General features: G+C 46.6%; 2 protein-coding genes across 4 annotated transcripts in view; both read left to right on the forward strand.

Moving 5' to 3' along the window:
• Positions 1 to 5,028: 5,028 nt before the first annotated feature.
• On the forward strand, positions 5,029 to 42,985 carry CIDEA (cell death inducing DFFA like effector a). Of its 3 annotated transcripts, XM_038746574.1 has the most exons (6): positions 5,029 to 5,079; positions 16,253 to 16,397; positions 17,858 to 18,004; positions 25,805 to 25,986; positions 33,350 to 33,523; positions 42,863 to 42,945. In XM_038746574.1, exons 1-5 carry the CDS (start codon positions 5,039 to 5,041, stop codon positions 33,477 to 33,479), a joined length of 645 nt encoding a protein of 214 aa, XP_038602502.1. In that variant the 5' UTR covers positions 5,029 to 5,038; the 3' UTR covers positions 33,480 to 33,523; positions 42,863 to 42,945. The 3 variants fall into 3 exon arrangements, with proteins under 3 accessions (XP_038602502.1, XP_038602503.1, XP_038602501.1); XM_038746575.1 differs by lacking the exon at positions 33,350 to 33,523 and having other exon boundaries at positions 42,863 to 42,985; XM_038746573.1 differs by lacking the exon at positions 42,863 to 42,945 and having other exon boundaries at positions 33,350 to 34,655.
• A 13,013-nt stretch (positions 42,986 to 55,998) lies between these two features.
• TUBB6 (tubulin beta 6 class V) overlaps positions 55,999 to 70,299 on the forward strand; it is a 19,176-nt gene continuing 4,875 nt past the window's right edge. Inside the window, exons 1-4 of the mRNA XM_038746407.1 lie at positions 55,999 to 56,030; positions 56,067 to 56,131; positions 58,084 to 58,192; positions 59,973 to 60,083. Of these exons, the coding sequence (XP_038602335.1) occupies positions 56,075 to 56,131; positions 58,084 to 58,192; positions 59,973 to 60,083 (277 nt within the window). The 5' untranslated portion in view covers positions 55,999 to 56,030; positions 56,067 to 56,074. The remainder of the gene's footprint in view (positions 56,031 to 56,066; positions 56,132 to 58,083; positions 58,193 to 59,972; positions 60,084 to 70,299) is intronic.

Genomic DNA, 70,299 nt, shown 5'->3' on the forward strand with positions numbered 1-70,299 from the left:
GTGACAAATTATGTATAACCCTCTTTAATAATAATTCTTATTAACACTGGTCAGAAATAACAATACCTGAGATTTGAATATGTCTTTCTTCCCAAGAATTCCTTGAGGGCAGGGACCTTGTGTAGTAATTCTACTGCAATCTACCAAACACTCAGAACTCAGAAGGACTTGAGTTCTAATCCCGGCTCCACTGCTTCTCTGCTGTGAGACCTCAGGCAAGTCACTCGACTTCTCTGATCCTCAGTTACCTCATCTGTAATATAGGGACTAAGACTGTGTATCCCATGTGGGACGTGGACTGTGTCCAACCTGATTAACTTGTATCTACCCCATTGCTTAGTACAGTTTCTGGCACATAGCAAGTGTTTAACAAATACCATTAAAATAAAGAACTTTTTGAGGGCAGGGACCATTGTGTACTAATTCTATTACGATCCCCAAACACTTAATACAGTGCTCTGCATACACTTGTCTTATGCCATTGAGTCGTCTCCAACCCATAGCAACGCCATGGCCACATCTCTCCCAGAGCATCCCACCTCCACCTGAAATCGTTCTGGTAATGTAGCCATAGAGTTTTCTTGGTAAAAATACGGACCTGGTTTACCATTGCCTCCTTCCGCACAGTCAGCTTGAGTCTCCACTTTAGCTCTCCCTCCCTCTCTCTCTCATGCTGCTACTGCCCAGCACAGGTGAGTTTTGACTAGATGCTCAATAATTAATATGGATTGATTGATGGATGAATTGTTTTTTCTTTTCTTCCCCGATCCTCACCTTCCTGCTCATTACTGTTACTGCAGGTCACCCTGGAAACAGTTCTGGGCTAGCAAATTTATTTCCTTCAAAATCAACAGTGAATGAAAATCCAGCAATTCCACATGAAAACATGGGAAGAAAATATTATTTTACCTCCTTGGTTTTCCTGTTAATTAATCTGTTAACAAGGCCGAAGAATGCTGAGGCACAAAATCGGTCCTTTGTTTTAATAACCTAGATGAGGTGGGAGTTTGTTTTTGCTTCATTGTCTAAAGCCCAGGTAGCGTCTCCGCACCTCTTACAGTGGAGTGGCAAGGCAGGAAAAGAGAAACTTGATAAATATTCGGCAATGTGATAATTAACGTAAATAGGAGGAGGAGGGAGAAAACTAAAGGATTACTTGGGTGTGCACACTGGTTTTGATTCCTCATGAACAATTCCTACAAAAGCCTTTTCCCTCCCATCAGACTGTAAAATTCTTGAGGGTAGGGATGGGGTCTACCAACTGCATTGTACTCTCACAGACATTTAGTACAGTTCTCTGTGCACAGAAACAATAACTGTGGTATTTGTTAAGCACCTGCTATGTGCCAAGCACTGTACTACACAATGTGGAAGGGACCAGGTAACCAGGTTGGACACAATTCCTGACCCACATGGAGTCCACAGTCTAAGGGGAGGGAGAATAAGTAACAAGCCCCCATTTTATAGATGAAGAGACTGAGGTGCAGTGAAGTCACAGAACAGGAAAGAGACAGAGCTGGGATTAGAACCCAGGTCCTCTGGCTTCCAGACCCATGTTTTTTTTTTTCATTAGGCCATGCGGCAAGCATTCAATAAATACCATTGATTGATTGCACTTGAAAAGAGACCATCGTTCTGTGGTTATCTGGTCACAAAGTGAAGCAAAGAGAACAGAAAGAGAATGTACCTTTTAATTCAAGATCCTGGAAGCAGTTTGGCCAAGCTATTCGATGTCACTGCCTCGGGTTCCTCGTCTCTATAATATAGTATAACACTTTATGTGACTATTCGAAGACAGAGTCCCATACCAGTCAATCAATCAATCAATTAGTCGAGTGCCTACTATGTACAGAGCACAGTACATGTGAGTACAGTACAACAGAATTAATGGTCACATTCCCTACCCATAAGGAGCTTTCAGTTTAGAGGGGGAGACAGACGTTAATACAAATAAGTAAATTATGATACATAATTTAAAGATGTGTACATTAGGGGGTAGGAGTGGGGTGAATATTGAATGTCCAAAGGTTACAAATCCAAGGCCCTGTGCTGGAAATGGGCAAATCCTGCTGGACTTCTCTGTGCTGGCTCTGTCACCGAGGTATCGCTTCACTCTCCTCATAGGAAGGTCGGGGTCAAGGGTGCTGTTAGCAGTCTTGGATTCTCTCGGATTAGCAAAATGAATTACAGCCTGAGAAAAATGGTAGAAAAACACCAGGTGTTGTGAGAATTAAGTAATGAAGTGATTCTAAACCTTTGGACGAGTAAGGAGGGTTTATAGGGTCTACCTATAAAAAAGCACCATGGCCTGGCGGTAAAAGAATGGGCCTCGGAATCAGAAGGAACTAGGTTCTAATCCCAGGCCTGCCACTTGCCTGTTGTGTAACCCTGGGCAACTCCCTTAACTTCTCTGTGTCTCAGTTACCTCATCAATAAAATGGGGGTTAAGACCGTGAGCCGCATGTGGGACATAGATCAGGTCCAACCTGATTAGCTTGTATCTACCCCAGTGCTTAGTACAATGCCTGGCAAATACCATTTTTTTTAAATGTGGTTTTTCAATCAATCAATCAATCAATCAATCGTATTTATTGAGCGCTTACTATGTGCAGAGCACTGTACTAAGCGCTTGGGAAGTACAAGTTGGCAACATATAGAGACAGTCCCTACCCAACAGTGGGCTCACAGTCTAAAAGGGGGAGACAGAGAACAAAACCAAACATACTAACAAAATAAAATAAATAGATATGTACAAGTAAAATAAATAAATAGAGTAATAAATATGTACAAACATATATACATATATACAGGTGCTGTGGGGAAGGGAAGGAGGTAAGATGGGGGATGGAAGGAAGCAGCAGCCTGAGGAGAAGCAGTGTGGCCTAGTGGATAGTGTGTGGGCCTGGGAGTCTGAAGGACCTGGGTTCTAATTCCAACTCTGCCACTTGTCTGCTGTGTGACCTCGGGTAAGTCATTTCACTTCTCTGGGCTTCAGTACCTCATCTGTTAAATGGGAATCAAGATTGTGAGCCCTAAGTGGGACAGGGCACTGTGTCCAATCTGGCTTGCCTATATCCACCCCAGCGCTTACAACAGTGTCTGGCACATAGTTAAGTGCTTAAGAAATGCCACAGTTGTTATAAGCACTTAGTACAGTGCTCTGCACACAGTAAGCGCTCAATACATATGATTGAATGAATGAATGACTCCAGGAGCTGGAGACCGCAGGTCCAGGGGAGCGGAGCCCCTGACTAAAGGGGCTCTGGACAAGGACAAGGTGGGGAGGGAGATGGCGTGTCCAGGGCGGGACATGCTTGGGGCATAGACAGGGGCATGCCTACGGGGCGTGTCTGGGTGTGTGTTAATAAATTAATAATAATAATAATAATGATGGCATTTATTAAGCGCTTACTATGTGCAAAGCACTGTTCTAAGTGCTGTATAAATAATAAAGATGACATTTGTTGAGCGCTTACTATGTACCAAGCACTGTTCTAAGCACCGAGGGGGAGACAAGGTGAGCAGGTTGTCCCACGTGGGGCTCACAGTTTTAGTCCCCATTTTACAGATGAGGTAGCTGAGGCCCAGAGAAGCGAAGTGACTTGCCCAAAGTCACACAGCTGAATGCCCTCCCTCTGCCCATTTGCCAAGCTAGCTCTCTTCCTCCCTTCAAGGCCCTACTGAGAGCTCACCTCCTCCAGGAGGCCTTCCCAGACTGAGCCCCTTCCTTCCTCTCCCCCTCATCCCCTTCTCCATCCCCCCATTTTACCTCCTTCCCTTCCCCACAGCACCTGTATATATGTATATTTGTTTGTACATATTTATTACTCTATTTATTTTACTTGTACATATCTATTCTATTTATTTTATTTTGTTAGTATGTATGGTTTTGTTCTCTGTCTCCCCCTTTTAGACTGTGAGCCCACTGTTGGGTAGGGACTGTATATGTTGCCAACTTGGACTTCCCAAGGGCTTAATCCAGTGCTCTGCACACAGTAAGCGCTCAATAAATCTGATTGATTGATTGATTGATTCTAAGCGCTGGGGGAGATGCAAGGTGATCAGAGAAGCAGCGTGGCTCAGTGGAAAGAGCACGGGCTTTGGAGTCAGAGATCATGGGTTCAAATCCCAGCTCTGCCCATTGTCAGCTGGGTGACTTTGGGCAAGTTTGCCTTCCCAGACTGAGCCCCTTCCTTCCTCTCCCCCTCGTCCCCCTCTCCATCCCCCCCATCTTACCTCCTTCCCTTCCCCACAGCACATGTATATATGTTTGTGCATATTTATTACTCTATTTATTTATTTTACTTGTACATATCTATCCTATTTATTTTATTTTGTTAGTATGTTTGGTTTTGTTCTCTGTCACCCCCTTTTAGACTGTGAGCCCACTGTTGGGTAGGGACTGTCTCTATATGTTGCCAATTTGTACTTCCCAAGCGCTTAGTACAGTGCTCTGCACATAGTAAGCGCTCAATAAATACGATTGATGATGATGATGAAGTCACTTCACTTCTCTGGGCCTCAGTTCCCTCATCTGTAAAATGGGGATTAAGACTGTGAGCCCCCTGTGGGGCAACCTGGTCACCTTGTAACCTCCCCAGCGCTTAGAACAGTGCTTTGCACAGAGTAAGCGCTTAATAAATGCCATCATTATTATTATTATTATGATCAGGTTGCCCCAGGTGAGACTCATAGTCTTCATCCCCATTTTCCAAATGAGGCAACCGAGGCACGGAGAAGTGAAGTGACTTGCCCGAGGTCACCCAGCCGCCAAGCGTCGGAGTCGGGATTAGAACCCAGGCCCTGTGGCTCCGAGGCCCGGGCTCTTTCCACTGAGCCACGCCGCTCCCCGACCTTGGGCTCCCAAGCCCGGCTCTCGGCACTAAAATCACGCCGGTTCGGGGGGCGGGGGCCCGGGAGGAGGGGGCGGGGCCCGGGGCGGGGGCGGGTCGGTGTCCCTATAAGGAGGCTGTTTGTGGGGGTGTGGGGGGGAGCAGCCGGCTTCTCCGCCCCTCTGCTCCGCTCCGCTCCGGTCCGCATGGAGTCCGCCCTGGAGTCCGCGGCCCTCCTCCTCGTCAGGTCAGCCGCCCCGCGCTCCCTTCTCCTCCCTTCTCCTCCCTTCTCCTCCCTTCTCCCCCCTTTTCTCCCCCCTTTTCTCCCCCCTTTTCTCCCCCCTTTTCTCCCCCCTTTTCTCCCCCCTTTTCTTCCCCCCTTCTCCCCCCTTCTCCCCGCCGTGCCGGGTTGGTCCGGGTCGGTGCGGGGGCGCCCCCTGCTGGCCGGCCGGGCGCCTCGCGCTCCCCTGCGGGACCCCCGGACCGGACCGAGCGCCCAGGACTGAACACCCCCCCACCCACACACCGGACACCCCCCCACACACACCCACACACACACACACACACACACCGGGCACCCACCCACACACACACCGGACACCCACACACACCGGACTCCCATATACACACACACACACACACACACACACGCATACACTCACCGGACACACACTGGACCCCCCACACACACCCTGGACACCACCCCAGCCCCCTCCACACCGGACACCCACACACCCACCTAAACACACACCGGACACCCACACACTCACCGGACCCCCCCCCACACACACACTCACCGGACCCCCCCACACACACACTCACCGGACCCCACACACACACACACTCACCGGACCCCCCCCACACACACACACACTCACCGGACCCCCCCACACACACACTCACCGGACCCCCCCACACACACACTCACCGGACCCCCCCCCCACACACACACTCACCGGACCCACCCCCCCCCCACACACACACTCACCGGACCCCCCACACACACACACTCACCGGACCCCCCCCACACACACACTCACCGGACCCCCCCCACACACACACTCACCGGACCCCACACACACACACACACCCCGGACCCCCCCCCCCACACACACACCCCGGACCCCCCCCACACACACACCCCGGACCCGCCCCCCACACACCCCTGGCCCCCCCCATACACCCCGGACCCCCCCACACCCACAGACCCCGGACAGCACCCCCACACACACACACCCCGGACAGCACCCCCCCCACACACACACACCCCGGACACCCCCCCACACACATGGCTCAGTGGAAAGAGCCCGGGCTTTGGAGTCAGAGGTCATGGGTTCAAATCCCGGCTCCCCCCCTTGTCAGCTGTGTGACTTCAGGCAAGTCACTTAACTTCTCTGTGCCTCAGTTACCTCATCTGTAAAATGGGGTTGACTGTGAGCCCCACATGGGACAACCTGATCACCTTGTAACCTCCCCAGCGCTTAGAACAGTGCTTTGCACATAGTAAGCGCTTAATGCCATCATTATAATTTGTACTTCCCAAGCGTTTAGTACAGTGCTCTGCACATAGTAAGCGCTCAATAAATACGATTGATGATGATGATACACATACACACACGCCGGACCCCCCCGCCCCCCCCCCCCGGGCTCCGCTCCTCTCCCTGCCCCCGTGGCCACCCCACCAGCCGCTCCCACCCATAGCTACACAACCACGGGGAGGTTGGGGCCGGGGACGGACGACTATACCATGCAAATCCAAGTTTTAGTCATTGATCGATTGATCGATCGATCGATTGATTTTTACCGAATTTGTTAACTGCTTATCATGTGCCAAGCCCTGTTCTAGGCTCCGGGGGAGGAGATACAGGGCCATCAGGTTGTCCCACATGGGGCTCCCAGTCTTAATTCATTCCTTCAATCGTAATTATTGAGTGCTTACTATGTGCAGAGCACTGTACTAAGCGCTTGGGAAGTACAGTTCAGCAACAGAGATCATCCCTACCCAACGACGGGCTCACAGTCTAGAAGTGGGGAGACAGACATCCAAACAAGTAGACAGGCATCAATAGTATCAGTATAAATAAATAGAATTATAGATATATATATATACACACATTCATTCAATCATATTTATTGAGTGCTTACTGAATGCAGAGCACTGTACTAATCAATCAATCATATTGAGCGCTTACTGTGTGCAGAGCACTGTACTAAGCGCTTGGGAAGTACAAGTTGGCAACATATAGAAAGTCATCATCAATCATATTGAGCGCTTACTATGTGCAGAGCACTGTACTAAGCGCTTGGAAAGTACAAATTGGCAACATATAGAGACAGTCCCTACCCAACAGTGGACTCACAGTCTAAAAGGGGGAGACAGAACAAAACCAAACATACTAACAAAATAAAATAGATAGTGCTTGGGAAGTACACATCATTAATAAAATCAATAGAATAACTGTACTTTATACACAAGTGCTGTGGGGAGGGGGGTAGAGCAGAGGGAGGAAGTTGGGGTGATGGGGAGGAGGAGCAGAGGAAAAGGGGCACTCAGTCTGGGAAGGCCTCCTGGAGGCTGTGAGCTCTCAGTAGGGCTCTGAAGGGGGGAAGTGTGATTGTTTGGCTGATGTGAGGAGGGACAACATTCACCATTTAATCCCCATTTCATAGATGAGATCTATACATTTAGATACAAGTCATTCAGGTTGGGCACAGTCCCCGTCCCACATAGAGCTCACGGTCTTAATTTCCATTTTACAGATGAGATCTATTCAATCGTATTTACTGATCACTTAACGTGTGCAGAGCACTGTAATAAGGACTTGAATCTGTACAATTAGATACAAGTCATTCAGGTCGGTCACAGTCCCTGACCTACATAGGGCTCACAGTCTTAATCCCCATTTTCCAGATGAGGAACTGGGGCACGGAGAAGTCTAGTGGCTTGCCCAAGGTCACACAGCAGACAAGTGGCGGTGGTGGGATTAGAACCCATGTCCTCTGTCTCCCAAACCCAGGTTCTTGCCATTAAGTCATGCTGCTTCTCAATAATTCTGGTATTTCAGTGTGCAAGGAGCACAGAGACAGGAGAGGAAGGTAGGGGAAATGAGAGCTTCATCAGGGAAGGGCTCCTGGAGCTGAAATTTTAACAAAATTTTGAAGGTAGGGAGAGTCATGGTCTGTCAGCTATGGAAGGGGAGGGAGTTGCAGGATTTGGTTGCTTAGTACAGTGCTCTGGATGTAGTAAGTGCTTAATAAATACTATTACTACGGGACAGTCTTAGTTTAAGGGGGGCAGAAAAGCCCTCCTCTACCCTACCCCCTTTACAAAGGTAGCCCTGCCCCTTGCTCTGGGGAGGGCCAGGTTGTCACCGGGCCAGTGACTCTTGCCTTAGCCAGCTGGCGGTCTTGTTGCCTGCATGGAGTGCAACCCCAAAGTTGCGGATGTGGAAATAAGGGAGATCATGTAACATGTACAGTGCTTTTCACGAAGTAGGCGCTCAATAAATCTGATTGATTTCAAATTTGCCTTTGTTGATCAGTCTTCCGGCATCCAAGGGTAATGACAAACTAGCCGAGCTGTGCAGGAAGCAGATGTGAAAGTCCAGAAGTGTGCTGTATTTTCCCAAAGTCCTTCTCCTGTTAGGCTGTGGAAACACTCCATAACAATGTTCACTGTCTTTTGTGTCTCTGGCCTTCTCTTTTGGATTAGTCTTTTTATCTTATGACAAAAGTGATAAGGGCCTTAACTTTAATCAATCAATCAATCGTATTTATTGAGCGCTTACTGTGTGCAGAGCACTGTACTAAGCGCTTGGGAAGTACGAGTCGGCAACACATAGAGACAGTCCCTACCCAACAGCCTAGAAGGGGGAGACAGAGAACAAAACCAAACATACTAACAAAATAAGATAAATAGAATAGATATGTACAAGATATATACAGGTGCTGTGGGGAAGGGAAGGAGGAAAGATGGGGGAGATGGAGAGGGGGACGAGGAGGAGAGGATATTCATATAATAATATCCTCTCATAATATTAAGATATTCGTAACTGTGTCTCTAGCAGAAATTTTTCTTAATGATATCTAAGACCCCCTTCAGATGCACCAAAACTATAAATTTTATGGTATTTGTTAAGCACTTAGTATATGCCCACCGCTGTAGTAATTACTAGGATCCTGTCAAGTCGTCTCTGACCCATGGTGACTCCACAGACACATCTCTCCCAGAACAACCCACCTCCACCTGCAGTCGTTCTGTAGTGCATTCATAGAGTTAGCTTGGTAAAAATAAGGAAGCGGTTTACCATTGCCTCCTTCCGCGCAGTAAACTTTAGTCTCTGCCCTCGACTGTCTCCCATGCCGCTGCTGCACAGCACAGGTGAGTTTTGACTTGAAGCAGATTGCCTTTACCTCCCTAGCCACTGCTCAAGCTAGGAATGGAATGGGTAGGCCTCTGCTTGACTCTGCCTCCCATAGTGGAAACTGGTAGATTACTGTCCAGGTGCAATCCTAAAGGAGGGGGTAGTACTGGAATAGACACAAGATAATCGGTTGGACACAATCCTTCCTCAGTGTGGGACTCTCAGTCTTAATCCCCATTTTACAGGTGAGGTAACTGAGGCACAGAGGAGTTAAGTGACTTGCCCAAGGTTACACAGCAGACAAGTGGCTGAACCAGCATTAGAACCCAGGTTCACTTCAGATTTACAATGCTGTCTTCTAGCGCGGGGAAGCAGCGTGACTCAGTGGAAAGAGCACGGGCTTTGTAATCAGAGGTCATGGGTTCAAATCCTGGCTCCGCCAATTGTCAGCTGTGTGACTTTGGGCAAGTCACTTAACTTCTTTGTGCCTGTTACCTCATCTGTAAATGGGGATGCAGACTGTGAGCCCCACATGGGACAACCTGATCACCTTGTATCCCCTCGGCGCTTACAACTTTGCTTTGCACATCATCATCATCATCAATCGTATTTATTGAGCGCTTACTATGTGCAGAGCACTGTACTAAGCGCTTGGGAAGTACAAATTGGCAACATATAGAGACAGTCCCTACCCAACAGTGAGCTCACAGTCTAAGAGCTTAACAAATACCATCATTATTATTATTATTTTAGAAATCCACCCACCCCATAGTGAATACTAATAACCACTGTGTCAGGAAGTGTATATTTACCACAATTACTCATCTATCACAGTCCTTTTGAAGAGTAACTCCAAATACCAGCATTCCCAGTGACTCCATATTGAAGTCAAGTTTATGTTGTGTTTGAGAAGACAAAATCGTTCTAAGTGCAAAATCTTGACTCTTTAGTTGGGGAAAACTATTCACACTAGTTCCTTGAGATCAGGTAAGCTCCTTGTGTAATTGTACTTTGTTACTGTAATCTCCCAAGTACTTAGTACAGTGTTCTCTACTCAGTAAATACCACAGATTGATCTTGCCCATCAACACTCTTGTTCTCTCTAAAGCACTTAGTATGGCACTCTGCACACAGTAAGCACTTCACAAAATAGCCTTGAATGACTATTAAAATGTCGAAGCCAAGGCTAAAGGAAATTGCCTAATTTGTAACCATTTGAAAGCCTGCAAGAAAGATGGTTTATTTTACGGGCAGTGCCTTGTTAATTATGAGGATTTGGCATATAAGGCTTAATGTAAAACAAAACTTCCTAAAGACTTAAAAGTACCATGCTCAGCTGGAGTTTGAATCACTAAAACTGGAATTCATTAATACCAGATTGCTGCTTGTGGCTTAGCTTTAAAACTGTAGCTTTTTTAGATGGCTCAGAAAGCCAGAAATGATTTTTCACACTGATTCAAATTTCCTCTGAAAAAGTTGATCTTACATAAAAATAGAATGAAACTTAAGTTCCTGAGGGCAGGGATCATTTCTTCTGAATCTATTGTACTTAGTACAGTGCTGTACAAATAGTAGACTTTTTTATGGTATTTGTTAATTGATCTATTAAAACTAGCCTTATCTCCAACCCAGAGGCAATATGTTAAATATGGAAATAAAATTGCTTCAAACCACATCTTAGATGCCCAGGCTTTTTAGACTCTGACAAGGGGTGGTTTGCAACTAGTTCTCCACCTTTTAGTGTAAAGGAAAAGGTCATGAGTTCTAATCCTGGCTCTGCCACATCTGCTGTGTGGCCTTAGGCAAGTCACTTCACTTCTCTGTGCCTCACTTACCTCATCTGTAAAATGGGGATTGAGACTGGGAGCCCCACGTGGGACAGGGACTGTGTCCACCCTAATTTGCCTGTATCCGCCCCAGTGCTTAGTACAGTGCTTGGCACATAGCGTTTTACAAATACCACAATTAGTAGTAGTAGTACTTTGCAAATACCAGCTGAAAAATTTGTGGTATACCCAATCACCCATTCTTCCTAGATGAAAAGCAGCATAGCCCAGTGGAAAGAGAAGCATGGCCTAGTGGAAGTCAGAGGACATGGGTTCTAATCCTGGCTCCACTGTGTGTCTGTTGTGTGACCTAGAGCAAGTCACTTAACTTCTCTGAGCCTGTTACATCATCTGTAAAATGGGGATTAAAACTGTAAGCCCCATGTGGTTCAGGGACTGTATGTGACCTGATTACCTTGTACCTGCTCCAGTGCTTAGAACAGTGCTTGGCACATAGTAAGCGCTTAAGAAATACCACAATTACTATTATTATATCTATATCTATGTATATCTATTATATCTATTCATGTTCTAGTTTGCTTGGGATCCTTTTGGAACAATAGATAATTTCAGTAACCTTGAATAAAAATTTTTGCCTCTGTTTGAGTTGCAAAAGTATAGAGTGTATAATAATAATAATAATAATTATTATGGTATTTGTAAGCGCTTACTATGTGCCAAGCACTATTCTAAGCACTGGGGCAGATGCAAGGCAGTCAGGTTGGACACAGTCCCTGTCCCACATGGGGCTCACAGCTTCAGTCCCCATTTTCCAGATGAGGTAACTGAGGTACAGAGAAGTTAAGTGGCTTGCCCAAGGTTACACAGCAGACAAGTGGAGGAGCCGGTAATATAGAAATTTGTTTTTAAAAAGTTAGTCATGGTAGTATTGCAGCTGACCCCATCCTCCCTCTGGCCTGGAACTCCCTCCCCCTCCATATACAACAGACCAGTACTCTCCTCACCTTTGCAGCCGTATGAAAATTACATCTCTTCCAAGAGGCATTTCTCAACTACGACTTCTTTTCCCTTACTCCCTCTGCCTTCTGCATTACCTGGGTACTCAGATCTGTACCCCTGAATACTTGATATTCAACCCACAGAATTTACATTTATTTATAATTACCATCTGTCTCCCCTTCTAAACTGTGAGCTCCTTGTGGGCAGGGAATGTGTCTACCAGTTGTTGTATGGTGCTCTTCCAAGAGCTCTTCCACGTGATCAATAAATAACGTTGACTGATCTTCAACCATCTACCCTCTAACTCTAATATCCATTCAATTAATGGTTACTATAATATGGTTTTCTTCTCTTCCACTATTCCCCCAAGGTTTTAGCCGTAAGGTTCTTCAAAAATATAACCCCTGTGCTAGGAGAGTATTGGGTGTACAAGACTGTCTCTTCCCCTATATCCCTCTTCTTCCTCCTCTTCCCCCTTCCACCCCAAACCCAACGATCATAAAACCTTATTAAACGATGAGAATCATCCCTTTCCATAGGCAGGCCATTCCAAAATCTATAGAGCAGTGGTTCTTAACCTTTAAGACCCCAGCTTTACCTTCCTTGTAAGAGGAAGCATGTGTTTCTCAGATAATTCTAATTAATCTCACATTCCTTATGCTGCCTCCTGCAACTGTCAACTCTGAGCTTTAATACCAGTAAGTGGGATAAGTAGTCAGCTCTTACACACACTACTTTAATCTTCAAGATATGCTGCATCCCTGGTTTGTCACATTCCCTTACTTAGCAAATAGCGGGGAAGAGAATGTGTGAGTTGCCCTGCACAAAGCCCCAGCACTATATTCAGTTCCTTCATGCAGGTTCTTGGTTCTGAAATATCAAAATGTGAAATGTCAAGGCTCCACCTTCATCAGAGTAGAATGATTACCCTGCTGGGAACTGTTGCTTGAGTGTGAATGTGATCCTCCTCTTTTTTTTTTTTTATTAGTATGGAATTTAAATGCTTACTATGTGTCAGGTACTGTACTCAGCGCTGGGGTAGATACAAGTTAATCAGAGTAGAAACAGTCCATGTCCCACAAGGGGCTCCCAGTATTAATCCTCATTTTACAGACTGAGGCACAGAGAAGTTAAGTGACTTGCTCAAGCTCACTCAGCAGGCAAATGGCAGAGCTGGGATTAGAACCCAGGTCCTTCTGACTTCCAGGCCGGTGGTCTATTCTCTAGACCATACTGCTTCTGTTTCACTGATAGATGTTAAGGATCATAACTCTAATTAAAAGTGAGACCAACTTCCTCCCCAAACACAAGGAATGGAGCTTTAAATTATACAGCTAAGATTGATCTAGAGGTGTCCTGCCACTTTCCTAAAATAGTAATTCTTGCAGGTTTCAGTCTACTAATGGCCTTCATTAAGCCCTCACTGTCTGCAGAATACTGTACTGCGTTGTTGAGGAAGTACAATATTGTTGAGTTGGTAGACCTGATCATTACCCATAAAGAATTTACAGTCTACAGAGGGGAGATAGATGATAAAATAAATTACAGATAGGAAAATAGTAAAATATAAGGACATTTATATAAGTGCTGTGGGTCTGGGGTGAGTTTCTGTTGTCTTTTATCCAAGTTATGTCTCTCTTTCCTGGAATGATCAGGATGAACTCTGCATTGGTTAGCTTGTCTTTTCCCTTTTTAGGGGGGCGGGGGGAGCGCCTTTCATAAATTCTAGCCTTATATATATAGTCACACAAATGTCTGACCACTTGTATAAGACCACCTACCTATTCAGAAAATACAAACATAATCCATGCAAACCACTTTGATTAGAATTGATTTTGTTGCTATGATAGATAGTGGGGCCGAAGTTCTCCTGTTGGTGTACAAGGTCCTTCGGGTAAGCTGTGATTCTGCCCAGATCATTTTTCTACATAACCATTCAATCCATGTTTTCTCCACTCCTCAAGAGCCTCCAATGGCTGCCCATCCACCTCTGCATCAAACAAACTCCTTACCGTAGATGTGACTGTGAGCTCATTGTGGGCAGGGATTGACACTCTTTAATGCTGTATTGTACTTTCCCAAGCACTTAGTACACGGTAAGTGCTTAATAAATATGATTGAATGAATTTAAAGTGCTCACTCACCTTGTCCTCCACTACCTTACCTCCTTGATTTCTTACTACAACCCTGCCCCCCTATTTCACTCAACCTACTCAGTGTACCTCAATCTCAGCTCTCACCGTCAATCCTCCCTCCCTCTGGAATGCCCTCCCTCTTCACAGCCATCAGATGATCACTCTTCCCACCTTCAAAGCCTTATTAAAAGCACATCTCCAAGAGGCCTTCCCCAACTAAGCCTCATTTCTTCTTCTCCTGCTTCCTTCTTGCACTTGGATTTCCACTCTTTAGTCAACCCTCCCTCAGCCCCACAGCACTTCATTCATTCATTCAATCATATTTATTGAGCGCTTACTGTGTGCAGAGCACTGTACTAAGTGCTTATTATGTACACATCTATAATTTATATAAATGTCAGTCTCCACTCTAGACTGTAAACCCGGGCTCCCCCTCCCCCTCCCATCCCCTTACTGTAGGGGTTCCTCAAGGGTCAGTTCTTGGTCCCTTTCTGTTCTCTATCCACACTCACTCCCTTGGTGAACTCATTTGCTCCCATGGCTTCAGCTATCATCTGTATGCTGATGACACCCAAATCTACATCTCTGCCCCTGCTCTCTCTCCCTCCCTTAAGTCTTGAGTCTCCTCCTGGTTCAAGACATCTCCATCTGGATGTCTGCCTGCCATCTAAAACTCAATATGTCCAAGACTGAGCTCCTTATCTTCCCTCCCAAACCCTGCCCTTTCCCTGACTTTCCCATCAATGTTGACGGTACTACCATCCTTCCCATTTCACAAGCCCGCAACCTTGGTGTCATCCTCGACTCTGCTCTCTCGTTCACCCCTCACATCCAATCCAACACCAAAACCTGCCGGTCTCACCTCTGCAACATCGCCAAGATCCACCCTTTCCTCTTCATCCAAACCGCTACCCTGCTCATTCAATCCCTCATCCTATCCTGACTGGATTACTGCATCAGCCTCCTCTCTGATCGCCCATCCTCCTGTCTCTCCCCACTTCAATCTATACTTCACGCTGCTGCCCGGATCATCTTTGTGCAGAAACACTCTGGGCATGTTACTCCCCTCCTCAAAAATCTCCAGTGGCTACCAATCAACCTGTGCATCAGGCAAAAACTTCTCACTCTCGGCTTCAAAGCTCTCCCTCACCTCACCCCCTCCTACCTCACCTCCCTTCTTTCCTTCTACAGCCCAGCCTGCACCCTCCACTCCTCTGCCTCTAACCTCCTCACCGGGCCTCGTTCTCACCTGTTCCGCTGTCGACCCCCGGCCCACGTCCTCCCCCTGTCCCGGAATGCCCTCCCTCTGCCCATCCGCCAAGCTAGCTCTCTTCCTCCCTTCAAAGCCCTGCTGAGAACTCACCCCCTCCAGGAGGCCTTCCCAGACTGAGCCGCCTCCTTCCTCTCCCCCTCCTCCCCCTCTCCATCCCCCGCCTTACCTCCTTCCCCTCCCCACAGCACCTGTATATATGTTTGTACATATTTATTACTCTATTTTACTTATTATTCTATTTTATTTTGTTAATATGTTTTGTTTTGTTGTCTGTCTCCCCTTCTAGACTGTGAGCCCGCTGTTGGGTCGGGACCATCTCTACATGTTGCTAACTTGTACTTCCCAAGTACTTAGTACAGTGCTCTGCACACAGTAAGTGCTCAATAAATACGATTGAATGAATGAATTAACCCATTATTAATAATATTAATAATAATAATAATGGTATTTAAGTGCTTACTATGTGTCAAGCACCGTTCTAAGCACTGAGGTGAGTACAAGCAAATCATATTGAACACAGTCCCTATCCCACACGGGGCCCACAGTCTTAAACTCCATTTTACAGATGAGGTAACTGCGGCACAGAGAAGTGAAGTGACTTGCCCAATGTCACACAGCAGACGAGAGGTAGAGTTGGGATTCGAACCCAGGTCCTTCTGACTCCCAGGCCTGTGCTCTATCCACCGGGCCATGCTGCTTCCTACTCAAAGTGGGCAGGGAATATGTTTACCATTGCTGTTATAATGTACTCTCCCAAGCACTTAGTACAACGCTCTCTACGCAGCACTCAACAAATATGCTTGATTGATTCTTGTCTGACATTTGCTTTGGGTAATCTTCACTTGCCACTTCCTGGTTTCAGGCCTCTGACCTTCATGGGATCCCAGACCAAGAAAGTGCTGCTCTCGCCCCTCATGAGCCCACCGCGCCCTTTCCGTGTCTCCAACCATGACAGGAGCAGCCGTCGAGGGGTGACTGCAAGCAACCTGAAGGAGCTCATTAGCAAGGTGTGGACCATTCACTCCCATTCCCCTCACCTCCCATTGCTGGGAAAAGCAAATCGTGCCAGCGCTAGCCTCTAAGCTATCCATCTATGGATGTAAAAGACCAAAAATCTCCTACCAGATTTGCCCCAAGTTGCTGTTCAGAGCTTCCCAGCCTTCCAGAATCAGCACTTGAGAATCTTATCTCCTCCAGCAACCCATGACTACCCCCAGCCCCACCCCCACTCACAGACTCATCGTGGCTAGAAAAGCAGCGTGGCTCAATGGAAAGAGCACAGGATTTGGAGTCAGAAGTCATGGGTTCAAATCCCAGCTCCGCCAATTGTCAGCTGTGTGACTTTGGGCAAGTCGCTTAACTTCTCTGTGCTTCAGTTGCTTCATCTGTAAAATGGGGATTAAGACTGTGAGCCCCCCGTGGGACAACCTGATCACCTTGTAACCTCCCCAACGCTTAGAACAGTGCTTTGCACATAGTAAGCACTTAATAAATGCCATTATTATTATTACCAGGTAAATTGTAGCTAACAAATGAGAGCAGCAGAAAGCAATAACATACATTAACTCTGCAACAATAATAATAATGATGGTATTTGTTATGCACTTACTATTTGTCAAGCACTGTTCCAAGAGCTGGGGTAGATGCAAGATAGGTTGGACACAGTCCCTGTCCCACAAGGGGCTCACAGTCTTAATCCCCATTTTATAGATGGGGTAACTGAGACACAGAGAAGTGAAGCGATTTGCCCAGGTTCACACATCAGACAAGTGGTGGAGTGGGATTAGAACTCAGGTCCTTCTGATGCCCAGGCCTGTGCACTATCCACTAGACAATACTGCTTACCCCCTGGGTGGTAACTGGAGGGGTAAGGGTTACTTTGATCATGATCCTTAAAGTGGGAGCCAGTCATACAGTTTGCTCTTAAAAAAAAAAAAAAAAAAAAAAAGAAAGAAAAAGTATTAAGTCCTTACTATGTGCCAGGCACTAGGGTAATCAGGTTGGACACAGTCCATGTCCCACATAGGGATCACAGTCTCTAGCCCCACATTATGTACGATGTAACTGAGGCACAGAGAAGTTAAATGGCTTGCCCTGGGTCACACAGCAGACAAGTGGCAGAGCTGGGATTAAAACCCAGGTCCTCTTGACTCCCAGGCGCATACTCTATTTACTAAGCCATACTTCTTGCTCTTTCTCAAGAGCAAGTCAAGGGAAAGAGAGGAAATCTCCTTTACGGGTCTTAAAGTGAGTTGAAAGTAATATTGTACTGCACTGACATGTAAAATGTAATTTTCCTTGGAATATAATTTTTCATCTTGTGGAAAAAATAACAGATTTAAACTGTAAAGACATTCTGGGCTAATGACTCTTTTTAAGCCTAACCTTGTAACTGCCAACATGAGCTTTGTATTGCTAACTCGTGATCTTTGTTTCCTTGTGTCTAATTTATTTATTCTCAATGTAGACCCTGGATGCCTTAGCGATAACTACTGGACTGATAACTGTGGTACTGGAGGAAGATGGCACAGTGGTGGATACGGAAGAATTCTTTCAGACCCTCAGAGATAATACACGTTTCATGATCTTGGAAAAAGGACAGAAATGGACCCTGGTAAGCAAAACCACAATGAAGTTCTTAAATATCTGTTCTCATTCCTTCTTAGACTGAGTCCCATGTGGGACTCTTTTGCCACCAACCTCTCACCCACATCCTGCCTCTGATCTTGAAATAAGAGCCTCATCATATCCGACAGATCATCACTCTTCCCCACCATGAAAGCCTTATTGAAAGCACATCTCCAAGAGGCCTTCCCTGACTTGGCCCTTATTTCCTTTTCTTCCATATCCATCTGCATCACCCTTGCACTTGGATTCCCACCCATTATTCACCGCTCCATCAGCCCCACAGCACTTATATATGTATCCAGAATTTATATCAATATCTGTCTCCGCCTCTAGACTGTAAGCTTGTCATGGGCAGGGAACATGTCTACCAGTGTACTCTCCCAAGAGCTTAGTAGAGCATTCTGCACACAGTAAGTGCACAATAGATACGATTGATGTGGGGCAGGAACTCTATCTGCCCCAATTATCTTGTATCTACTCTATAGAGTGCTTTGCACTTTACAGACACTATTATGAGTAATTACATTTAACACCCTTCTCCTCACCACCCCCATATTCTCCCACTCTGTAAAAATGCTTACTTCCTATATTTGTTTTGTGTAGTGGTAGTTATCAAGCACTCAATGGGTGCAATGCACTGTTTTAAGTGCTAGTACTAGTAATAGTATTTATTAAGCACTTAATGAACTAATTGCTGGACAAGAATTTGCAGGTGGGAATTAGACATGGTCCTTGTCCCTTTGGGGGGCCACAGTCTAAGAGGGGAAATTATTTTATTTAAAGAATAGTGATTACGGTTGTAAGCTTTTGTAAGGGAGGTGGGGAGATTACGAGGAACTGAGGTAATGGGGTTAGGTGACTCTCCATATTCAGTTGTATTGGAGTGCTTAGAGTGCTATGTGCTTAGCGCTTATAACAGAATTGGTAGACACATTCCCTGCCCACAATGAACTTACAGTCTAGAGGGGGAGATGGACGTAAATTTAAATAAATTATGGGTATATAAAGTGCTTTGGGGCTGAGGGAAGGGAGAGTAAAGGTTGCAAATCCAAATTCAAGGGTGACACAGAGGGGATTAGAAGAAGAGGAAATGAAGGCTTAGTCGAGGAAGGCCTCTTGGAGATGTGCTTTTAATCAGGTTTTGAAGGTGGGGAGAGTGGTTGTCAGATATGAAGAGGGAGGGCGTTCCAGGTCAGAGGTAGGATGTGGGTGAGAGGTTGATGGTGAGATACATGAGATGGAGGTACAGTGAGTATGTTGGCTTTAGAGGAGCGAAGTGTGCAGGCTGGGTTGGAGTAGAAAATCAGGGAAGTGAAATGGAGGGGGCAAGGTGATTGTTTAAAGCCAATGGTAAGGAGTTTCAGTTTGCAGTGGATGGGCAACCACTGGACGTTTGTGAATGGAGAAACATGGATTGAACATGCCATTCTCCTTGTGTGTTGGATCCTGTCCAACTTATTCATGGAATTTACTTGTCATTCAGTTCCATACAAGTCACTATTTCTCTAACCTGGAATCGCCATGAGAACAAGTAGAGATGGAAGTACGGATGCCGGGAATCAGAACTGGTAGATGTGAGAGCGGGAGGGCAGACTGCATGGAAAGACCGAGGCTTCCCCAGAGAAGCTCTCTGCAGAACTGTTTCCCAAGCACTTAGTACAGTGCTTTGCACACTATAACCGCTCAATAAGTATGATTGAATGAATGCAGTCTGTACTTCAAAACAGACTGAATTGAAGAGACTCTGCTTGTTGTCCACTAGGTGTCTCCTTATAGCAACAAAAGGACTTAGTGGGGAAACCCAGACCTAATAATAATAATGATAATAATAATAATAATAATAATAATGGTATTTGTTAAGTGCTTACTGTGTGCAAAGCACTGTTCTAAGCTCTGGGGAGGTTACAGGGTGATCAGGTTGTCCCACGGGGGTCTCGCAGTTTTAATCCCCATTTTACAGATGAGGGAACTGAGGCACAGAGAAGTTAAGTGAGTTTCCCAAAGTCACACAGCTGACAAGTGGAGGAGCACATGGGACAACCCCATCATCTTGTACCCCCCACCACTTAGAACAGTGCTTCGCACATAGTAAGCACTTAAATGTTTAGAAAAGCAGCGTGGCTCAGTGGAAAGAGCCTGGGCTTTGGAGTCAGAGGTCATGGGTTCAAATCCCAGCTCCACCACTTGTCAGCTGTGTGACCTTGGGCAAGTCACTTAACTTCTCTGGGCCTCAGTTTCCTCATCTGTAAAATGGGGATTAAGACTGTGAGCCCCACATGGGACAACCTGATCACCTTGTATCCCCCCCAGCACTTAGAACAGTGCTTTGCACATAGTAAGCACTTAACAAATACCATTATTAATATAATTATTATTATTACCTCTGACTCCAAAGCCTGGGCTCTTTCCACTGAGCCACGCCAAAACATCCTTTCACAGAATTACCCCAGTGGCAGCCGAACATCTCTAACCACATGAGGGCCAATGCTGCTTTTACACAGGTGCTCTAAAGGTTGATTTTAGAGTACGTATTTTACATTCAATCGTATTTATTGAGTGCTTACTGTGTGCAGAGCACTGTACTAAGCACTTGGAAAGTACAATTTGGCAACAGGTAGAGACAGTGTCTACCCAACAACGGGCTCACAGTCTAGAGTGAAGTACACTTAGAGAAGCAGCGTAGCTTGGGAGTCAGAGGACATGGGTTCTAATCCCGGCTCTGCCACTTACCTGCTGTGTGACCTTGGGCAAGCCACTTAACTTCTCTGTGCCTGTTACCTCATCTGTAAAATGGGGTTAAGACTGTGAGCCTCACATGGGACAACCTGATTACCTTGTATCTACCCCAGCACTTAGAAAAGTGCTTGGCACATAGTAAGCACTTAACAAATACCATAATTATTATTATTGTTATTATTAGTCAAAGAGCAAATAGCAGGTAAAAAATTTCTACAGGAAATGCCTGCTCCATTCAGTTAGTCTTGTCAATGAGTTAAGGAAAGCATTTGTCTGAAGATGCTGAGGAAGAGAGAAAGGCAAAATTATACTATGGCTCTGAGCAAAACCAGCACTAGGTTCCAAAAAACTTCCCAAACTCTCATGTTTGATAGCACCAAAGGAACTTGCTCCTTTCTCCTTTTGAACTTATCCCCCAGGAAAGGAAGAAAAGGGAGATTGGAGAGAATTGGTGGGAAAAAGTGTAATTTGGGACTAGTTCCATATCATTGTTTGCATCATATAGACACACATCTCTGGTCATATGATCATCTCTTAATTGGCCTGAGAATCACCCAAGGAGACAGCTGCACTGACCCCCCTCACCCAGTTGCCAACTTGTGTTGAATTTTGGCCAGGCCAAACCAGGCAGGCTGTGAAAGTCAGTCAATCGTATTTATCAAAAGCTTACTGTGTGCACAGCACTGTACTAAGTGCTTGGGAGAGCACAATACAACAGTAAACAGACATTCCCTGCCCACAACGGGTTTACAGTATAGAGAGGGAGACAGGCATTAATATAAATAAATCGCAGATTTGTACTTAAAGTGTTGATGCTGGGAAGGGTGACGAATAAGCGCTCAATAAATATGATTGAATAAAGGGAGCAAGTCAGGGTGACACAGAAGAGAATGGGAGAAAAGGAAAAGAGGGCTCAATCAGGGAAGGCCTCTTGGGGAAGATGTGCCTTCAATTGGGATTTGAAGCTGGGGAGAGTCATTGTCTGTCAGTCAGGGTCCCTGTGGTAGGACCTAAAACAATGCACTCTCCTTAACCATTGGATTGATACTGAGACTTGTTTGGAACTGAGATTAGTTATGGGGAATTTTCCTCTTAAACAATTCTCTCCATAAATGCCTCTTTGACTATCAAAAGATGAGAGAGGAGGAATTGGATGTGGGGCTGTGCTGTTTTGCATCTTTGAAAGAAAAAATGAAGTCACCCTGCCATTGCCACCACCAAACCAATTTACAGATCCCCTCAGCTCCAGTTTCTAGATTGAAAAAGTCGATGCTGTTCAGTTCTTGGCTTAAAGTCAATCAGTTGTACTTACTGAGCACATACAGTACCAAACACTTGGGAGAGTACAATATAACAGAGTTGGTAGACATGGAGCTTACAGTCTAGAGGGGGAGACAGACATTTATATAAATAAATTACAGATAAGTACATAAATGCTGAAGGAGGGGTGAATTAAATGTTACAAATCCAAGTGCAAGGGTGATGCAGAAATAATAATGATGTGCATATAGCTATAATTCTATTTATTTTGATGATTTTGACACCTGTCTACATGTTTTGTTTTGTTATCTGTCTCCCCCCTTCCAGACGGTAAGCCCGTTGTTGGGTAGGGACCATCTCCATATGTTGCCGACTTGTACTTCTGCACATAGTAAACACTCAATAAATATGATTGAATGAATGAGGGCCTAGTTAGGGAAGACTTCTTGAAGGAGATGTGCCCTCAAAAAGTCTTTGAAGGTAGGAAGACTGATCAGATAGGAAGAGGGTGGGCATTCCAGGCCAGAGACAGGACCTGGGCAAGGGATCAGTGGTGAGAGAGAGGAGATCAAGGTACAGGGAGTAGGTAGGCATTAGAGTGAAGTGAGCTGGCTGGGTTGTAATAGGAAGTCAGAGAAGTTAAGTAGTAGGGGGCAAGGTGATCAAATGCTTTAAAGATTTACAGAAGCTTAGATGCTGTGAGTTCTAATCCCAGGTCAGCTTCTAACAGTGATTTCTTTTATTGTCTGTCTCCTGCTTGTGACTGTACGCTCCTTGTAGGCTGGGATTGTCACCCACCCCATTGTAACCCCACTTCCCAAGTGCATAGTGGTATTATGCACAGAGTAAGCACTCAGTAAATACCATTGATTGACTTACCCTTCTCTGCCTGGCTCCTCCTTTAAAATGGAAACTGTGCTAACTATACCTCTCAGTGATGTCTGTAATTATCAAGTGCTCTGAAGTCAATGAATATAGACAAAGTACAGAATGTTAATGAACTAACTGCCAGATGCAGTGATCTGTGGCACCTTGCATCTCCTGGCCTCTCATCAGCATGGCATAATGGATAGAGAAGTAGCGTGGTTCAGGGGAAAGACCATGGGCTTTGGAGTCAGGGGTCATGGGTTCAAATCCCGGCTCCGCCAATTGTCAGCTGTGTGACTTTGGGCAAGTCACTTAACTTCTCTGTGCCTGTTACCTCACCTGTAAAATGGGGATTAAGACTGTGATCCCCACCGTGGGACAACCTGATCACCTTGTAACCTCCCCAATGCTTAGAACTGTGCTTTGCACATAGTAAGTGCTTAATAAATGCCATTATTACTAGTATTTTAGAGCATGGTCCTGGAAGTCAGATGGGAATGGGTGCTAATCACAGCACCACCAGTTGTCTGCTGTGTGACCTTGGGCAAGTCACTTCACTTCTCTGTGCCTCAGTTACTCGTCTGTAAAATGGGGGTTGAGACTGAGCCCCATGTGGGACAGGGACTGTGTACAACCTGATTTGCTTGTATCCACCCCAGCACTTAGTACAGTGCCTGGTACATAGTAAGCACTTACTAAATACCATTATCATTATTATTATTTTACTCTAGTCATCATCAATCGTATTTACTGTGTGCAGAGCACTGTACTAAGCGCTTGTCCATGTTATATGTTATTGCTATGCAGGACCTCACCATTCTGCTTCGAGTTGTCCGTTTCATCCAGGTTAAGTGGTCCTGGCAGCATAACCATGATCCTAAGCAGTAGGTAATAGAATAGCTATTTAAACATGATTTTTTTTTAATGGTATCTATAAAGTGCTTTGTGCCAGGCACTGTAGTAAGCTCTGGGATAGACACAAACTAATCAGGTTAGACACCACATGGGGCTCATAGTCTTAATCACCATTTCACAGATGAGGTAACTGAGGCACAGAGAAGTTAAGTGACTTGTCCAGGGTCACATAGCCAACAAGTGGCGGAGCTGGTATTAGAATCCAGGTCCAATCTGGAAGGATGTCCCCCCTGCCCTAGCTCCTTCCCCTCTCCACAGCACTTGTATATATTTGTACAGATTTATTACTCTATTTATTTTACTTGTACATATTTACTATTCTACTTATTTTGTTAATGATGTGCATTTAGCTTTAATTCTATTTGTTCTGATGATTTTGACACCTGTCTATGTGTTTGGTTTTGTCTGTTTCCCCCTTCTAGACTGCAAGCCCAGTGTTGGGTAGGGACTGTCTCTGGATGTTGCCGACTTGTACTTCCCAAGCGCTTAGTACAGTGCTGTGCACACAGTAAGCGCTCAATAAATACGATTGAATGAATGAATTCTGCACGTGTAATTGTTTTACGAATTCAAGCTTTTCATTAGTTAGAGTGCAAATAGCTTCAGGTTTCAGTAGAAATGACCTAGGTGGATGCTAAAATTATGGTATTTGTTGAGCACATACTAAGAGTCAAGCACTGTTCTAAGTGCTGGGAGTTAGGTTGGACTCAGCCCCTGTCCTACATGGGGATCACAGTCTACATAAGAGGGAGAACTCGAACCCCTTTTGTTCTCGAACTACACTCACTTCCTTGGTGACCTCATTCGTTCCCACGGCTTCAACTATCATTTCTACGCTGATGACACCCAAATCTACATCTCTCCCCCTCCCTCCAAGCTCACATCTCCTCCTGCCTTCAGGACATCTCCATTTGGATGTCTGCCTGCCACCTAAAACTCAACATGTCCAAGAGTGAACTCCTTGGCTTCCCTCCCAAACCCTGCCACTCCCTGCCTTTCCCATCACTGTTGACGGCACTACCATCCTTCCCATCTCACAAGCCTGCAAACTTGGTGTCATCCTCGACTCCGCTCTCTCATTCACCCCTCACATCCAAGCCGTCACCAAAACCTGCCGGTCTCAGCTCCGCAACATTGCCAAGATCCGCCCTTTCCTCTCCATCCAAACCGCTACCCTGCTCGTTCCAGCTCTCATCCTATCCCGTCTGGACTACTGCATCAGCCTTCTCTCTGATCTCCCATCCTCGTGTCTCTCCCCACTTCAATCCATACTTCATGCTGCTGCCTGGATTGTCTTTGCCCAGAAACGCTCTGGGCATGTTACTCCCCTCCTCAAAAATCTCCAGTGGCTACCAATCAATCTGCGCATCAGGCAGAAACTCCTCACCCTCGGCTTCAAGGCTGTCCATCACCTCGCCCCCCTCCTACCTGACCTCCCTTGTCTCCTTCTACAGCCCAGCCCGCACCCTCTGCTCCTCTACCACTAATCTCCTCACCGTGCCTCGTTCTTGCCTGTCCCACCATCGACCCCCAGCCCACGTCATCCCCCTGGCCTGGAATGCCCTCCGTCTGCCCATCCGCCAAGCTAGCTCTCTTCCTCCCTTCAAGGCCCTACTGAGAGCTCACCTCCTCCAGGAGGCCTTCCCACACTGAGCCCCCTCCTTCCTCTCCCCCTCGTCTCCCTCTCCATCCCCGCGTCTTACCTCCTTCACTTCCCCACAGCACCTGTATATATGTTTGTACATATTTATTACTCTATTTATTTAACTTGTACATATCTATTCTATTTATTTTATTTTGTTAATATGTTTGGTTTTGTTCTCTGTCTCCCCCTTCTAGACTGTGAGCCCACTGTTGGATAGGGACTGTCTCTGTATGTTGCCAACTTGGACTTCCCAAGCACTTAATACAGTGCTCTGCACACAGTAAGCACTCAATAAATACATTTGATTGATTGATTAAACCCAATATGTAAACAACTTTTCTTAAATTCTACCTTCTACTTCAGGGCACAAACTCCATCTCAACCATAAAACGGCAGAAGAAGGCAGGAATAGCTAAAGTCACATTTGATTTGTACAAGTTGAATCCCAAGGACTTCATCGGGTGCTTAAATGTGAAAGCCACTATTTATGAGATGTATTCCATCTCCTACGACATCAAGTGTGCCAGAGCAAAGACTCTGCTGAGGTAAGTTGTCTTCACTTAATATTTATCGATGCTCCTGTTCATACAAAACACTAATAATAATAATAATAATTATAGCATTTAAGTGCTTACTATGTGCCAAGCATTGTTCTAAGCACTGGGGTAGATACAAGGTAATCAGGTTGTCCCACATGGGGCTCACAATCCCTATTTTACAGATGAGGTAACTGAGGCACAGAGGAGTGAAGTGGCTTGTCCAAGGTTACACAGAAGACAAGTGGTGGAGCCGGGATTAGAATCCATGTCCACTGAATCCCAAGCCCATGCTCTTTCCAGTGAGCCATGGAATGGGATCTCCAAGCCTCCGTTGTCCCAAGGCTTTTGGCATCTGAGGTGTTTCCCTCCTAGTGGAATTGTCTTCCTTGCTCCCTGCCCATATTCTTTCTGTAGTTCCCAGGGTGGGGTATGATTCAAAGGAATGAACCACTGGCCCCTCGCTCCTTGATGTTGTAGCGAACAGTCACCCACAAGTTGAATAGCCTCAGATTAATAACAGTAATAATAATGATGGCTTTTATTGAGCGCTTACTATGTGCAAAGCACTGTTCTAAGTGCTGGGGAGGTTACAAGGTGATCAAGTTGTCCCACAAGGGGCTCACAGTCTTAATCCCCATTTTACAGATGAGGTAACTGAGGCACAGAGAAGTTAAGTGACTGCCCAAAGTCACACAGCTAATTGGTGGAACCAGGATTTGGCTCTGATTCCAAAGCCTGTGCTCTTTCCACTGAGCCACACTGCTTCTCATTACTGCATTTACCCTTAAATTCAAGCGATGTGATAATGCTAGCAGATCTGCCCTTGATGTCCGTCTGTTATAGCCTAAGATGGTATACAGCAGACTCTATTGGGAATTTGTCTTTAGATCAGAAAGAAGACTTTCTGAAAGGTAACTGAAGATATCCCTGGGGTATTGGTTTGAGATTTGGCTAGGGATGACTTGTGTAGTGTCAGTGGAGAGTAGGAAAGGAGGGAGAGGAGAGCGCAAGACCTCTTCCAAGCACATGGAATGACTTGACAATGGCTCTAGGAGGGCCACTGCTTCCCCTCCGTCTCAGCTCCTTGTGAGCAAGGAAGGTGTCCTGTGCCTAGTACAGTGCATTGGATTCATAGGTGCTCAATAAACACCATGATTACTACTGATATTACTGCGATAAAGGCCCTGTTCCTGACTGAAAGGACTCACCATTCTGTGTAGTGTTCCTACAACCACTAGTCATTAAAATGAGTGGTTTGGTAGGGAGAAAGAGGTGGTTCTTCGTAACTAATGAAGGCCTGAATGCCCAGAAAAAAGGCAGTGCAGACTTCTTCTCCAGGGGATTATAATCTCAGCTCCACCGTTTGTCTGCTGTGTGACCTTGGGCAAGTCAGTTCACTTCTCTGTGCCTTAGTTACCTCATCTGTAAAAGGGGGATTGAAACTGTGAGCCCCACATGGGACAGGGACTGTGTTCAACTCGATTTGCTTGTATCCACACCAGCACTTAGTACAGTGCCTGGCACATAGTAAATGCTTAACAAAAACCATCAGCATTATCATTATTACTATTCCAAATGGCTGAGGCCTCAATGTCTTCCTTCTCTGCTCTAGAAGCCTCAATTGGGTCAGTCCAAGGAAGCTGCTGACTTGAAGTCCTCAGAAAATGACAGCTAGCATTTTGTTGCAATCTATCTTTCAAGAAAATCTTTGCCGGCAGTTACTCGGGGATTTCTTCTGACTAGTTCTCATCAACTGAGGGATCGAATGACCCTCCCTGCCTGAACAAGTATTTCCTAAATCTCCACCACTGCTAAAAGTGTTGCCTGAGTGCAGTTGTCTGTATTATGCAGCTGTTGTGAGCTAAGGCCCCTTAAGAAAACTGCACCTGGCATAGGGAGGGTCGTGCTTCTTTGAGGCCCCAACCACAGAGGAGAGCTTTTACATGGATGAAGCCAAGCTCACCATTTGCAGTCAGACAATGCTGCCCTTTACTTAGTAATTTAGGGTTTTTGGTATTCGGTGCAGGAGGGCAGGACAGGTGAGACTACTTCTTCAAAAGCTCTATTGGCTTTGGAACTGGATGAGGGTAGGAAATCATGCTTGTGAAAGAGCTTTTACTACCTAATAATATTTAATAATTGTGGTTTTTGTTAAGCGATTACTATGTGTCAGGTTCTGGGGTGGAGACAAGCTAATCACGTCAGACTTAGGGCTCTCAATCTAATTAGGAAGGAGAACAGGTATTGAATCCCCATCTTCAGATAAAGTCCCCCTGAGACGCAGAGAAGTTAATAATGACGGTATTGGTTAAGCGCTTACTATGTGCCAAGCACTGTTCTAAGTGCTGAAGTTAGCACTTCTTTTAGACTGTGAGCCCACTGTTGGGTAGGGACTGTCTCTGTGTGTTGCGAATTTGTACTTCCCAAGCGCTTAGTACAGTGCTCTGCACATAGTAAGCGCTCAATAAATACGATTGATTGATTGAAGTTAAGTGATGTGCCCAAGGACCCACAGCAGGAATATGGCAGAGCTGGGATTAGACTGTAAATTTATTATGGGTAGGGAATGCGTCTGCTAATTCTATTGTAGCGTACTCTCCCAAGTGCTTAGTGCACATAGCAAACGCTCAATAAATACCACTGATTAGAACCCAGGTCCTCTGACTCCCAAGCCCATGGTCTTTCCACTAGACCACACTACTTCTACCCAACGAAGGATTAGTCTCCCCAGTCACCTATACACTTGAATCCTCACCCTCCTAAGAACTCAAATATTCACCCCAATCCTTCCCTTCCCTCGTGCTTATGAACATAGTGTTACATTCCCCTATCTTTAATTTTAGTGTCTGTCTTCCCCATTAGCTAGTAAGCTCCTTAAGAGCAGGGATTGTGTGGATTAACACTATTTTATTCCCCAACTGTTTAATGCAATGGTCTGCACAGAGTAGAACTACAATAGCATTGATTTGATTGATACACCAACAGTTCAGTAAAAAGCTAGGTTTCATTCCATCTGAGAGAATGTCAATTAAATGGGAAGGAGGACCAGAATCCCGGAGTTAAACGTGCAGTCCCTGGGCCCCTGAGGTATCTTGTCTCTAATGGGGTAAGGCCACTAAATATTTTAGTGACACTATATCATTCTGCTTCTACATGTTGCTGCTTCTGCTTAACAAATACCACAAGTATTATTAACTCTAGTCAAGTAAAGGAAAAGCTTTTAAGAAATTCGAATCAGCATAATGGTGCTTTTAATGATAATGAGCAGGGCTATTTTGAAGTGAAAAAACAGGGGGCCGCCCCCTTAACCTGAACAAAGAGCATTTGCCAATGCTGTTTCATCCGTAACCTTGGTGTTGGCCTTGAGTCATTGCTCTCACTCAGTGCACATTTTCAATCTGTCACAAAATCCTGTTGGTTCAATCTTCACTAGATTGCATAAAGTCATCCTTTTCTCTCCATCCAGACCATTACCATGTTAATCCAAGCATTTATCCTAACCCGACTTGATTACTGCAGCAGCCTCCTTGCTGACCTCCCTGCCTCCTGTCTCTCCCCACTCCAGTCCATACTTCAGTCTGCTGCCCAGATCATTTTTTCTACAAAACTGTTCAGTCAGTATTTCCCCACTCCTCAAAAACTCCAGTGGTTTCCCGTCCACCTCTGCATCAAGCAAACTCCTTACCCTCAGGCTTGAAAACACTCAATCACCTTGCCCCCTTCTACCTTACCTCCCTGATTTTCTACTACAACCCAGTCCACCCACTTGGTTCCTCTGTCAACCTACTCCGTGTACCTCTGCCTCATCTCTTTTACACCAATCCCTCTCCCATTTCCTGCCTCTGGCGTGGAACTCCTTCCCTCTTCATAGTCAATGGAAGATCACTCTCCCCATCTTCAAAGACTTATTAAAAGCACCTCTCCTCCAAGAGGCCTTCCTTGACTAAGCCCTCATTTCCTCTTCTCCCACTCCCTTCTGCATCACCCTTGCACTTGGGTTTGCATCCTTTATTCACTCCTCCCTTGGCCCCCCCATCACACATATCTGTAACTTATTTATATTAATGTCAGACTCCCCCTCTAGATTGTAAGATTGTTGTGGGCAAGGAATGTACCTACCAACTCTATTACTCTTGTACTCTTCCAAGTACAAGGACTCACAGCATGGCTCAGTGGAAAAGAGCACAGGCTTTGGAGTCAGAGGTCATGGGTTCAAATCCTGGCTCCACCAATTGTCAGCTGTGTGACTTTGGGCAAGTCACTTAACTTCTCTGGGCCTCAGTTGCCTCATCTTTAAAATGGGGATTAAGACTGTGAGCCCCCCATGGGATAGCCTGATCACCTTGTAACCTCCCCAGCGCTTAGAACAGTGCTTTGCACATAGTAAGCGCTTAATGAATTCCATTAAAAAAAGTACTTAGTACTCTTCACGTAGTAAGCACTGAATAAAAACGATTGATTTGTGAACTGAAATAATACTTGAGGCCCTAGCAGCGAGTATTAGAAATAGATAGATAAACCTGGCTTTCAAGCTCTTCTATATAATAATAATAGTAATAATTGCGGTATTAAATGCTTATTATGTACCAGGCACTGTACTAAGCGCTGGTGTGGATACAAGCAGATCGGGTTGGGCACAGTCCCTGTCCCGTGTGGGGCTCACCGTCTCAATCCCCATTTTACAGGTGAGGTAACTGAGGCCCAGAGAAGTGAAGTGACTTGCCCAAGGTCACACAGCGGACAAATGGCAGAGTCGGGATTAGAATCCATGACCTTCTCTTCCTCTAGATTGCAGGGTCATTGTGGGCAGGAAAAGTGCCTGTTTATTGTTACACTGTACTCTCCCAAGTGCTTAGTACAGTGTTTTGCACAATGTAAGTGCTCAATAAATATGACTGAGTGACTATATGGGGAATATCTCCTCTCCTGTTCCACCCACAAAATTGAAGCACTTACTGAGCACCTACTGTATTCAGAGCACTGTACTGGGCACGAATAATAGTTAAACACAATTCCTATCCTCCTGGAATTTACCATGAAGCAAAGGAGGCAGACACAAAGTAAATAAAGATTTGGAAGAAAGAGGATGTAAAAATGGATATGATGATAGACGAGCTGTATAGAAGTAGCATGGCGGAGTGGAAAGAGCATGGGCCTTGGAGTGAGAGGACCTGGGTTCTAATCTCAACTCTGCCACTCGCCTGTTGTGTGATCTGAGGCAAGTCACTTAACCTCAGTTAAGTGCCTCAGTTTCCTCAAGTGTAAAATGGGGATTCTCCCTCTACTTAAACTGTGAGCCCCATTTTGAGCAGGGATTGTGCCCAACCAGATTAACTTATATCTACCCAAGCACTCGGAACAGTGCTTGACACATAGTAAGCACATAACAAATCCAATAATGCAGGATAATACAGCAGCAACATGGCCTAGTGGATAGAGCACAGGCCTGGGAATCCAGAAGGACATGGGTTCGAATCCCAACTCTACCACTCGTCTGCTGTGTGATGTTGGGCAAGTCACTTCACTTCTCTGTGCCTCAGTTCCCTCATCTGTAAAATGGGGATTAAGCCTGTGAGCTCCATGTGGGACAGGGACTGTGTCTAACCTGATTAACTTGTATGTACCCCAGTGTTTAGTACTGTGCCTGGCACATAAATGCTTAACAAATACTGTAAAAATAATAATAGTAGTAATAATGTGTTTCATTACAAGGTGAGCACCTAATTGCGAGGAAGTTAAAGGGGAGGGCTTTGAAAATGGCGAGAACTACATCCTAGTGGATTTGAAGGGGGAAGGGAGTTCAGGCTGGAAAAAGAGCATGAGCTAGTGAGTCAGAGGAAGAAGTGTCAAACAAAGCACAGTGAGATGAGACCAGCCGGGATGTAGTGGGAGAAGTAAGAGAGAACTGATGGAGTGCTGTAAATCCAGTAGTTGAAGAGTTTCTGCTTGATCCAGTGGGGAATGGGTAACCATTTGGAGATTTTTGAGAAGTGAGGAGATGTATGCATGGGTCTGGCATGGGAGACCTGGGCTCTAATCCCATTTTACCATTTGCCTGCTCTGTAACTGTGGACAAGTCACTTAACTTTATCTCAGTTTCATGAGAAGCAGCGTGACAGTGGAAAGAGCACAGGCTTGGGAGTCAGAGGTCATGGGTTCTAATCCCGATTCCTCCGCTTGTCAGCTGTGTGACTTTGGGCAAGTCACTTAGCTTCTCTGTGCCTCAGTTACCTCATCTGTAAAATGGGGATGAAGACTGTGAGCCCCACGTGGGACAACCTGCTGAGCTTGTAGAACAGTGCCTGGCACATAGTAAGGGCTTAACAAATGCCATAATTATTATTATTATTATTTCCACATCCGTGGAATGGGGATTAAATACCTCTTCTTTTTTTTCTACGGTATTTGTTAAGCACTTACTATGTGCCAGGCATACATAGTCTGACATCCAGAATGTTTATCTTGCATCTACCCCAGCGCTTAGAACAGTGCCCGACATGTAGTAAGTGCTTTATAAATACCATTAAAAAAAGGATAATACCAAGGTTATGGGCTTCAGAAATGGGGAGGATGGGGTGTTGTCAACTGATGGATTACAGTCTCCACTCAAAGTTCACCTCTCACAAATCTCTGTGAGTAATCATAGCCAGCATGATCCATACATAATCTACTTCTCATTCTTGTATATTTTTTTATAGTCTCTGTTAAGTGCTGACTAGGTGCCAGGCACTGTACTAAACACTGGGGTAGATAGAAGATAATCAGGTTGGATACAGCCCATGGCCCATTCAGTCTTAATCTCCATTTTACAGATGAGAAAATTGAAGCACAGAGAAGTTGTGATTTACCCAAGGTCAAGCAGCAGACAAGTGGCAGAGCTGGGAAAACAAACAAAACAGCCTCCTTGTGGTGTTACTCTTATTTTGCTCATTATGGCCTTTCCTTCAAGAGTTTAATCCTTTCTCCAAGTTATATCCTCAAGTATAATATATTTTGGGTGGGTACTCCAGTTAATACTGATTCGGCTCCACAGCACTTATGTATATATCCATAATTTTAATGTCTGTCTCCCCCTCTAGACCATAAGTTCCTTGTGGGCAGGAAACATGTCTACCAAGTATATAATACTGTAGTCTCCCAAGCTCTGCACATAGTAAGCACTCAATAAATATAGTTGATTTAGGTGTGCAACCCACATTGGAGTTTGGAAAATGAATTTGTCGAAGTGCAATCAATAGAAATTAAGGTTGAAACCCAAAGTTGGTACCACCCTTCACTCAAGTGGAGAGGAAAAGCATCCTAAATATATAAAAAATAGTTGGGTTATCCACCTCTTAACTACTTTGTTGTTGTTCCCAATATGTTGTAGGCAACTGCTTCGGTTCCTGTCCTGTGTGGCTCAAGCAACAGGACAATTCCTTGTCTACACTGGGACTTATGTGCTGCACGTGCTGGGTGAAAGTGAGGATGATCGTCTCTTCTTAACGAACAAACACTAAAGGGTGGAGGATGTAGGCAACAGAAGTGGATGTTTTAACATTAGGTGAGAGGAATCTAGTAGACCTCTGTTCCATCCAAATGTATAACTTTTTTTTTAGTGGGGTGCTTATGTTCTTTTACATGTCATTTCCAAGTAATTTTGTGCACTTGTCTGGGAATATTTTGAGGGTTATGCCTACAAAAGGGGTGATGTGTAGAAGTCTCCTGTAGTGAAAGAAAAAATACCTTTAACATGCCACTTTTGAGCCATGGAAACCAAAAAGAAGATGAACCCTATGGTGTGGCTAGGAGCAGCATACTGAACATATTAGACTGGGTTGATTCCTCACACACTGAAATAGGCATGAATAAACTAGCTCAAAAAAAATTACATTCTTCTTGCATTTTTGGTAAACCCTTGTGACTCGCTCTAGCCCTAGTTTTCAGATGAATCTGAATTGTCAATGGCACTGCTAGAAAACTCTGTAAATTTGTCAAGAAGTTTAAAAAGTCTTTTATTTTGATGCCGTAAAATGTTTCCAAGGAGTTCTCTTGCTTCAAATTTTAAGGGCCAACTGCAGTCCTTTATCTTGGTGTGAAAGAGTAGGATGAACATACTGAAATTAAAATGTCCAGCATATTATACTAACTCGGTCCTCCAAGATGTCCAACGCTGTCTTTTGTTTATCATGGCAAAAAGCTACGTGGCAAATATTATGATAAGTGCTATCCTTGATGCCCTGCCTCAGAGTTAGGTATAGACTTGCTAACATCCCTAATCTTTTATTTCGTTCAAATAGCCTATTAATTGTTCTCTCATTCATGAGCTCACCCAATCCATTTTTTGAATTTTTTTCTCTCCTGCAGCCACAGCTAATGTTATGTTCACCTATAAAAAATTGACTTTAAAAACCCAATCTCAGTTCATGAGACCAAAACCATAACCACTGCTAAGGAAGTCTGCAAAATAAAGATTTCCAAAGATGGTCAGCTTTTTTTCACTTTCTTCTTTTAATGACTCATCTCCACACTTGTTCTTAAAGTGAGGTTGGGTTAAAAACCTATCTGATGATTCTTTCCTATTCAGCATGGTTGGAGAGAGCCAGTTTAATGTTCAGTGAAGGTTATCAAGCCTATAGGATAGGATATCAAGCTGGAGAAGCAGTGTGGCCCAGTGGAAAGAGCATGGGCTTTGGAGTCAGAGGTCGTGGATTCAAATCCCGGCTCTGCCACTTGTCATCTGTGTGACTTTGGGCAAGTCACTTAACTTCTCTGGGCCTCAGTTATCTCATCTGTAAAATGGGGATTAAGACTGTAAGCCTCCCGTGGGACAACCCGATCACCTTGTAACCTCCCCGTGCTTAGAACAGTGCTTTGCACATAGTAAGCGCTTAACAAATACTGGTACTATTATTATTATAGCTCGAGGCTTGACTTTCACCACTAGCTTGGCTCTTTTTTTGTGTGAGGGAGAGGGAGGTTGAATATAAACCCCCCCAAAAACTCCCCTGATCAGGTATTTAAGGGTCAGACAGAATTCTTGGAAATTGCCCATATTTGAAAATGACAATACCGTGTGTGTGTGTGTGTGTGAGAGAGAGAGAGAGAGAGAGAGAGAGAGAGAGAGAGAGAGAAAACTCATTGTGGACAGGGATTGTGCCTGATAGAAGGTCATGGGTTCTAATCCTAGCTCCACCTTTTGTCTGCTCTATGACACTGGGCAAGTCACTTCAGCGTGGCTCAGTGGAAAGAGCCTGGGCTTTGGAGTCGGAGGACATGGGTTCAAATCCTGGATCCGCCAGTTGTCAGCTGTGTGACTTTGGGCAAGTCACTTAACTTCTCTGTGTCTCAGTTCCCTCATATGTAAAATGGGGATTAAGACTGTGAGCCCCCCGTGGGACAACCTGATCACCTTGTAATCTCCTCAACGCTTAGAACAGTGCTTTGTAAAAATAATGATGGCATTTATTAAGCGCTTACTATGTGCAAAGCACTGTTCTAAGCACTGGGTCATAGTAAGCACTTAATAAATGCCATTATTATTGTTCTCTGTGCCTCAGTTCCCTCATCTGTAAAGTGGGGATTGAGACTGTGAGCCCCACGTGGGACAGGCGTTGTGTCCAACCTGATTTGCTCATAACCACCCAAGTGCGTAGTACAATGCCTGGCACATAGTAAGCACTTAACAAATACCACAATTATCATCATTGTTATCTTGTACTCTCCCAAGTTCTTAGAACAGTGCTTTGTCTAAAGTAAGTGCTCAATAAATATGATTGAGTGAGTTGTCTCTCTCTATTTTTCTCTTTGTCTCTTTCTCTCCTTCCCCCTCACATAATGATCGGTAGGGTGGAGAGACAGAGAGAGAATATGAATCTGTCAAATAGAGATAGACAATGTAAATCTGCCACAGCAGTTTGAAAGTAATGCCAATCATTCTGTAGCATTTGAGTGCCTACCATGTTGAGTGTCGTACTAAGCTCGGAAAAATACAATGGAGGTAAAAAAAAAAAAAAGGGTTGCCTGCCTTGAAGGGGCCTACAATCTAAGGGGGAAGACACCCAAACACAACTGGAGAAAAGATAAAGATAAAACTGGACTATCCAGTTTCTCTTGAAAAACAAAGATGGACAGAGGAGTAAATAGGGAATAAATTCTAAGGATGGCAGCTTGCTTTCATTCCCCCTTCTAGACTGTGAGCCTGTTGTTGGGTAGGGACTGTCTCTATATGTTCTTGACTTGTACTTCCCAAGTGCTTAGTACAGTGCTCTGCACAAAGTAAGAGCTCAAAAATACGATTGAATGAGTGAAATTCTCTTCCTCTCCTCCCTTTCCTCTGTGCAATTTTACTCTGTGCTTATCCATAAAAGTAAAGAGAAAAACATCTTGTTGCTAAAGGGAAATGTTGTCAATCTGTTTGATTTTCTAGCTCAGACAGTTAAGAATACAAAATCGTCATATTGGCTTTGGGATTCTTTAGGTCTCTTGATTCCAAGAGTTTCTTCTTTGGCCTCTGTCGTGCTTTGGCTTCTTGCTTGTTGTACAGTTGCGTCACTTTCCAACAATTCAGCGCTCCTGGAAAGTTAGCCTGCCTAGTTTCCAAAAAAGGAATTTTCACTGAAGGGCTTGATCCTGTTGACTCAGCCCCTGCGCTCATTCTGCAGGCAAAATAGAGCTGTTCAGACCCTACCCTATCCCTGCTGAGAATACCACCAACTCCAAAGACAAACAAATGCTCATCTAACTGGATTTTCGAGCTGCTTATCTTTGAATCAAGGCTTATGTATTTGTATTTATTGTTGTTTGTACTTCCTAAGAAAAGGGCCATTAGTTTGGGGGGCTCCCAAACCAAAGGTCACTTTTTCCTAATTGGGGGGAATGGGGGTTGAAGAATCAAGTGGTGAGTGAATAAAATGGGGAAAACTTTTTCACCCAGTCTGGCCAGCTATTTTTCATTGAATACTAACTCAACCCAGAAAGAATTTGTGGGGAACCTAAGATGACCATCTGTTCACTTTGTTTTTTGTTTCTCCCCAGCTGTTTTCCCTGCTAATTGACAGACTTTCCAGACCCTCAGAACTTTCATTCATTCATTCAATCGTATTTATTGAGCACTTACTATGTGCAGAGCATTCATTCAATCGAATTTATTGAGCACGTACTGTGTGCAGAGCACTGTACTAAGAGCTTGGGAAGTACAAATCGGCAACATATAGAGATGGCCCCTACCCAACAATGGGCTCACAGTTTAGAAGGGGGAGACAGATAACAAAACAAGTAGACAGGCATCAATAGCATCAAAATAGATAAATGGAATTATAAATATATACACATCATTAATAAAATAAATAGAATAATAAATATGTACAAATATACACAAGTGCTGTGGGGCGGGGAAGGGGGTAGAGCAGAAGGAGTAGGGGCAATGTGGGGGAGGAGGAGCAGAGGAAAAGGGGGGCTCAGTCTGGGAAGGCTTCCTGGAGGAGGTGAGCTCTCATTAAGGCTTTGAAGCAGGGAAGAGAGCTAGTTTGGTGGATGTGAGGAGGGAGGGCATTCCAGGCCAGGGGGAGGAGGTGGACCAGGGGTCAACTCCCTTCACTGACCCTGGGGCTCCCTCTTCTACCTCCCCGGCTGCTTCTTAGTCATGTTCTTGTCTACACTGAATCCCCCTATCTATTCTGGGGTCTCAGTCAAGACATACTCAGTTAAAGGTCTTTCTTTTCTAATTATTGTGCTTACTTGTGCTAAAATAAAAGATGAAGAGTTCAGACACAATCTCTGTCCCACATTATGCTTATGGTCTAAGTGGGGGAAGATATAGATAATAATAATGGCATTTATTAAGTGCTTACTGTTTGCAAAGCACTGTTCTCAGTGATGGGGAGGTTACAGGGTGATCCGGTTGTCCCACGTAGGGCTCACAGTCTTCATCCCCATTTTACAGATGAGGTAACTGAGGCACAGAGAAGTTAAATGACTTGCTCAAAGTCACACAGATGACAAGTGGCCGGGCCAGGAACCCATGACCTCTGACTCCAAAGCCTGTGCTCTTTCCACTGAGCCACACTGCTTCTCTGCTTCTCATACTTATAAGTGTATGTATATCAGTTAAATATACATGTACAAAATAACAATGTAGACTGTAAACTAGTAGGCAGGGATCAAATCTACCAACTTTGTTTTATTGTACACTGTTCTGCCCACAGTAAGCACTCATTAAATATCATTGATTAAAATAAGTAGGTAAAGGAGTACTTGTAATACATCAAACCTTTTCACCTAAAAAAGAAACCCCTAAAATTTAGAATCCTGATGCCCACCAAGAATGCGTTTCCAAGCTTGGAGCTCATAGTGAAAGCAACTTATATATAAAATCATTGTGGGGTTTGTGGGTTGATTTTGAAGCAACAAAACACAATTGACCTACTTTGCTATATTTACATACACACGTAGAGCCAATTAAAAGTTTCACTGGGCAGATGCATGTGAACAGATTTCTTCGGCTCTGGCCAAAAATGTAAAAGAACCTATGGAAGTATTTTCTCTGAATTGTACCATGTGAAAGATGAAAGGACAAAAGCTACTTTTGAACTAATATTAGTTCATTTGAAAACTTGTCCTAAACCATCTAGTAAAATTGTTTCCAGTGATAGAAACTCATGAATCTCCCTGTATGCCTGACCTAGTATTTTATCACCTCGACAGTCAAATTGTTACATATGGCCAATCAAAATCTCACCAGCCTTAATTTAGTCCGTTTCCTCTGGATCATTGTCCCATGAAAATGGACAAACTAGATTTGTTAATATTTGTACTGTAACATGTAAGCTGCCGCAGCTTAATGAAATTTAAACTTCGGATCCTTTACGGGAAAGATGGAAGGTGCAGATGGCAATGTTATTGTCATCACTGTGGACTGTTAAATCAGTTTCTGACTAGCTTATTTCACTTTGTTTCTCTGAACGGAAGAAAGTTATGCAAATCCGTTTTCTTCAGAAAATAGGACTTTGTGTTAAGCACTTTTAAAATTCTTTTCACCCACCAGATTTGTTTGCGACCGAGAAAGAATACATAACTTCATGCCTCTCTTCGTGCTTACTGAATGAAAGGATTGCATTCATTGGGTACTGTATTAGGCATGGTGGAATCTGGGATTTTTGGGCACTAGGTCAGGCCTTGAGCTGGGGAAAGTAAGGAGTTTTGAGCCAAACACTTTCTCCGTGGTCACTTTGGAAGGGAACCATGCCACACCATGTGTTCGTATAAAGCCAAAGGATTTTCCTCTGCAAATTATTTCTTTTCTGTTTCACAGCAGTGCAATCTATTGTCTGACAGCAGACAGCCTTAATCCTGCATCTTTCAAAGGGCTGGCTACAGTGTTTAGCACGTGGCTGGCAAAAAAGGTGATTCAGCATGGGATGAGCCCAGAATGGATGCCACCCTGACCTCTCCTGTTCTTAGCGCTCACGGCATCCCAGAATGCTCCGTGCTTGCAGTATCAGGGATGGTGGTCAGCCAGCCCCAACACTTCTCAAAGGCTCGGAAAGAGAGGACATCACAAAGCCAGCTCATATTTGGTTCTTGCCATCCTCAACCCAAATCTCCTAGGGTTGGGACGAGTTCCAGAAGCCAAAGAGAGTGTGATCCTCAGCTGCTGAAGGATAATCCATCTGGCATGGCATTCCACCCACGATGGCCACCATGCCCCAAACTGCAATTCAGATGGTCATATAAAAATAGGTCAGGAGCCTCTGAGTTGCCACTTCTGCTGTAGCAGCACTGTTTGTGCTAAAAGCAGATGAGTGGGAGGAGCAAGGCTGTTCTCTGGCCCTGAAACTTGAGATAATCATTTGTCAGGATGCCTTGAAAGCAGCAAACTCAGATGTTTAGAACACATGTGAATGCCCACTCAATAGGTGCTGTGTTATTAGTGGATACTTCAGGAAGGATAGAAGGTATAAGGCAATGATCAGAGGATAGAGAGTAATCCGACCTCACCCCTGCCCCCAAGTAAATGTTTAAAAACTCCAGAAGAGACAAAGGAGAAAGTGATCTACAATCTACTCTTTGAGGAAACTTTTTAAAGTTGTGTTACAGTACATTTTTTTCTTTAGTAAGTGTTCCACATCTCAAGGATTTGATGAATGATTTGTAATCCTGTGGTTCCCTTAAACTTGAAGTGCAAGCTCTCTGCTGAAAGAGATAGCAGTTTGAATAACATTTGGGAGGATACTTGCAAGTTTGTCTCATAAGAAGGAGCACAGGAAGATTATCCTACTTTGTCTGTGCCCGGGTGTTAGGAATTCCTTGTTCCAATCATTTTAAAACATAGTTTTTTAGTATTTACAACGGGTCCGTGATAAGGGTGCAAATCGCATCAGGGGTGTTTGGTCAGCTTACAGATTTGGCTAGGTGTGCTTATCAGTTCTGCCAATCCCAAATCGAAGGGGAATTTTCAAATCAAAATCCCATCATGGTGCCACCTCCCCCTATGATTGACACTTGACACTGACCCTTGGTGGCATCAGCAGTTTTCCGTCTAGGAACAGAGCCAGAACTCAAACCTCCAAATTTCCTGACTTTGGATCTAGTCCTGAGACCATCAGAACCCTAGTAACTCTTACAGTGGCCTCCTGGGAGTCAGAGGACCTGAGTTCTAAACCAGACTCTGCCATGTGTCTGCTCTGTGACCTTGGGCAAGTCACTTCACTTCTCTGGACCTCAGTTACCTCATCTGTAAAATGAGGATTAAAGCTGTGAGTCCCGTGCGGCGTATGGACTGTGTCCAACCTGATGATCTTGTATCTAACCCAGGGCTTAGTTCAGTGCCTGGCACATAGCGAGCCCTTAACAAATATTATTTAAAAAAAAACATGAATCTAGTCAGTCCCAGGACAAACCTGACAATTTGAAGAACTCTGCTAGATTGAAAGCTCTTGAGAGCAGGGATCATGTCTACCAACTCTGTTGTACTGTTCTCTACCAAGCGCTTAATGCAGTGCTGTATACACAGTAAGCGCTCAATAAATACCATTGATTGACTGGCTGAAGAATGAAAGGCCAGTAGTAAGAAAAATTGTTAGAACCATCTCATATTCTGGAGAAGATTAGGGAAGAGAGGTTTACAGACTTAAGAACTCCAGTATTCACGTAAAGAAAAAAGGAAACCAGGATTTAATCAATCAATCAATCAATCGTATTTATTGAGCGCTTACTGTGTGCAGAGCACTGTACTAAGCGCTTGGGAAGTACAAGCTGGCAACATATAGAGACAGTCCCTACCCAACAGTGGGCTCACAGTCTAGAAATTCTGTATTGAGCCAACAGAGAAATAAAGGAAATGGCTGAGAGTCTGGCTGCCACAGATTCCTCAGCCAAGCAGCTGAGAAAAGTCAGAGAGAAAGTTTTGGCCCCTTGCTTTGGTCTCCACAGTTGGTAGTATTGGCTTCTGGCAAAAAATCCTGTGAGGAAAGAGTGCTTGCCAACAAACCAGCAAGCAAATCCAGAGACATCTCACTGCCCCATCTTTGTGTCATTCTTACCCTTTAGAAAGGGTACTTATTCCAAATCTGCAGTTGATCCCTAAAAGGCACTACGATTGGGCATTCCCAGAATACACTTTATTTTGGTAAGGATTACACAACCGCTTCCTATTCTTGCCTTCTGGATCTTACCTGGTAAAAGAACCCTGGCTTTCAATCCCAAAGACCTATGCTCTGGCATCTTTTGGGAGTGATTGTGATGTACCACAATGTTCCCATCCTGAAGCTAACCTTGCAATACAGTAGTACTTTCAGGATTTGCTCTCATGGAGTGTTTGCTTTTTTTGGTGAAGGGCTTGCTTGTTCTATCCAAGAACAGTGCTTCAGTGTTAAAGGGGAAGGTTGAAAATCTAATTCATGATTCATTTCAATGCAAAATAAACTGTTTGCAACCTATATTTGTGATTAGAATTTTTCCTTTGCTCAGGAAATTGGCTGGCTACATAAAACAAGAATTCAGTACTTTCCGATCAAACATTTCCAACAGGTCTGATCAGAATTCTTTGCATTTCTAATAGGAGGCGGGGACAGTTTGAAGGGGCATATGATTTGCAGAAACAGATATCCCTCATCCTCTGACTACTGCTGAGTCACTGAAAGGTTTCAGGCAAGGCCCTGCATCTCTCTCGGCCTTCACTTCCTCCTCTATATAGAGGCAGAGCCCCCTGAAAACCTGAAAGGACAGCATGAGATGTCACTGACTCACATTACTCAGAATCCCAGGGCAAGAAGCAGGAAAAGGGATCTAGAGAGGTCATCCAGTCCACTGCCCAACCTCCAGACTTCATGATTATTCCTAAACCAGCCCTTGGAGCTGAGACTCTATTTGGCTTTTAAAGATCTCCATGGAAGGAACAAAATTCCTCCCTCTGAAACTCAATGTGGCTCAGTGGAAAGAGCACGGGCTTTGGAGTCAGAGGTCAAGGGTTCAAATCCTGGCTCTGCCAATTGTCAGCTGTGTGACTTTGGGTAAGTCACTTCACTTCTCTGTGCCTCAGTTACCTCATCTGTCAAATGGGGATTAAGACTGTGAGCCCCCCGTGGCACAACCTGATCACCTTGTAACCTCCCCAGAACTTAGAACAGTGCTTTGCACATAGCGCTTAATAAATGCCATTAAAAAAAAATCATCCTCATTGTCTAACCCACATCCTTCACTCGGCAGGTTAAGCACATTTCCTCTTGTTCGGGCTTCAGTGGAGGAAGGAAACAGCCGACCACTGAGTACATTCAAAGACTGATTTTGTCAGCCGCCAGTCTTTAGCTCTTCCTCTGGTTTTATTTTCCAGGTCTTTAATCATTGCTGAGCCTCTCTGCCTAATGTTTTTCCTGTTCTTCACCTCCTTCTCAAATTCCTTTAGGAATAAGATCCCAAAAATGAAGTCAAGCAAAGAAGTCATTGGAAATGCTGGAAATGATTTTGGCTGCTCACGAGGAAGAAGACTAAACTGATTTGTAGGCCAACATCTGCCTCTCTCAGGACTGGCCCTAATACAAATTTATATTCCTTCATTTGTGCTTGCATTTGATCCCTATTAACTGACTGGCTTCAGTGGGTTGAATGTCAGAGGTACCTGGGCAGACAGGAGAATAATAGTTGGTTCTAATCTGGTAGCCTTTAAAAGGGCAGTTGGTGTTCTTCATTTGCTCCCAGTGGCTCAGTTTAAAAGCTCCCAGTGGCTCAGTTCTAAAGAAGTCCCCAACCCCCACCAATAAATCCCATTTCTCTCCTCTGCCCAGGCACTGTGAATGTTGAGGGGGACAGAGGCTGAAACAGCTAAATATGCTACCCAAAACTCTTACGATCTGCTTAGCACAGGCCTGAAGTTAATTTACACTGCGGGCTTACAGTGCTCCAGTGCTTAGAACAGTGCTTTGCACATAGTAAGTGCTGAACAAATGCCATCATTATCATTAATCTTCCATAAGTTGCCTAGCCAGAGTACATCCTACAGCAGCTTGTGTTTGAATATATTCATATTTTTGTCTGGGATATATGTCACTAAATGGGAGTGATTTTTGCCTTCATGAAACAAAACTGAGAGGACTTTTCTCTCCCGAAAAATGTGACTAACAACCACCTCTGGGGCTTCGGTGCTCTCACCGGGGTGACCGACAGTCCTTGAAGTAGAATTTGGAGCCCTGCATGGGGTCCGAATTGTGGAAAGGTGGGTTGTACAAGGGCCTTTCAGTTTCAGGGCCCCTTGGACTGGTGTGACTGCAACCTGAAATTGGCGTGGCAGCTGGGATATCACTCCACACTGGAGAAGAATTGGAATTGGACCTTCACAGAAGTGCCTATAGGCTGCTGGGACTTGTAGCCCATAATCCGAGCTGCCCTTAAGGAAAGCCATGTTTGCAAATCAGAAAGCACATTCAGTGAGTCCAGGGCCAACCAGATGTCAGACCAGGGGTGAGTCCCACCTGGAAGAGCTGTGGTAAGGGTGCTTCCCTGGAGACCCCTGCCAAGGGCCAATGGGAGGAGGGTCCTGGGTATGAGAGGGATTGGAAAGAAGTAGCGGGCTTTGAGGAAACGCTCTGCTGCCAGGAGTCCTGGGCCACTGGGAGAAGCTAAGGATAAGGGTACCAGAGAATTCCAGTCATCTTAATAGCAATGTGGCCTAGTGGAAAGAACACAGGCCTGAGAGTCAAAAGAAAGTGGGTTCTAATCCCAGCTCTGCCACATGTCTGCTGTGTGACCTTGGGCAAGTCACTTCACTTCTCTGGGCCTCAGTTACATCACCTGTAAAATGGGATTTAAGAGTGTGGGACAGGGACTGCGTTTAACCTGATTAACTTGTATCTACCCCAGTGCTTAGAACAGTGATTCGCACACAGTAAGCATTTAACAAGTACTATTATTATTATCATTAGGTGGAAGGGAGAATGGTTATGGCTTTGTGGGAATTAAAGTTCCTTGAGGGCATTTATTCATTTATTCATTCATTCATTCAATCATATTTATTAAGTACTTACCATGTGCAGAACACTGTACTAAGCCATTGGGAAAGTACAATACAATAAACAATGACATTCCTTGCCCACAGTGAGCTCACAGTCTTGGGGGGAGAGACAGACATCAATACAGATAAATAAAATTATCGATACATTCCTGTGGGGCTGGTGGGGTCGGGGTGGGGGAAGAGCTAAGGGAGCAAGTCAGGGCAACACAGAAGGGAGTGGGAGAGAAGGAAAAGTGGGGCTTAGTCTGGGAAGGCCTCTTGGAGGAGATGTGCCTTCAATAAGGCTTTGAAGGGGGAGGAGAGTAATTGTCAGATTTGAGAAGGGAGGGTGTTCCAGACTATAGGCAGGACATGGGGAAGGGGGCAGCTGCAAGACAGGCAAGATCGAGGCACAGTGAGAAGGCAAGCACTAGAGGAGCAGTAGTGGGCTGGGTTGTAGAAGAAGAGAAGTGAGGAGAGGTAGGAGGGGGCAAGATGATGGAGAGTTTTAAAACCAATGGTGAGGAATTTTTGTTTGAGACGGAGGTGGACGGGCAACCACTGGAAATCTTTGTGGTGAGGGTGGTGACCTGTCCTGAACGTTTTTATAGAAAGATGATCCCAGTAACAGTGTGAAGTATGGACTGGAATGGGGAGAGGCAGGAGGTTGGAGGTCAACAAGGAGGCTGATGCAGTAATCTAGTCAGGATTGAATGAGGGGACTGTGCCTAATTTTTATACTATTTGAATAGGGTAGAATGAGATTCAGTGAAAGTCGAATAATAATCATAGTCCCTCTAGACTGTAAGCTCATTGTGGGTGGGGAATGGGTCTGTTATATTGTTCTATTGTTCTCTCCCAACAGCTCAGTGCTCTGCATGCAGTAAGTGCTCAATAAATACGGTTGACTGTGACTGACTGACAGCCATCAGAGGAATGACTTTTTGCTAAGGTTCTATGAAGTTTAAGGGGCGGTGTGAAAAGCAATCATCAGAGCCGTCATATGACTGGCATAGCCCGAGTGCCCCAGCTCCTTGAGTCACGGGATTTCTAAGCACCTAGTCATCCCCAGAATCATGCCTGCCTGTCTGCTTCAGAGCCTGGCCCCAACTGGTGCAGAATGCCCCAGCATGCCGGAGTGCTTCCAGGCAGTTCTGTTTTGTTGTTTTTTTTTAAAGAGAAGCAAATTATAATGTGATCTCATGACTGAGAGGGACAGCCTCAGGGAATCAATCATCCTCCAGCCCCAGGATGTCAAAACAAGAAAGAAGCAAACCCTTTGATTGCCACTCACAGCCTAATCCTCCTACCTTTGTTGCTGTTACTCCATTCAATCATTCATTCATTCAATCATTTGTATTTATTGAGAGCTCACTGTGAGCAGAGCACTGTACTAAGCCCTTGGGAAATGATGATGATGATTAAGATGATGGCACTTGTTAAGCGCTTACTATGTGCCAAGCACTGTTCTAAGCACTGGGAGGATACAAGGTGATCAAGTTGCCCCACGTGGGGCTCATAATCTTAATCCCCATTTTACAGATGAGGTAACTGAGGCTCAGAGAAGTTAAGTGACTTGCCCAAGGTCACACAGCAGACATGCGGCAGAGCCTGGATTCGAACCCGGGAAAGTACAATACGACAATAAACAGTGACATTCCCTGCCCACAAGGAGCTTACAGTTTAGAGGGACTATGATTTTTTGACTACACTCTAATAGCCACAGATTCATGGATGGAAAGTACTTCTCCTTCATGGTGGGAAGCAGGTGTCAGGGGGCCCAGACCTTAAACTCAGCTGTTTGACTTGGGCAAGTCACTTAATTTTTCTGGGCCTCAGTTTCCTCATCTGTAAAATGGGAATAAAATACCTGTTCTACCTTCCTCTTAGAATGTGTGTCTCATATGGGTCAGGGATTGTGTCTGTCCTGATTATCTTGTTATCTTCCCTAGTGTTTAGTAGAGTGCTGAACACATAGTAAGTGCTTAATGCCTTTACTGGACATGCTCTGGGCACGTCACTCCCCTCCACAAAAATCTCCAGTGGTTGTCTTTCAACCTTCAAATCAAGGAAAAACTCCTCACTCTCGGCTTCAAGGCTGTCCATCACCTTGCCCCCTCCTACCTCACCTCCCTTCTCTCCTTCTACAGCCCAGCCTGTATTCTGCCACTAACCTCCTCAATGTGCCTCATCCTTGCCTGTCCCTTCATCAACCCCTGGCCCACATCCTTCCTCTGGCCTGGAATGCTCTCCCTCCAAACATCTGCCAAACTAGCTCTCTTCCTCCCTTCAAAGCCCTACTGAGGAGCTTCACCTCCTCCAGGAGGCCTTCCCTGATTGAGCCCCCCTTTTTTCTTCTCCTCTTCCTCCTCCCCTCCCCATCGCCCCCCTCCCTCTGCCCTACCCCCTTCTCCTCCCCACAGCACTTGCATATATTTGTACATATTTACTATATTTATTTTATTAATGATGTGTATATAGCCATAATTCTATTTATTCTGATGGTATTGACAGCTATCTACTGGTTTTGTCTTTTTGTCTGTCTCCCCCGCTTCTAGACTGTGAACCTGTTGTTGGATAGGGACCGTCTCTATATGTTGCTGATTTGTACTTCCCAAGCACTCAGTACAGTGCTCTGCACAGAGTAAGCGCTCAATAAATATGATTGAATGGATGAATGAATGCTTAATAAAAACCAGTTATCGTTATTATTATTACTCTCCCAACCGCTTAGTACAATGCTCTGCACAGGGTAAGTGCTCAAAAAATACCACTGATTGTAGATGGATTGACAGATGTGGAGACATACTCACTGCTTGCTCTGGAGGTGAGAGCTTCTGCAGATCTTAAATCAGGAGGGATGGCCCAGATCTCCAGCCTGTTACTCTTAGATCTCGGATCCTCTTGGAACAACATAGGAAGGGTTAATAATAAAAACCGTTATTTGTCAAGGACTTACTAGGTGCCAGGCACTATACTAAGCACTGTAGAAGATACAAAATAATCAGGTCAGACAGAGTCTCTGTTCCATATGGGGCCCAGAGACTAACTCTAAAATAAACAACAATAGACTAGGGGGGGAATTTCTGGGGCTCCAGCTAATTTTGGGCCCCACAATTCTGACAGGAGAAGGAGGCCTTCCCAGACTGAGCCCCCATTTTCCTCTCCTCCTCCCCATCTCCCCCCTGCCCTACTTCCTTCCCCTCCCCACAGCACTTGTATATATTTGTACAGATTTATTACTCTATTTATTTTACTTGTACATATTTACTATTCTATTTATTTTGTTAATGATGTGCCTCTAGCTTTATTTGTATTTATTCTGACGACTTGACACCTGTCCACATTTCTGTTTTGTTGTCTGTCTCCCCCTTCTAGACTGTAAACCCATTGTTGGGTAGGGACCGCCTCTATATGTTGCCGACTTGTACTTCCGAAGCGCTTAGTACAGTGCTCTGCACACAGTAAGCACTCAATAAATACGATTGAATGAAGGAACTCTGAAGGCTCCTGGCCTGCTGGGGAAGAGTCACAGAAGGATGGCAATAGGACAGCCCCTCACACAGACAAGACTTTTCAGTGATTGACTGAATCAACCACTGATTCAAGTTGGTCTTAAAACTAAAAGCAGAAGGCACCCCAAGGCTCAGCCCAGAACAGAGAATTTTCAGGTCAAAAAGAGTCCTTCCTTAACCTTCCCTTACTATCCTTGCCCCCCTAAAGACTCAAGGCCACCAAGACAGATAAAGCCAGTATTTACTTAGAGTCAATAAGTAATATGGTGAGTTGAAACACCATCTAAAATGTGTTTTAAGAAAACAGGGATAGTTTTCAGGGTTTCAACTATAGAAGATGGTTCTAAAGTGTCTGCAGCTCAGGATGTTGTGTAGAAAGAGTTCTGCTATAGGACCTTTTCCCACCGTCTGTAAAAGAAACTTGATAATGCAGACCTGGGGACATCAAGGTTCCTCCTCATTCAGTCTGCGATGAGGCAAAGGATAAACCAACAAAATATCTCCATCCCCTTGAATGGTTTGATGTGCACAAACCATGTGGTCTGACAATGATGAAATACTCGTAAGAACCAAATCAAGAAAGAAAGAAATAGTCCCAAACAAAAAAGAGAGGAAAACAACATGGGAATTATCAAGTGAGGAAATAAGAGGTTTCAAAAAAAAAGCGAAAAAAAATTATGTAGATGAATGAAATGACAAAGATTTCATGATTGCAAAAAGTGAGAGACAGGAAACGAATGAAATGAAGTTTAATAATGACTTGTACTTCCCAAGCGCTTAGTACAGTGTTCTGCACACAGTAAGCACTCAATAAATACCATTGAATGAATGAATGAATGGTGAGGATGGGAGGGAGGGGGAAGGGAGAATAATAATAATAATAATAATAATAATAATAATAATTGATATTTGTTAAGCACTTACTATGTGCAAATCACTGTGGCTTGCCATTCATGGGGCTCGGTTTCCCTCCATGAATGAATGAATAACTTCCAGAAGAACAGGGAAAGGAAAAAAATGTGAGGAGAGAGGGAGGAGTCAAACTAGAAGGAAGGTTAGAAGTTCTTCCATACCTATGATCTCATTCTTCCCTCTTACAATAAGTATCCCCGTGGGGCAGGGAATTGTATCTACATTTTATGGATGGGAAAATTGAGCCTCAGAGAGATGCAATGACTATTTTGGGTGAGTCAGTCACAGAGCTGGGAGAGCCCAGGCCAAGTGGCTAGTACGGTGCTTTACACTCGGTAGGCACCCAATAAATTCATTCATTCATTCATTCATTCAATCGTATTTATTAAGTGCTTACTGTGTGCAGAGTACTGTACTAAGCACTTGGGAAGTACAAGTTGGCAACATATAGAGACAGTCCCTACCTAACAGCGGGCTCACAGTATAGAAGAGGGAGACAGACAACAAAACAAAACATATTAACAAAATAAAATAAATAGAATAGTAAATATGTACAAGTAAAATAGAGTAATAAATATGTACAAACATATATACTGGTGCTGTGGGGAGGGGAAGGAGATAAGGCAGGGGGGATGGGGAGGAAGAGAAGGGGGAGAGGAAGGAGGGGGCTGAGTCTGGGAAGGCCTCCTGGAGGAGGTGAGCTCTCAGTAGGGCCTTGAAGGGAGGAAGAGAGCTAGCTTGGCGGATGTGCAGTACTGTATGTGCTACTGTATCAGCTTCCTCTCCGATCTCCCATCCTCTTGTCTCTCCCCGCTTCAATCCATATTTCACGCCGCTGCCCGGATTGTCTTTGTCCAGAAACGCTCTGGGCATGTTACTCCCCTCCTCAAAACTCTCCAGTGGCTATCAATCAACCTACGCATCAGGCAGAAACTCCTCACCCTGGGCTTCAAGGCTGTCCATCCCCTCGCCCCCTCCTACCTCACCTCCTTTCTCTCCTTCTACAGCCCAGCCTGCACCCTCCACTCCTCTGCTGCTAATCTCCTCACCGTGCCTCGTTCTCGCCTGTTCCGCCGACGATCCCCGGCCCACGTCATCCCCCTGGCCTGGAATGCCCTTCCTCCCCACATCTGCCAAGCTAGCTCTCTTCCTCCCTTCAAGGCCCTACTGAGAGCTCACCTCCTCCAGGAGGCCTTCCCAGACTCAGCCCCCTCCTTCCTCTCCCCTGCCATATCTCCTTCCCCTCCCCACAGCACCTGTATATATGTTTGTACATATTTATTACTCTATTTATTTTACTTGTACATATCTATTCTATTTATTTTATTTTGTTCATATGTTTGGTTTTGTTCTCTGTCTCCCCCTTCTAGACTGTGAGCCCACTGTTGGGTAGGGACCGTCTCTATATGTTGCCAACTTGTACTTTCCAAGCGCTCAGTACAGGGCTCTGCACACAGTAAGCACTCAATAAATACGATTGATTGATTGATTGATTGATTGATGTGCGGAGGGAGGGCATTCCAGGCCAGGGAGAGGACGTGGGCCAGGGGTCGACAGCGGGACAGGCGAGAATGAGGTTATTGACCTTTCCAAGTAGGCTGGCAGGAGACTGCAAGCCTTCTCAGTCAACTTCAGCCGACAGTGTGGCTGGGATTCCCAGGTTTCAGACCTGCTGCCTGCAGTAGACTGTTTGAGTACAGGAAGACATGGCTGAGCTGTGGTTTCCTTACTGGTATGAGGAGAGGGGGCAAATGGGACCTTTTGCTTCGGCTTTATTCAAGTGCTTGGAACATAGTAAGCGCTTAACAAATGCCATCATCATCATTATTATTATTTAAACCCTGTACTTTGGTCCACTCCCTGCTCCGACAGAACCGTCCCTGCTGGGAGTTGGGCCCCAGGCTGGTTCAGGCCCTCCTCTGCAAAATGAGAGTTAAGACTGTGAGCCCCCTGAGGGACAACCTGATCACCTTGTAACTGCCCCAGCGCTTAGAACAGTGCTTTGCACATAGTAAGCGCTTAATAAATGCCATTATTATTATTATTTTATTATTATTATGTGGCTAGGAAGACAAGGCCTCCAGCAGCCTGGGAGGGAGGAAAACCAACTTTTTCTGGGAACGGTCTGCCTGACCCACTCAGGCCACAAATTCATTCATTCATTCATTCAATCGTATTTATTGAGCGCTTACTGTGTGCAGAGCACTGTACTAAGTGCTTGGGAAGTACAAGTTGGCAACATCTAGAGACGGTCCCTACCCAATAGTGGGCTCGCAGTCTAGGAGGGGGACACAGACAACAAAACAAAACCTGTGGACAGGTGTCATGTCATCAGAATAAATAGAAATAAAGCTAGATGCACATCATTAAGAAAATAGTAAATTATGTACAAGTAAAATAGCGTAATAAATCTGCACAAATATATATACAGGTGCTGTGGGGAGGGGAAGGAGGTTGGGTGGGGGACTGAGGAGGAGGAGAGGAAAAAGGGGGCTCAGTCTGGGAAGGCCTCCTGGAGGAGGTGAGCTCTCAGTAGGGCAACAATCCTCAGGGTGGAGGCTTGGACGGAGGCTGGGGCCAGGAGGAGCCGGTCTTTCTCCACCTCTAAACTGTAAGCTCATTGTGGGCAGGAAATGCATCTGTTTATTGTTATATTGCACTCTCCCAAGCACTTAGTACAGTGCTCTGCGCACAGTAAGTGCTCAATAAATACAACTAACTGATTGAGTGTGCGGGTCTCAGACCCTGTTGGGATTGGGGGTGAGGGGACTTGGAGGAGGATGGTGATATGTTCATTTAGCTTTAATGCTATTTATTCTGACGACACCTGTCCACGTGTTTTGTTTTGTTGTCTGTCTCCCCCTTCTAATAATAATGACGGCATTTATTAAGCGCTTACTATGTGCAAAGAACTGTTCTAAGCGCTGGGGAGGTTACAAGGTGATCAGGTTGTCCCACGGGGAGCTCACAGCCTTCATCCCCATTTTACAGATGAGGTAACTGAGGCACAGAGAAGTTAAGTGACTTGCCCAAAGTCACACAGCTGACAAGTGGCAGAGCCGGGACTTGAACCCATGACCTCTGGCTCCCAAGCCTGTGCTCTTTCCACTGAGCCACGCTGCTTCTAGACTGTGAGCCCGTTGTTGGGTAGGGACCGTCTCCATACGTTGCCAACTTGTACTTCCCAAGCGCTTAGTCCAGTGCTCTGCACACAGTAAGCGCTCAATAAATACGATTGAATGAATGAATGAATGGTGAGGATGGGAGGAAGAGGGGAAGGGACGATGTGGCTTGCCGTTCATGGGGCTCAGTTTCCCTCCACCCCCCAACTATTGTGCAGTCCACACTCTTTCCCCTCCCCGACCTTCCATGCAGATGGAGGCAGTGAGGCCCTACTAACTTCTACAACTCTGGGGACTCTGATCCTGGACTGGAGGTAGGGAAGGGGAAGGAAATCAATCAATCAATCAATCGTATTTATTGAGCGCTTACTGTGTGCACAAGCACTGCACTAAGCGCTTGGGAAGTACAAGTTGCCAACATATAGAGACGGTCCCTACCCAACAGCGGGCTCACAGTCTAGAAAGGGGAGACAGACCACAAAACAAAACATATTAACAAAGTAAAATAAATAGAATAGTAAATATTTACAAGTAAAATAAATAGAGTAATAAATATGTACAAACATATATACAGGTGCTGTGGGGAGGGGAAGGAGGTAAGGCCGGGGGATGGGAAGGAGATAAGGCGGGGGGATGGGGAGAGGAAGGAGGGGGCTCAGTGTGGGAAGGCCTCCTGGAGGAGGTGAGCTCTCAGTAGGGCCTTGAAGGGAGGAAGAGAGCTAGCTTGGCGGATGGGCGGAGGGAGGGCATTTCAGGCCAGGGGGAGGACGTGGGCCGGGGGGAGACGGCGGGACAGGTGAGAACGAGGCACAGTGAGGAGGTTAGCGGCAGAGGGGCGGAGGGGCTCTGTGCGGTGGGCGGGGCTGTAGTAATAATACTAATAATGATGGCATTTATAAAGCGTGGCTCAGTGGAAAGAACCCGGGCTTTGGAGTCAGAGGTCATGGGTTCAAATCCCAGCTCTGCCACTTGTCAGCTGTGTGACCTTGGGCAAGTCACTTCACTTCTCTGGGCCTCAGTTACCTCATTTGGAAAATGGGGATTAAAACTGTGACCCCCTCCGTGGGACAACCTGATCACCTTGTAAACTCCCCAGCGCTTAGAACAGTGCTTTGCACATAGTAAGCACTTAATAAATGCCGTTATTATTATTATTATACAGCACTTACTATGTGCAAAGCAATAATGATAGTATTGGTTAAGCGCTTACTATGTGCAAAGCACTGTTCTAAGTGCTGGGGGAATACAAGGTGATCAAGTTGTCCCACGCGGGGCTCACAGTCTTCATCCCCATTTGACAGATGAGGGAACTGAGGCCCAGAGAAGTGAAGTGACTTGCCCAAAGTCACACATCTGACAATTGGCAGAGCTGGGATTTGAACCCAAGAACCTCTGACTCCAAAGCCCGGGCTCTAGCCAGAAGCAGCGTGGCTCAGTGGCAAGAGCACGGGCTTTGGAGTCAGAGGTCATGAGTTCAAATCTCAGCTCCGCCAATTGTCAGCTGTGTGACTTTGGGCAAGTCACTTTTTCATTCATTCAATCGCATTTATTGAGCACTTACTGTGTGCAGAGAGCACTGTACTAAGAGCTTGGGAAGTACAAGTTGTCAACATATAGAGACGGTCCCTACCCAACAGCGGGCTCACAGTCTAGAAGGGGGAGACAGACAACAAAACAAAACATATTATCATAATAAAATAAAATAAATAGAATAAATATGTACAAATAAAATAGAGTAATAAATACGTGCAAACATATATACATACATACAGGTGCTGTGGGGAGGGGAAGGAGGTAAGATGGGGGGGATGGAGAGGGGGACGAGGGGGAGAGGAAGGAAGGGGCTCAGTCTGGGAAGGCCTCCTGGAGGAGGTGAGCTCTCAGCAGGGCCTTGAAGGGAGGAAGAGAGCTAGCTTGGCGGATGGGCAGAGGGAGGCCATTCCAGGCCAGGGGGATGACATGGGCCGAGCGACGGTGGGACAGGCCAGAAAGAGGCACAGTGAGGAGATTAGCGGCAGAGGAGCGGAGGGGCTCTGTGCGGTGGGCGGGGCTCTAATAATAATAATAATAATAATAATAATAATAATAATAATAATGGCATTTTCATTCATTCAATCATATTTATTGAGCGCTTACTGTGTGCAGAGCACTGTACTAAGCGCTTGGGAAGTACAAGTTGGGAACATATAGAGACGGTCCCTACCCAACAGTGGGCTCACAGTCTAGAAGGCATTTATAAAACGTGGCTCAGTGGAAAGCCCGGGCTTGGGTTCAAATCCCGACTCCGCCACTTGTCAGCTGTGTGACCTTGGGCAAGTCACAACTTCTCCGGGCCTCAATTACCTCATCTGTAAAATGGGGATTAAGACTGTGACCCCCCCCCCCCCCCCCCCCCCCCCCCCCCCCCCCCCCCCGTGGGACAACCTGATCACCTTGTGATCTCCAGTGGCTACCAGTCAATCTGCACATCAGGCAGAAACTCCTCACCCTGGGCTTCAAGGCTGTCCATCCCCTCGCCCCCTCCTACCTCACCTCCCTTCTCTCCTTCTCCAGCCCAGCCCGCACCCTCTGCTCCTCAGCCACCGCTAACCTCCTCACCGTTAGGCCTCGTTCTCGCCTGTCCCGCCGTCGACCCCCGGCCCACGTCCACCCCGGGGCCTGGAATGGCCTCCCTCTGCCCATCCGCCAACCTAGCTCTCTTCTTCCCTTCATGGCCCTACTGAGAGCTCACCTCCTCCAGGAGGCCTTCCCAGACTGAACCCCTTCCTTCCTCTCCCCCTCGTTCCCCTCTCCATCCCCTCTGTCTTACCTCCTTTCCTTCCCCACAGCACCTGTATATATGTGTATATGTTTGTACATATTTATTGCTCTATTTATTTATTTTACTTGTACATATCTATTCTATTTATTTTATTTTGTGAATATGTTTGGTTTTGTTCTCCGTCTCCCCCTCCTAGACTGTGAGCCCACTGCTGGGTAGGGACTGTCTCTACATGTTGCCAACTTGGACTTCCCAAGCGCTTAGTACAGTGATCTGCACACAGAAAGCGCTCAATAAATACGATTGATTGATTGCAACCTCCCCAGCGCTTAGAACAGTGCTTTGCACATAGGAAGCACTTAATGAATGCCATCATTATTATCATGATTATTATTTCCACTGAGCGGGGGGCCGGGGCCCTTCATTCATGCATTCAATCGTATTTATTGAGCTTTTACTGTGTGCAGAGCACCGGACTAAGCGCTTGGGAAGTCCAGGTTGGCAACATCTAGAGACGGTCCCTACCCAACAGTGGGCTCACAGTCTAGAAGGCATTTATAAAACGTGGCTCAGTGGAAAGCCCGGGCTTGGGTTCAAATCCCGGATCCACCACTTGTCAGCTGCGTGTCCTTGGGCAAGCCACCTCACTGGGCCTCAGTTACCTCATCTGTAAAATGGGGATGAAGACTGTGACACCCCCCCCCCCGTGGGACAACCTGATCACCTTGTAACCTCTCCAGCGCTTAGAACAGTGCTTTGCACACAGTAAGCGCTTAATAAAGGCCATCATTATTATTACGATTATCATTTCCACTGAGCCGCGAGGGGCCGGGTCCCTTCATTCATGCATTCAGTCGTCTTTATTGAGCGCTTACTGTGTGCAGAGCACCGGACTAAGCGCTTGGGAAGTACAAGTTGGGGACATCTAGAGACGGTCCCTACCCAACAGCGGGCTCGCAGTAAAGAAGGCATTTATAAAACGTGGCTCAGTGGGAAGCCCGGGCTTTGGAGTCAGAGGTCCTGGGTTCCAATCCCGGCTCCGCCACTTCATGCGTTCAGTGGTATTTATTGAGCGCTTACTGTGTGCAGAGCACTGTACTAAGCGCTTGGGAAGTACAAGTTGGGAACATGGAGAGACGGTCCCTAGCCAAGAGTGGTGCCGGGCGGGGCTCCCTGAGCGGCGGGGGGGGCGGGGCTTTCCGAGGGGGGCGGGGGGCGGGGCGGCCCCGGCCAGTGTGTCCCCTGCGCGGCCGGACCAGGACAAGGACCCGCCCGGACCGACGCCTCCCGCCCGGACCGACGCCTCCCGCCCGCCGCAGCCATGCGGGAAATCGTGCACATCCAAGCCGGACAGTGCGGGAACCAGATCGGCACCAAGGTGGGCCGGGGGGGGGGGGGGGCGGGGGGCCGCGGGGCCGGGGACGAAGTGCCCGCAGCAGTTGGCCGTGGACCCACCACTCTCCCGCCGCCTTCTCCCCGGCCCCCCGGCCTCGGCTGCGCTCACACGCGCCGGCAGTCCGGCAGCTGCTGCCGCTGCTGCCGCTGCTGCCGCTGTTGTTCGCCCCCCTGCCCACCCACCCGCCGCCCCGACCCGCACAGGTCTCTCCCCCCACCGGGCCCGGGCCCCGCCCTGACCGGCCCTAAACCAGATTGGGGCCGGGGGGAGAGGGCGAGGGGACGGTCGGGACGGGGGGACAGGGGGAGGGAGAGTCGGGGCAGGGGAAGGGGAAGGGCGAGAGGGAGAGGGGAAGGGGGAGAGGAGAAGGGGGAGGGGGAGAGGGAGAGGGGAGGGGGAGAGGGGAAGGGGGAGAGGGAGAGGAGAAGGGAAAGGGGGAGAGGGAGTGGGGAAGGGAAAGGGGGAAAGGGGGAGAGGAGAAGGGGAAGGGGGAGAGGAGAAGGGGGAGAGGGAGAGGGGAAGGGGGAGAAGGGGAAGGGGGAGAGGGAGAGGGGAAGGGGGAGAGGAGAAGGGGGAGAGGGGAAGGGGAAGGGGAGAGGAGAAGGGGGAGAGGGAGAGGGGAAGGGGAGAGGAGAAGGGGGAGAGGGAGAGGAGAAAGGGGAGGGGGAGAGGAGAAGGGGAGGGGGAGAAGGGGAGGGGGAGAGGAGAAGGAGAGGGAGAGGAGAAGGGTGGAGAGGGAGAGAAGAAGGGTGAGAGGGAGAGGAGAAGGGTGAGAGGGAGTGGGGAAGGGGGAGAGGAGAAGGGGAAGGGGGAGAGGAGAAGGGGGAGAGGGAGAGGGGAAGGGGGAGAAGGGGAAGGGGGAAGGGGGAGAGGGAGAGGGGAAGGGGGAGAGGAGAAGGGGGAGAGGGAGAGGGGAAGGGGGAGAGGAGAAGGGGGAGAGGGAGAGGAGAAAGGGGAGGGGGAGAGGAGAAGGAGAGGGAGAGGAGAAGGGTGGAGAGGGAGAGAAGAAGGGTGAGAGGGAGAGGGGTAGGGGGAGAGGGGAAGGGGGAGAGGAGAAGGGAAGAGGAGAGGAGGATGGGGGACGGGGGAGAGGAGAAGGAGAAGGGGGAAAGGGGGAGAGGGAGTGGGGAAGGGGGAGAGGAGAAGGGGAAGGGGGAGAGGAGAAGGGGAGAGGGAGAGGGGAAGGGGGAGAGGGAGAGGGGAAGGGGGAGAGGGAGAGGGGAAGGGGGAAGGGGGAGAGGAGAAAGGGGAGGGGGAGAGGAGAAGGGGAGGGGGAGAAGGGGAGAGGAGAAGGGGAGGGGGAGAGAAGAAGGAGAGGGAGAGGAGAAGGGTTAGGGAGAGGAGAAGGGTGGAGAGGGAGAGGAGAAGGGTTAGGGAGAGGAGAAGGGTGGAGAGGGAGAGGAGAAGGGTTAGGGAGAGGAGAAGGGTGGAGAGGGAGAGAAGAGGGGTAGGGGGAGAGGGGAAGGGGGAGAGGAGAAGGGGAAACAGAGAGGAGGAGAGGGGAAGGGGAGAGGAGAGGAGGAGAGGGGAAGGGGAGAGGAGAGGAGGAGGGGGGAAGGGGGAGAGGAGAAGGAGAAGGGGGAGAGGAGTAAGGGGAAGGGGGACAGGGGGAAGGGGGAGAGAAGGGGGACGGGGGAAGGGGGAGAGAAGGGGGACAGGAGGAGGGGGGAAGGGGGAGAGAAGGGGGGCAGGAGGAGGGGGGAAGGGGGAGAGAAGGGGGGCAGGAGGAGGGGGGAAGGGGGAGAGAAGGGGGGCAGGAGGAGAGCGGGAAGGGGGAAAGAAGGGGGAGGGCTCCACAGCGAAGAGGGTTGGGCACAGGGGGCTCTTAGGCCGGGGAGAGGAAGAGGGCAGTAGGGGCAGCTGAGCCAGCCTCCCTCCCTCCCTCCCTCACTGACTCTCCTTCCTTCCCTTCCTCCTCCCTCTTCCTCCTCTAGTTTTGGGAAGTTATCAGCGATGAGCACGGCATCGACCCAGCCGGAGGCTACGTGGGTGACTCGGCGCTGCAGCTGGAGAGGATCAATGTCTACTACAATGAGTCATCCTGTGAGTGGCCCCCGCCCGCCCGCCCGGAGAGACCCAGGCCCGGAGAGACATACTCCTTGTCCCATAGGGGCTCATGGCCCAAAGTGGGAGGGAAATTTGCCATATCGTTGAACTGCTGCAGTGAATTCGATTCAGGTCCCTCACTTTGCTCTGGCATTTTCTTTCTTTTCTTCTTCTTTTCGGCTTAGTCACTGAGAAGGTTACTCTGTTTCGGGGTGTGCCCTTTAGAGAGCCCAGGTCCCCATAAATACTTTTGATGGGCTGGGTCTGGCCATCCCAATAGGTTACTCTGTTTCGGGGTATGCCCTTCAGAGAACCCAGGTCCCCATAAATACTTTTGATGGGTTGGGTCTGGCCATCCCAATAGGTTACTCTGTTTCGGGGTATGCCCTTCAGAGAACCCAGATCCCCATAAATGGTAATAATAATGGCATTTATTAAGCGCTTACTATGTGCAAAGCACTAATAGCTGAATACTAAGAGCTGAATAAATAATTCTGATGGACTGGGCCTGACCGTCCCAGTAGGTCACTCAGTTTGGGGCTCCCTCCCCGGAGTCCAGGTTGCCCTATGTGGTTTAGTCTAGCACGGTCTGGGACCCCTTGGCCCTGCCCGGCTACAGCCTGGACTCCCGGAGGGCGGGATCTGGGACCAGCCTGGTTTCTCCATGCCTCCTGCCTGGGGTCTTGGGTCCACCGGGACCCTCCAGGGGCAGCTCTATCCCCAGGGGGCTCTATGAGGTGGTCACAAACTGGAAAGCAGTTCAGCTCCGTCACCTTTTCCCTGACCTGTGGAGTTTCACCACTGATGCCACCCCATACGGCAGAAAGAGAGAGAGAAAGGGAGAGGGTGGTCGCACTATGGCATGAAGGCCTAGAATGAGGATTTTAGAGTGGTCATTTCCATTATTTCCTCCGCCCATACCCACCCACAAAGGAGATAGCCAAGAGTTGTTTGTCCTCATTCATTCAATTGTATTTATTGAGCGCTTACTGTGTGCAGAGCACTGTACTAAGCGCTTGGGAAGAAGTACAAGTTGGCAACATATAGAGACGGTCCCTACCCAACAATGGGCTCACAGTCTAGAAGGGGGAGACAGACAGCAAAACAAAACATGTGGACAGGTGTCAAGTCGTCAGAACAAATAGAATTAAAGCTAAATGCACATCATTCTCGTGATTTGCCCTTACGATTTACAGGGAGAGGATGGGGCAGTTCTGCTTCATTCGCAGCCGTCCCCCTCCCCCTCCAGAGCATCCAAAGACTCCATCTTTCGGGATAGGTGAAATTGAGTTCTTTTGGCTCAGCAGGTGAGAAAAGCACCTTGCACGTGAAAGCAGTGGTGCTAACGAAGAGAGATGTATGCCTCCTTTTTCAGCAGCAGCTCGCCTATTTTGGGAGTCACTTGGATGGCAGCAACGCTGAGCCCTCAAGCTGAGAGCTGGGGAATGTGGCATATGCACAATGGATGCCTAACCAGCTGTGCCAGCAGGAGCTCAAGAAGGAGCACTATCATGGGGAGCCAGGAACTTCCCTCTTCACTTGGCAAGCAAACACACACGCACACCTTTCTTCCATTTGCTCCTTCCCCCACAATCCAGGAGCAAAATTCAGCCCCTTCTGCCTAATCCAGGCAGCTGAATTTTCTTGTGTGCCAATGATGGTGTTATGGGTGAGGACAGGGACAGATTTAGAGTAGGGGAGAAAGAGGGAGATGATGGGGACAGTCTAGGGGAAAGACTGAAAAGTAACTTAAAGGGACCATTTTCTTTTCTTTCAGCCCAGAAATATGTGCCCAGAGCCATCTTGGTGGATTTGGAGCCGGGAACCATGGACAGCGTGAGGTCTGGTCCCTTTGGTCAGCTCTTTCGGCCTGACAATTTCATCTTTGGTAGGTACATTGCCCTGCTCGCTTGCTCTTACATTCTCTATCTCTTGTGTATTCTCTCTGTATCTCTGTCTCTCTCTCTTCTCCCCGTGCCCCCATCTCTCCCACTCTCTCACTTAAAGGCCTCATAGGCTGATGGATGGAGAAATGGATGATGACTCAGGAGATTTAGATTGTAATTTTGTCTTCACCACTGACTTGCGTGTGTCCTTGACCAAGGGACTTCCTCTCTCTGGGCCTCTGTTTCTCTGTCCATGAAAATGGAAATGACATTCTGTCCCAGGGAGGAGAATTCCTTAGATAAGGGATGTGAAAGCTCTTTGTAAAGGTCCTGAGAAGCAGTGTGGATTAGTGGAAAGAGCATAGGCCTGAGAGTCAAAGGACATGGATTTTAATTACAGCTCTGCCACTTGTCTGCTATGTGACTTTGGGCAAGCCATTTAACGTCTCTATGCCTCAGTTCCCTCATCTGTAAAACGGGGATTAAGACTGTGAGCACCATGTGGGACAAGGACTGTGTCCAAGTGATTAACTTGTATCTACCCCAGGATTTACGACGGTGCTTGGCACATAGTAAGCACTTAACAGATACCATTAAAAAAGACAACTTAAATTTTTGATTATTACTTGCCCTCTGTTCAAATGGGCCTCAATAAAACAAGTGCCTCTTTTCTTTGCAGGGCATTATCTGCCCCTTAGTTATACCTGCCAGATTCCCTCTGGGATGTCAGCCTTTCCAGAGGGGTCTGGTGGAAAATGCACAGGTCTGAAAATCAGGTGACCTCTAGTCTAGCCCCAGTTCTAACACTGGCGCCAGCCTGCTCTACGACCTTGGGCAAGCGCCTTAACCTGTCTGACCTCAGATTCCTCATCTCTGTAATAGGGATGGTGCTACTTGGCCCTCCCCAAGGGATGTGGTGAGGAGAACATGAGATCACTGCTGCGAAAGCGTCTTAGAAAACCCAAGCACCCTATAAATTTTAGGCGGTTATTTTATAATAATTACTGGGATGATCACAAGCCCGACTCCGCAGAACTTGGATTGTGGGGAGGGGTGGAAGTGACCCTCTGAGGTCACACAGTGAGGTGGAAGTTGCTTCTCACCCAGCTGGCCAGGAAAATGCCCAGAACACACCTGCGGGTGAGTGACAACTTGGAATTCCTAGAATTCAAAGAAAAGTCTTAGAATAACGTGTTATACAATAGTATTTATTAAGGGCTTACTATGTGCCAAGCACTGCTGTAAACTTTAGGGTTGATATAAGTTAATAATAATGATGGTATTTGCTAAGCGCTTACTGTGTGCCAACCACTGTTCTAAGCGCTGATCATCATCATCATCAATCGTATTTATTGAGCGCTTAGTGTGTGCAGAGCACTGTACTAAGCGCTTGGGAAGTACAAGTTGGCGACATATAGAGACAGTCCCTACCCAACAGTGGGCTCACAGCTGATCAGGTTGGACACCGTCCCTTTCCTAAATAAGGCTCACGGCCTAAGTAGGAGGGAAGAGGATTTAATCCCCATTTTACAGATGAGGTAACTGAGGCCTAGAGAAGTGAAGGGACTTGCCCGCAGTCACATGGCAGACAGGTGGCGGAGCCAGGATTAGAACCCAGGTCCTCTGAGTCCCAGGCCTGTGCTGTATCCATTCATTCATTCATTCGTATTTATTGAGCACTTACTGTGTGCAGAGCACTGTACTAAGTGCTTGGGAAGTACAAATTGGCAACATATAGAGACAGTCCCTACCCAACAGTGGGCTTACAGTGTAGAAGGGGGAGACTACACACCAGGCCATGCTGATTTCCTAGCGTTGCTAGTGGAGACGTGACACAGTGCTGAAAGAGTAAAGTGGGACAGTCATCCAGCTCCCCAGCTGCACAGGTCACTGGCTGTGCCTGCTTGGGGCAAACCAGTGATTGGAAAAAAAATTCAGACTAACTGGGGCCAAAGAACTGATGAACCTTGAGTGCTAGAACGGTGACTTTTCATTCACGAGAAGCAGCGTAGTTCAGTGGCAAGAGCCCAGGCTTGGGAGTCAGAGGTCATGGGTTCGAATCCCTGCTTTGCCACTTGTCAGCTGTGTGACCTTGGGAAAGTCACCTCACTTCTCTGGGCCTCAGTGACCTCATCTGTAAAATGGGGGTGAGGACTGTGAGCCCCACTTGGGACAACCTGATCCCCAAGCACTTAGAACAGTGCTTTGCACAGAGTAAGTGCTTAACAAATACCATCATTACTATTATTGTTATTGTTATTCATTCACTCTTATTTAAGCGCTTACTGTGTGCAGAGCACTGTACTAAGGGCTTGGGAAAGTACAATACAACAATAAACAGTGATGTTCCTTGCCCACAATGATTTCACAGTCTAGAGTGGGGGAGACAGATGTCAATACAAATAAATAAAATGACATATACGTCCGTAAGTGCTTTGGGGCAGGGGAGGGAGAGCAAAGGGAGCAAGTCGGGGTGACGCAGACGGGAGAAGGAGATGAGCAAAGTGGGGCTTAGTCTGGGAAGGCCTCTTTTGGAGCTGTGCTTTCAGTAAGCTTTGAAAGGGGGAAGAGTAATTATCTGTTGGATCTGAGGGAGGGAGGGAGGGCGTTCCAGGTCAGAGGCAGGACGTGGGCCAGTGATCGGCGGCGAGACAGGCAAGATGGAGCCACAGTGAGAAGTTTAGCGCTCTCCCAAACCCTTCCTACTGTGCTCTGTCCACAGTAGTAGTAAATATTATTTATTAAGTAGTCAGTGCTCAAAAAGTACTATTTTTTATTATTCTAAAGTAGTATTATTGACTATTATAATTGTTATAAATACTAGTCTTACATTGTGAGCCCACTGAGGGAGAGGGACCGTGTCTAATTCCCACCTGTATGTTCTATTCATTCATTCATTCATTCAGTCATATTTATTGAGCGCCTACTGTGTGCAGAGCACTTCCTAAGTGCTTGGGAAGTACAAATCGGCAACATAATAATAATGATGGTATTTGTTAAGCGCTTACTATGTGCAAAGCACTGCTTTAAGTGTTGGGGAGGTTACAAGGTGATCAGGTTGTCCCGCGTGGGGCTCACAGTCTTCACCCTCATTTTACAGATGAGGTCACTGAGGCACAGAGAAGTGAAGTGACTTGCCCAAAGTCACACAGCTGACAATTGGCAGAGCTGGGATTCGAACCCATGACCTCTGACTCCAAAGCCCGTGCTCTTTCCACTGAGCCAGACTGTTTCTGTATAGAGATGGTCCCTACCCAACAACGGGCTCACAGTCTAGAAGGGACTTCCAGTACTTTGCACCATTCCCTGCACACAGGAGGCACTTAATAAATACTATTGTTATTATTACTACTATTGATTGACTGAAAAGGAGGCAGCTTCATTTTGAGGCTTACTAGAGGAAGATTGGGAACTCCTGTTGTTCATTGTAACTTCTGTGGAGCCAAACAGGGTGGGGATGGGGATGCGGATGTGCAGGCTGGGTGGCTCTGACTGTGAGGCTGAATGCTTAACTCTCCTATCCTTGGCCCAAAAGCCTACCAATTGACAGCTGTTTTATTTATTTTTATTATGGTATCAAGTGCTTACTGTGTGTCAAGCACTGTTGTAAGTGCTGGAGTAGATACCAGATAATCAGGTCAGACACAGTACCTATCCCACAGGAGGCTCACAATCTAAGTTGGAGGAAGGCTTAATCCCTTTTTTACAGATTCGGCATCATCATCAATCGTATTTATTGAGCGCTTACTATGTGCAGAGCACTGTACTAAGTGCTTGGGAAGTACAAATTGGCAACATATAGAGACAGTCCCTACCCAACAGTGGGCTCACAGTCTAAAAGGGGGAGACAGAGAACAAAACCAAACATACTAACAAAATAAATAGAATAGATTGTACAAGTAAAATAAATAAATAAATAGAGTAATAAATATGTACAAACATATATACAGGTGCTGTGGGGAAGGGAAGGAGGTAAGATGCGGGGGATGGAGAGGGGGACGAGGGGGAGAGGAAGGAAGGGGCTCAGTCTGGGAAGGCCTCCTGGAGGCCTTCATGCATTCATTCAATCGTATTTATTGAGCGCTTACTGTGTGCAGAGCACTGTACTAAGCCAGATGAGGTAACTGAGGCACAGAGGAGTAAAATGGCATGCCCAATTTCACACAGCAGACAGTGGCAGTGCCGGGATTGGATCCCAGGCCCATGCACTGTCCACTAGACCATGCTGCTTCTAAACTGTTGCCTAGTCGGGCTGGCAGCTCTACGTCGCTCCCCTCATCTCTCTGCTGGTTTCCTTGGGCTCGAAGGAATGCTCGGGAGGTAGCAGGGGGAGGAAAATAGGTACGGAGGCTGGAACAGCTCAAAGTACTTTGAGTCAACCAAGCAGTACTGGGTGAACTAACCTTTAACCCCCCCTCAAGGTCCTCACTTAAGGTTAGATTGGCCCCAAGGGTCAGATTTGCCCTGAGCAGAATTGGGTCAAAAGAATTTTCTCTTCACGTGTAGACTTTTCTCCATCAGCCCGAAGACACACTGAGCTTTTTGCCTTGCTGCAGGGCAGAGTAGAGGCCAGAGATGCAGCAGGTGGGAGGCTAGTGGGTGGGCCCTGGGCCATGAATCAATCAATCAATCAATCGTATTTATTGAGCGCTTACTATGTGCAGAGCACTGTACTCTGTAATGAATGCCGTCTTGCTAGGAAACTAACCACAGTCAGTCATTCAATTGTATTTATTGAGTGCGTACTATGTGCAGAGCACTTGGCTTAGTGGAAAGAGCCCGGGCTCGGGCGTCGGAGGTCGTGGGTTCTAAACCCGCTTCTGCCGCTTGTCAGCTGCGTGACTTTGGGCAAGTCACTTCACTTCTCTGTGCCTCAGTTCCCTCATCTGTAAAATGGGGATGAAACCTGTGAGCCCCACGTGACCTTGTATCTGCCCCAGCGCTTAGAACAGTGCTTGGCACATAGTAATAATAATAATAATAATGGCATTTGTTAAGTGCTTACTATGTGCAAAGCACTGTTCTAAGCGCTGGAAAGCGCTTAACAAATGCCATCATTATTATTATTACTAAGCACTTGGGAAGGAATTTTTTTTTACTCTATTTATTTAATTTATTTGTACATATCTATTCTATTTATTTTATTTTGTTACTATGTTTGGTTTTGTTCTCTGTCTCCCCCTTTTAGACTGTGAGCCCACTGTTGGGTAGGGACTGTCTCTGTGTGTTGCCAATTTGTACTTCCCAAGCGCTTAGTACAGTGCTCTGCACATAGTAAGCACTCAATAAATACGATTGATGATGATGATGATGATGAATGTCTGTATATTGTTGGGTTGTGCTCTCCCAAGCGCTTCGTACAGTGCTCTGCATACAGTAAGCACACAATAAATACATGTGAATGAATGAACAATAAATAAAACAGACACATTCCCTGCCCACAATAAGGTTACAGTCAAGGGGGGGGGGGGGGACATTAATGTAAATAAATAAAATTACAGATTTGTACATAAGTGCTGTGGGGCTGGGAGGGGGGGATGAATAAAGGCAGTCAGCTAAGGTGATGCAGAAGGGAGAAGAGGAAAGGAGGGTTTAGTTAGGGAAGGCCTCTTGGAGGAGATGGGCCTTCAGTAAGATTTGGAAGGAGGGGAGAAAATCGACCTCCTCCCTTGCTGGGCCCTGCCAGGTTCTGAGGAGCTGCCAAGAATAGAGTCGGGGGCTAGAGATATTTTTTTTATTGCTTTTTGTAAAGCATACTGTGTTTCAAACACTGTTTTAAGCGCTGGGGTAGATACAAGTTAATCATAGTCTCTGGCCTGCATGAGGCTCAAAGTCTAACTAGAAGGGAGAACAGGTATTTAATCCCCAATTTACAGCTGAGGAAACTGAGGCACAGATTATTTAAAAGACTTGCCCGAAGTCACTCAGCAGGCAGTTGGCAGAGGCAGGATTAGAACCCAGGTCTTCTGGCTCTCAGGCCTTGGCTCTTTCCACTAGGCCATGCTGCTTCTAAGAGTTGTGGGGAGAGGGCAGACGGGGAGAAGTCCAGGGCTGGAGCTGTGGTGTGGCAGCAGAGATGCAACATTCTGGCAACGCTGGGACTCCCCATAGGGGAGAAAAACGAATCATCATCATCATCATCGATCGTATTTATTGAGCGCTTACTGTGTGCAGAGCACTGTACTAAGCACTTGGGAATCCCAAGTGCTGATGATAGCCAAGATGGGTGTTTAGGGGAAATTTCATTCGCTGTGGAACTGTGAGATTTTTGTTTCATTTTTCTTTCCGAGTGACTGTTTTTTGAGTCTTATCCTCCACTGAGGTGTGATGGTGGAGGTGGGGCTGGGATTTTTTTTCCCCACTCTATTGTGGAATATAGGCAAGACACTGCACCTCTGCAAAGTGGGTGTGTTTGTTCCCTTTCGCTCCTTACCTCCCAGAAATAGACGGTAAACTCCTTATGGGCAGGAACGTGCCTTCCAACTCTGTCGAATTGCACTTTCCCAAGTGTTCAGTACAGTGCTTTGCACACCGAAAGTGCTCAGTAAATACCACTGATCGACTGTAAGGGTGGTAACAAAGGAGATGAAAGAGGCGAATCTGCTTTGAGTGTTGGGGAATCATGGAGGGAGAGGTACCCAAGGTATTAAGATTGAAGCAGCGTGACCTAGTGGAAAGAGCACGAGCCTGGGTTCTAATCCCAGCTTTGCCACTTGTCTGCTGTGGTCACCTTGGGCAAGTCATAGCGTGGCTCAGTGGAAAGAGCCCGGGCTTTGGAGTCAGAGGTCATGGGTTCAAATCCCGGCTCCGCCACTTGTCAGCTGTGTGACTTTCGGCAAGTCACTTCACTTCTCTGTGCCTCAGCTACCTCATCTGTAAAATGGGGATGAAGACTGTGAGCCCCCTGTGGGACAAGCTGATCACCTTGTAACCTCCTCAGCACTTAGAACAGTGCTTTGCCCATAGTAAGCGCTTAATAAGTGCCATTATTATTATTATTTCACTTCTCCGTGCCCCAGTTCCCTCATCTGCAAAATGAAGATTTAATAACTGTGCTCCTGCCTACTCAGAATGTGAGCCCTATGTGGGACCTGAGTATCTTACAAGTACCTGCTGTAGAGAAGGTGGCTTTGTGGAAAGAGCTTGGGCTTGGGAGTCAGAGGTCGTGGGTTCTAATTCCGGCTCCCCCACTGCCAGATGTGTGACTTCGGGCAAGTCGCTTCACTTCTCCGTGCCTCAGTTACCTCATTTGGAAAATGGGGATTAAGACTGAGTCTCACCTAGGACAACCTAATAACTCTGTACCTTCCCCAGCGCTTAGAACAGTGCTTGGCACATAGTAAGCCCTTAACAAATACCATTATTACTATTACCTTAGCTCTTAGGACAGTGCTTGGCATATTGTAAGCACTTAATAAATACCACAATAATTATGATTTTTTCAATGGTTCGGGGTCTCCTGATCCCACCAGGTAGTAGTTGCTACAATTCCCAGCTGCTGAATTCAGGCAGGTTAGGTATAGTGAGGGAATCTGGGTTTTCCAGGATCCTGAAAGGATTTTTTTCAGGAGCGATACTAAGGGCTTTGCTGTGCAAGCTTCTCACTTGGGACCTTCTCTCCAGCTTCTGGGTCAGACGTCCCTATGGGTGACTAGGATGACGAATCGCTGCGGGGAGTTGTTCCAAAGAGCTGGGCATTGTGAATAATAATCATAATGATAATCGTGGTATCTGTTAAGCACTTACTATGTGCCAGCTGCTGTAATAATAATAATAATAATGATGATGGTATTTGTTAAGCACTTACTATGTGCAAAGCACTGTTCTAGGCACTGGGGGGATACAACATGATCAGGTTGTCCCACATGGGCCTCACAGTCTTAATCCCCATTTTATAGATGAGTGAACTGAGGCCCAGAGAAGTGAAGTGACTTGCCCAAAGTCACACAGCTGACAATTGGCAGAGCCGGGATTTGAGCCCGTGACCTCTGACTCCAAAGCCCGGGCTCTTCCCACTGAGCCACGCTACCTCTCTACTATGCGCCGGGGTGGATACAACCAAATCTGGTTGGACGCAGTCCCTGTCCCACTTGGGGCTCACAGTCTCAATCCCTGTTTTACGGATGAAGTAACTGAGGCACAGAGACATGAAGTGATTCACCCAAGGTCACACAGTAGACCAGGGATGAGCCGGGATTAGAACCTGTGTCCTGACTCCTAGGCTGGTGCTCTATCCACTGAACCATGCTGCTTCTCCTTGCGAAGAGGAGATAAGTCAGAGGCCGTGAGTGCCTCGTGAGACACCCCGGAGGAGCTGTTGAGGCTTGACTGCCGACTTGTAGATTGCAGCCTCCTGTCCTCTAGCCTGGAGTCTCCAGCTCTAATGTCACAACGTATCATTACAGGAGAGGTTCAGCATAACCCCTAAATATTTAACTGGAAAATGCAGTTGCTACGCTACTGAGCAAAATATTTTCAGAAGTCTCCAGCTTCCCTCTTTTGTCGACAGCGGGAGGAAAGCTGCGGGACAAATCCACGTGCAGTAAATATTTAGAAACCATGGTACACAGTAGAAATCGGGGGAGGGAGATTGAGAAGTGCAGGCTAGCGTTTCTCCTTGTCTTAGCTTGTACCGTTATACGCCTGCCCCGAAGCTTGCTATCTCCAGCCCCAAGTTGTTACTATTTGAATGCTCTTTTAAAATAATGGCCCCTGGCCCTGCTTTCTCTTCTCAAATGGTTTCATGGCAGCGTAGTCATTTGTCATTTGCTTTCCTGGGGTCTGAGGGCTCAGTGGTGTCCAAAGCAAGGGCTGGGCACTGGTGAGCTCCCTGGGCTTGCTGGGATCTGGTCCTGGGCAGGACACCAACTGCCTTTTTTAACTGTCGGGCTGTTCTGAGCTCAGTGCGGGCAGTGCAGCTGGGCAGGAAGTGGGGGGATTTTCCAGAGTCGGGAAGGAGTCATATCTCAGACAATAGTGGGGAAACAGAACAAGGAAATGGCTCATGTGAAAGGGTCAAAGGGCTGACCAGAGGGCTGACGGAGTAGCAGTGAGACCCCAGAGGGTCAAAGCAGTGAAAGAAAAGGGGGCAGTTCTTTCTCTCTCCCTCCCCTCCTAGGGAGCTGAGGGTTTGCCTGGGGTGCTAAAGAGAGGAGCTGCTGAAACCAGTTCTCCCTGGCAGAGTGGGCCCTCAAGTAATGGAGGAAATGAGGCCCAGAGAGGAGGAAATAGCCCTGGGAGACTCCCCAGCCCCCTCTCCACTCAATCATATTTCTAGAGCACTGTACTAAGCACTTGGAGAGTACAATTGAACAGATATTAAATTGCCCATACTGAGTTTACAGTTTAGAGAGGGAAACAGAGATTGATATAGCAGCGTGGCTCAGTGGAAAGAGCACGGGCTTTGAAGTCAGAGGTCATGGGTTCGAGTCCCTGCTCTGCCAATTGTCAGCTGTGTGACTTTGGGCAAGTCACTTCACTTCTCTGGGCCTCAGTTAACCTCATCTGTAAAATGGGGATGAAGACTGTGAGCCCCCCGTGGGACAACCCAATCATCTTGTAACCTCCCCAGCGCTTAGAACAGTGCTTTGCATATAGTAAGCGCTTAATAAATGCTATCATTATTATTATATACATAAATTACAAATGCATGCATCAGTGCTGTGGGGCTGGACAGGGCCGGGGTGGGGGCGGCGGCATAGGTGGGATGACTGAAAGGAGCAAGTCAGGATGATGCAGAAGGGAGTTGAAGAAAAGGAAAAGAGGACTGAGTCTCCAAGGAAGTCGGGGTAAAAGGACAGCCTGCAGGATCCGTGGCAGGGGACATTTTACTCTGAATGGGGTGGGTGGGCAAAGTAGGAAGAGCTGAGGAAAGGACCCCTTGGTTTTTAATATAAATATAAAATTGGTTTAGAGAAGCAGCGTGGCTCAGTGGAAAGAGCACAGGCTTGGGAGTCAGAGTTCATGGGTTCAAATTGCGGCTCCACCAACTGTCAGCTGTGTGACTTTGGGCAAGCCACTTCACTTCTCTGGGCCTCAGTTCCCTCATTTGGAAAATGGGGATGAAGACTGTGAGCCCCACGTGGGACAACCTGATCACCTTGTATCCTCCCCAGCGCTTAGAACAGTGCTTTGCACATAGTAAGCTCTTAACAAATACCAAAATTATTATTATTTAATATTGGCAGGGAATATGTCCGTTTGTTACATTGTACTCTC

This window comes from Tachyglossus aculeatus, chromosome 5 (genome assembly GCF_015852505.1).
Source record: "Tachyglossus aculeatus isolate mTacAcu1 chromosome 5, mTacAcu1.pri, whole genome shotgun sequence".
Taxonomy (NCBI): domain Eukaryota; kingdom Metazoa; phylum Chordata; class Mammalia; order Monotremata; family Tachyglossidae; genus Tachyglossus; species Tachyglossus aculeatus.

What these genes read in the sequence shown, in the direction of transcription:
- CIDEA (XM_038746574.1), top strand. Translation starts at nt 5,039, where the DNA reads ATGGAGTCCGCCCTGGAGTCCGCGGCCCTCCTCCTCGTCAG. An exon ending in GCGGCCCTCCTCCTCGTCAG is followed by an intron (nt 5,080 to 16,252) that starts GTCAGCCGCCCC and finishes TCCTGGTTTCAG; the next exon opens with GCCTCTGACCTTCATGGGAT. An exon ending in AAGGACAGAAATGGACCCTG is followed by an intron (nt 18,005 to 25,804) that starts GTAAGCAAAACC and finishes CTTCTACTTCAG; the next exon opens with GGCACAAACTCCATCTCAAC.